The sequence below is a fragment of the Misgurnus anguillicaudatus genome, chromosome 15 (genome assembly GCF_027580225.2).
Source record: "Misgurnus anguillicaudatus chromosome 15, ASM2758022v2, whole genome shotgun sequence".
NCBI lineage: Eukaryota > Metazoa > Chordata > Actinopteri > Cypriniformes > Cobitidae > Misgurnus > Misgurnus anguillicaudatus.
In genome coordinates this window covers 4,660,717-4,721,664 of record NC_073351.2, presented here as the reverse complement: position 1 = coordinate 4,721,664, position 60,948 = coordinate 4,660,717, and the positions used below count along the sequence as shown (strand labels likewise).

The window sequence follows — 60,948 nt, the reverse complement described above, 5'->3', positions numbered from 1 at the left end:
ATTCATTGGCATATGAAGGGGTAAAAACATAAGTTTAATATACTGCATTTCTTGATACCTTTATCAGAAAGAAGTCACCCTGGTTATTCAGCAAAGCAATTTCCATGCCTATAAGATTGCAGTATAGTTCCCACAAGTTTCCTTATCACAGCAATCACTGTTTATAATGTCCTGATGTTTCTAGGTTTTCCTTGAATTTGGGAACCGTGTAAACAACAAAATGAATGTTATAAGATGGTTTTATAGATATAATATATAATTATTTTATTTAAGATTTGAATTTGAAAGACAAAAATACATGGTATGATTGAATCTTACTTTTCACTACATCATAATGGTTTGCACAACAGGCATCACATGTGCAGTAAATGAAAATTCAGTTTAAATATTAAATAACTGATGACAAAGTAAATATGTAAACACTAAGCTAGTAAGATATATATATTTGTATTTCTATTGCAACACTTCCGATTAAAGTGGTTTGGTAACAGTACAAAGAAAGAAATCAATGAACAAAAAAGTCAGTTCATTCCAGTTGAGGTGGAAAAACACAGTGCTCTTTATAAACACCCTTCCAGCTTATTATTTGTTTATAAAATGGTCCGTGGATGTAGGTACCCTTTATCGTGTTTTCTCAGACCGTGCTGAATGTCTAGAAATCAGCCTGAAACTAAAAAAATATTTTCAATCATCTGTGATTTTAAACCTAATAACATTTACACTTATGATTCGACGTGTTTTTTGAGGAAAGGGTCATTCGTGTTAATAGCTCTGTGCATGTGCGAGTTAGTGGGCTTCTCTATTTTTAATTCCAGTAGAAGCAAATGAAAGATTTTGATTTATTAAGGCCCGTATGCTGGATTAAGATCAGGAAAGACTAGATTAGATTAACATCTGGGAGAGAAAGGGGGGTCGGCAGGTGATTCGGTGAAAGACTTGAGCTCGTAGGCAGCACCACTGTCAACTTCCATGGATTTACGGGAGAAAAGGAGCCGGATGTCCCGATGGAGGTAGATCTTTCCAGATTTGGAGCTCTGGAACCTAAAGGAAGTGAAAAGACAGAACAAGACAGAGACAGAAAAACAAATGATGAATAATGACGATGAAGAGTCTCAGGCAAACAATAACAGGTCAGATGTGTTCAGGTATTAAACCAGTGTGCATAACAACAGTTATTAAAGTTAGTATCCTCAAGGGGGCGCTAGATAGCTTAGAAAATCTTAAGTGGAATCTTGTATTGCATTATAATTTCATGGTTTGTCATCATGGAGAGTCATTGAAACTATATTATTCTTTAAAATTGAACTTTAACAGACATCTGCTACAGTATCACAGTATAGGCTACCAACCTTAGGTGGACGAGGTAGCGGAGGGTTCGTCCTTGGCCGAGAGGCTTTTTGTTGCTCTGTCCGTTGACCTCGCGTTTGACTGGGACCGAGAAGGTTCTCTGGCGCAGGAATGTCTGATGGCCGGCGGGCATTTCCCTCAGATCGTACATTACCACAAACATCTTCACCACTGTCTTATTGGGATTGAATAAGGTCTGACACACAGGAACACAAGACAAAACATCTGGTGAGCATCAAAGCTACACAGTCTAAAATAGAAAACATGCAAGACAGACATGTTTACATGTCATCGGAAATATATGCAATAACATTTCCATTCATTAGAAAAAGTGAATCCGAGTCATTCGATCGTAAGTAATGCAAAACACATTTTGAACTATCCGGAATTTTTTTTTAAATAAATAAATCACATACAGTAAGGCATTTACAAAGGAAATAATTGGTGCCAGTGTTTCTGAAGGTTTTTTAAGTGTGTCATTTGAAATGCTGGAAGTAGACCAAACCACAATTTTACTTGGATTACAATTCTATACAGACAAACCTCCGGTTAGGCATTACCAAAGAAAATTTCTGATTTGAATTAATTTTTTATGGAAAACATCCTTTTAAACCAGCTCTACATGGTCATAAAATGAGCTGAATATCAAATATAACTTGATCAAACTATTTGCATGTGAACTTGGGCTGTCACAATGATTAAATAACCGTCTCATCGCGATTATTTGACCTCATCGAAATAATTTCAGATCACCACAATGATTGCATAACTCTCATAAAAACACAAGGGGGAGCTGCAGCGCATGTATAAACAAGACCATATCAGATGGCGCTACTTAACTGACAATGTAACGCAATACATTGCAAAGCCATTCGTTATAGTGGAAAAATACTGCATTTAAAGAAATGCTGCAAAACTTTGATAAGCAGTAACAGCCACTGCAGCCATGTGGTCCAGTAGTAATATGACCTTAGTAGGGTTGGCTACTATTTATGGCCTGTTCTGGTATGGTCAGTTTATTAGGGGTCAAGCACCGAAGGTGCTGAGACACCTATTGGAATTGTACTTTTTTCTTCTTCTTAGCCATTGGTGTCTATGGCAGCCCTATGAACCGTATGTAGGAAAATGATGAAATTTGGCACAGTTGTAGTGGAGGTCATAAATAGTCAGGTGGTCAAAAATGGGGTCTCTAGCGGTAACTCTATAGCGCCACCAGCAGTGCAAAAATTCAATGTTCAAATGGTTATAACTGCAGATCCGTTTGATCTATGAAAATTCTACTTAGTACACGTGATTGCTCTCCTCATGCTTATTGTTTTTAATACCTTACAGTAAGACTCCACCCATTACAGTAGCAGCCATTTTGAAATGTACAGTATTTAGTTTTTTCGCTACTCCTCCTTCAAATTTGGGGCAATTGTTATGAAATTTGTCACAGGTGATCTTTGTAGTGAGCCGCACAGAAATGACCGAACAGAATTTTGATATTTAACTTTTTTCAAAAGTAATAAATGCGCAAACTTAACGAGGTTGATGCAAAAATGGTTCTGAAGCTGTACCTCGGTCATTCTTTGATCAATTGAAATGAATTTTGGTACACTTAATGTGGACCATGAACTTGGGGTTCATGCCAAATTTGGTGACAGCGCCACCTATGGGTCATGAGATATGAAAATAGGCTATTTTTGCCCATAACTTCTTAACTGTTTGTCAGAAAATTATGGTCTTGATGTCTATGGATTGCTTACATCATGCCGCATCTGTCGATGTGTATTATGCCGGGTTTGACCGAACCGCCTGTCCGCCATTTTGAAATTTCACATAATTTGTTATATTTTTTGAACTATTGGACATATCCGCGCAAAAATTAGTAAGGAGCTTCGACATGATGTCCTGAAGGTACCTGGGAAGTCAGAGTACAGCGCCACCTAGGGGTTATAAACTATAACAGTTCTTATGGAACTGCTTATAACTTCTGAATACTTTGTCTGATATTAATTTCTTTGTGAAATTGTATTCACTGGTTTATGCCGATTGCAACGATACCTCGTTTGTCATTTTCCAACATTCTATTCATGTGTTATTGTAAGGCATATGGTAAATGATCTTTTCGCTACTCCTTTTACAAATTTTGTTTATTTTATGCCAGGTTCTGCTGGTATAATGTTTGGACCAATCCGCACAGGAATGACTGAACAGATTTTTCTGGCACCTAGGCAGTTTTTTGAGAAATACCTCTGTAAAGTTGATCGTGCCTGTGATGTTGTCTATTTGTCATAGTTAATTACTGTATATTACATTTTATAGCGTTGCTCTACAGAATGTTTTTCTTGTCTTCAATCTCACTTGACCTTTTTGATTCTTATATACATTGTATTTCTGTTATTTCTGCTCTGTGGTTTAATTTCTACATCTTTGGTAATTGGCATATATCAATCCTGCATCTCTGTAATCTCTTTTCTGCTGTCCCTTGAACTGTGTCAACTGAGTGGCGTGGCGAGTAAGGCAACCGCATAGAGATTCTGAGTTCTTGGGTTCGAATCCCACCTGAGTCATGATGTTTTGTTCTTCCTCATCAATTCTTCTCAACCTGTCTGTAGTTCACATGTGTTCTATTTTTCCATGTTTGCTGTTGTTGCTCTGCATTGTGGTGCTTCTGCTGTGTCTTTCCTGCATCTTTGGTGATTGACATATGTTAATCCTTTCAGCTCTCTAATCTCTTGTCTGCTGCCTCATGAACTGTGTCAACTGAGTGGCGCATCTAGTTAATCATATGCATTGAGATTCTGAGTTCCTGGGTTCGAATCCCACCTGAGTCATGACGTTTTGTTCTTCCTCATCAATTCTTCTCAACCTGTCTGTAGTTCACATGTGTTCTATTTTTCCATGTTTGCTGTTGTTGCTCTGCATTATGGTGGTTCTTGCTCTGCTTTGTGAGCTTGCTGTGCTTTGTGTGCTTGCTGTGCTTTGTGAGCTTGCTATGCTTTGTGAGCTTGCTGTGCTTTGTGTGCTTGCTGTGCTTTGTGAGCTTGCTATGCTTTGTGAGCTTGCTGTGCTTTGTGTGCTTGCTGTGCTTTGTGAGCTTGCTGTGCTTTGTGTGCCTGCTGTGATTTGTGTAATTGCTGTGCTTGCTGTGCTTTGTGTGCTTGCTGTGCTTTGTGTGCTTGCTGTGCTTTGTGAACTTGCTGTGCTTTGTGTGCCTGCTGTGATTTGTGTAATTGCTGTGCTTTGTGTGCTTGCTGTGCATTGTGAGCTTGCTGTGCTTTGTGTGCTTGCTGTGCTTTGTGTGCTTGCTGTGCTTTGTGTGCTTGCTGTGCTTTGTGAGCTTGCTGTGCTTTGTGAGCTTGCTGTGATTTGTGTAATTGCTGTGCTTTGTGTGCTTGCTGTGCATTGTGAGCTTGCTGTGCTTTGTGTGCTTGCTGTGCTGTGTGTGCATTGCGCCGAAGGTGCTTGACCCCGTGTTGCTGCTTGCAGCTATATTGGTCATTGTTTCTGTTAGTACATTTTTCTTCTTCCCCAATGGGAGTCTATGGCAGCCCTATGAACCGTACATAGGAAAATGATGAAATTTGGCACAGTTGTAGTGGTGGTCATAAATAGTCATGTGCCCAAAAATGGGGTCTCTAGCACTAACTCTATAGCGCCACCAGCAGTGCAAAAATTCAATGTTCAAATGGTTATAACTGCTGATCCGCTTGATCTATAAAAATTCTACTTAGTACACGTGATTGCTCTCCTCATGCTTGTTGTTTTTAATGCCTTACAGTAAAACTCCACCCATTACAGTAGTGGCCATTTTGAAATGTACAGTGTTTCGTTTTTTCGCTACTCCTCCTTCAAATTTGGTTCAATTGTTATGAAATTTGACACAGGTGAACTTTGGAGTGAGCCGCACAGAAATGACTGAACAGAATTTTGATATTTATCTTTGTTCAAAAGTAATAAAGGCACAAACTTAACGAGGTTGACACAAAAATGGTTCTGAAGCTGTAGCTCGGTCAATCTTTGATCAATTGAAATGAAATTTGGTACGCTTCATATGGACCATGAACTGGTGGTCCATGCAAAATGTGATGACAGCGCCACCTATGGGTCATGAGATATGAAAGTAGGCTATTTTTGCCCATAACTTCTGCACTGTTTGTCTGATATATATATTCTTTGTGGAATTAGTTTCACTGGTTTATGCCGATGGCAACGATACCTCGTTTGTCATTTTCCAACATTCTTTTCATGTGTTATTGTAAGGCATATGGTAAATGATCTTTTCGCTACTCCTTTTACAAATTTTGTTTATTTTATGCCAGGTTCTGCTCGTATAATGTTTGGAGCAATCCGCACAGAAATGACCGAACAGATTTTTTATATGCTGTTCTCTTTTTTTAGAAATATTGCTCCAAAGTTGACCGTGCCTGTGATGTTGTCTATTTGTCATAGTTAAGTACGGTATATTACATTTCATAGCGTTTCTGTACAGAATGTTCGTCTTGTCTTCAACCTCACTTGAGCTTGTTGATTCTTATATACATTATATTTCTGTTATATCTGCTCTGCTGTGTCATTTCTGCTTCTGTGGTGATTGGCATTTGTCAATGCTTTCATCTCTGTACACTCTATTCTGCTGCCTCATGAACTGTGTCAACTAAATGGCGTAGTGTGTTAGTCACATGCAAAGAGGTTCTGAGTTCTTGGGTTCAAATCCTGCCTGGGGCAAGTTTTAATTTGTTCTATTAAAGTTTTGTTCTTTCTCACCTATTCTTCTCGACCTGTCTGTAGTTCACATATGTTCTATTTTCGTCATGTTTTCTGTTGCTGCTCTGCACTGCGGTGGTTCTGATCGGTGATTGCTACGCTTTGGGTACTTGTGTTCTTGATTCACCTTGGGTGTTCAATGCACATTGGGTCATTGATACCTTCTATGTTGCTTGCTGTGCTTTGGGTGCTCATTGCGCTGAAGGTGCTTGGCCCCGAATCGCTGCTTGCAGCTATATTTTTGATTGCATTTTTATTTTCAGTTATTTTTCAAACACTTTATTGTGTTGATTTCTTATGAAGAATTTTCAGTTTTTGTAAAATATATTTATTAAATAATTACTTTTAAATATGTGTTGTGTATTAATATTTACTGCCAGGTAAACCTTGCAAAAGATTTAAGTTAAATAATCACAACAATGTGTGAAAATTATTTCATGAACTAAAAAAAAAAAGTATGAGAATTAAATGTCAAAGCAATAAAACAGCCCTAATGTGAACATGTATAAAGTTTCACTCCTGTGGCTAAAACCTTAAAACAGTTTGTACAACAATAATGGTGAAAATACAACTTACTTCCATTTTGCCTTTCTCTTTACCACAAATTTTCAGTAAAAAACATGTTTTATTACTGTAATGTCAACATTATTCCTCAAATGCTAGACTATATATTTTTTGTAACGTCTAAGTGCTTTTTGGGTTTCACCAGTAGAGGGCATTTGTGCAAACCCTGAGGACCTCTCAGGATTTCCATTCTTCTCTTTGTTCTCACCGTACGCATGCTTACATGTGTGTATGGTTAATACTCATATATGCGTCATGTCTATTACACATACTTTATAAACAGATCATCATGACCAATGCATTTAAAAGAATTAAGGACTCATACCACTTGAATGGTTCCTGAAGGAGGTACTCGATATCCCCTCTTACCGAGAGTCTCCAAGTTTATGACACCCTGAAGAGAAGAAAAACTTTATTACAGTAAAATATAAGCCTTTTAAAACACATAAAAACACGACAGGAATCTTTTATAACATATTACATGACACATTCACAGAAGTAACGTTTCATCAATGCCTAAAACAGACATTTAGTTTGTATGTACATATTTCCTGTATCTTCAGTTTGTATCTTAATCAAATAGATTGAAAAATAAATTTGGATGGACATTAAAACTTCTAAAACAACAAGTCTGGTGGTGGTGGCCTAAAGCCTGGGATACGCTGCACGATTTTTGGCTGTCCCAGACGAAAGATTGCCATCGTGAAACAATCGTCGTGATTTCTGGGATCGTGGCCCTTCATCGGTGGTCCTATGTCAAACTGTGAGATAGGGCTGTGATGATACATCGCGTTCCCCATTAAAAAGACCTGCCTGAAATCGATTCTGAATCGTAAGGTTCCGATTCTGTGTTTCATGCACAGCTTGTGCGTGTACTACGGCTCTGTGATCAGTAGGAAGTCCTTATCAATCTAAAATCACTATGAGTTTGAGTCGTTTATAATGTGAATTTAAAAAAGCAACACTCGTCAATCATTCAAAATATTCTTTATTATCATGAAAATACCTGAAACAATCTGAAGAACAGCGATATAAATATTCCTGTAGACATTTCGTGGAATAGCGTTTGTAATGCTACTTCTTCTGTGGCACAAATGGCGCCCTCTGGCTTTTGGATGTAGCGCCATTTCACCGTAATTCATTCAAATTCATTAATTGAGAAAACGCGCATTTGCATGATTAATCGTCACAGCCCTACTTTGAGAGATATTCAAAGACGGGCGTTTCCCTGTCTTGTGTCCAAAAATAGCCTATGAACGTTTTCTGAGGCCTAGTCCACACGGACACGGGTATATTTATAACCGGAGTTTTCCCTAAAAAAAATCCCGTCCACACATGCTCGGTTTAAATTAAATATCCATCCACACGATAAAGCAAAAGCACGCTATCAAGCGCTGTCAAGAGCATGCCACACCAGCAGGCGGGGATATAACCCAAATCGTGTTCCGCAATATAGTGAGATAACTGAGCATCTATCTGTATAATTGTTAGAAGCCCTGTTGGCACAGTTATTATTAGAAAGATACGTCCGCCACTGCACAGAATCATCAACAAAGCAGCCGCGGCGCACAATCTTGACGTCAAACACAGTGGATAACGGCGCACACTCTGACGTCGCAAGGCAAAAACCCCGGTTTTACCCTCTACACGACACCACTGTAACCGGGGTTTCTTAAAAAGCTCACCCTGGCCGGGGTTTTCAAATATGCTCGGTTTCAGTGTCCTGATACTGCGGTTTCGTGTGGACGAACGGCCGAACCGCGTGAAAAAACTCACGGTTATAAAAATACCCGTGTCCGTGTGGACTAGGCCTGAGAGTGTCAGAAATTCAGCATGATCACCACACAGTGTGTTTGCTGCTACGACCGGCGTACTGGTATTTAGCGCACTAGCGCATGCCAGTGACGTTGCGCTAACGTGTGACTCAGTTGTCGAAGCATCGGTGTCATCATCGTACAGTCTACAGGCTTGTCGTACACAAAATCCTGCAGGGTATTCTGGGCTTAAGACTTTTGTACAGTACAGTATATAAACAAGAGCACGTGAGAGTTACCATGTAGGGTGAAGGTGCATTATCATCAGAGACGCTGTAAAATAACACGTCCACAGGTAAAGTCATGTGACTGGGGCAGAAGGTTCCACTGGCGCCCACTTCAGCTGTGAATCCCTCGACAGTACCCAACGGCTCCAAACGATAGTTGAGAACACATTCCTCAACACATAGACAGACATTGAAATATAACTGAATAATACATCTCTAATATACCTGTATAGATACAGTTATGAATAAAAGGTGTGACTTCTCTGTCTGTCGTAGATATAAACTTTATAACTGCAAGTCTTAATAATACTCATTTACTTAATAATATTCAACAGACAATCTAAAACGCAGAATAAAGACCAAGATTATTTTGCCAATGAGGATTTGTTTGTCTACCTCAAAGTTTCCTAAAAGGCTGAGGTTGGCGGGTGGAGCGCTGGCACTGAGGATCTGCTGCTGAGACTCATCACAGTCTTGTGATCTTTTCAAAACCCTGCAAACACACACACACTGTTCTGTCAGCCATTTTGGGTTCCTTACAGATAACACTGGTGTATGTGTGTGCACAGCAGATGGCAGTGTATGTAGGAAAGCCTCTGTATGGTAAAATATGTAACAATGACATACAGCAGGAAATAAAGTAAAGAAATAAGTCCATACCTCTTATTGGCAGCCCACGGCACACCTTTGCAATTAACTAGAGACGTGTCTATATCAAAATATCCTGTCTGACTTTTTCGTTGAGGAACCTGAGGACGATAAAGAGGAAGTGGGTAAAGACATTTTCGTCGTTGTGACCGTTTGCACAATGTTGTTTATTTATTGTGTTATATTTGTCAAATTTCTCTCCTCTACAAGAATTTATGTTTTAGATGGCAATGCTATATTACTTTGTTATATGTCATAACATTAAATAGTTGGTATTTACAACTTTGACTTTTTTTAAACCTACAAATGATACAAAAATTTTTGTTGTAAATGTTGCTGTAGCGCTAACCCCCAACCTAATCCTAAACTCTTGATTAACAGAAATGTGTTTCAGGTCCAAGAAGGATGTTGATTCAGTAGCACGGGGTTCCCCAAATCCTACCCCGGAGGGCCGAAGCACCGCAGAGCCCAGCTCCAACGCCGATCAAACACACCTGAGCAAGCTAATCAAGGTCTTCACGATCACTAGAAAATCACAGGTGGGTAAGTGTGTTTAGGGTTAGAGCTAAACTCTGCAGTGGTCCGGCCCTCCAGGGCAAGATTCGGGGATACCTGCGTAGCACATCCTACTGGCAAAACCACTGTCCCTCTAGGTCAGTGTTTCCCAATCCTGGTCCTTGAGGCCCCCCTCCCAGAAAGTTTTGTATGTCTCCTTATTTACTACACCTGATTTAACTCATCAGCTTGTTAGGGAGACATGTTTACCATTTTGGAAGGAGGCTGATATGTTGAATCAGGTGTTTTAAATAAGGAGACATCTAAAACTTTCTGGGAGGGGGGCCTCGAGGACCAGGGAAGCACTGCTCTAGGTCAGGAGTGGGGAACCCTGGGTCCTGGAGGGCCACTGTCCTTCAGAGTTTAGTTCCAACCCTAATCAAACACACCCTCCAGGACCAGGGTTCCCCACCCTTGCTCTAGGTGCAAATGAAAAAAAAATGGGGCACCATGGGAAGTTCTTTACTCTGATTTATCTTAGTTAAGTTCTTTACCAGTTTACTCTGGTCAGAAATAACTGCATAAAAATGTTCATTTGTTCGTAACATCTGTCAAACACAGCGCAAATTTAAAAAAAGTGGCTGTACTCATGATGTTTAATTAATGTATCATCCAAAAAAACAGAGACTGAAAGACAGAATAGGACAGCTGGAGCGTACACAGCATTTGAATCAAACAAGAAATGATTCAGGGTTGAGTGTAGATGAGTCACAGGCAAACACACACAGACCTCTGAGACCCTTTCAATAATTCAACAGATACTGATGTGCTGAAGTCTCTGTGTTGGTGATTGTAAAGGTGTGTGTGCTCTTACAGGGCTGGAGAGGAGAGGTAGGCCTGTACAGGGGTGAAAGGCTTTCGTTGCGGTGCCGTCTATGGAGTGGCGATTCTGCTTTTTCCAATTACCGCATGGCTTTGGAGGAGAGGGGGGACATCGCTGTGATTAAAAGAGATTTTGCAGATAGAAAGTTATTTTTTCATTAAGCTTTGCTTCAACAATATGTTGACACACAAAGGTTAAAAATCACCTGAATTCATATAGACTCACCGTATGGATGTTTTGGGTAGTGACAGGATTCGGGGTGTTGTGGGTAAGGTTGGCTGGTGTGCAAGAAGAGGACACCCTGGGTTCCTGGTTCTCATCCTTCTCCAAACAGGTGGACCCATCCTGGACATGCTTCTCTGGCCCTCTCTTATAGATGGACTCTTTAGTCTTGAAGGGCTCAAGGTATCCAGTCAGAGTCAGCCCGTTCTCCTGAGGAGACCTCTTGTGGCTAAAGTTGTTTTTTAAAGAAGTACTGGAGTCTTTTTTGGCATTCTGTTGGTGATTATTTGTCGTTAACGGATGTGATTTTTTGACGCTGTGGTCTTCAAGTTTTGAGCTGGCCACATTTTGCGGTCTATTGAAACAGTCTTGCTGGCTTTGTCTAGAGTCAGAAGATTTGCAGCATTTTGTTGCTTGAGAAATACGTGGCTCTGCACTTGCCGCACCATTGGTTAGGTCCGAGGACTTCTTATGGCTTGGTGGTGACACAAAGCCATTGGTTTGGGCGCCATGGTTTGCGCCTATCTGTTCGGTTTGAGAGGTCTTAAACTTATAGGTGGCATTCAGGAGAGTGTAGGAATGTTGCAGTCGCTCCTGAATCAATCTCGAGATGTCCTGAACTGCATCTGCGATCAGGGAACCTTCAGCAGACTGGTCACTAAGAACCAAACGCCTGCAGGCCGACAATTTCGGGGAGGTTTTTGATTCGCTGTCCACTCGGTCTAGCCGGGTTCTGCTTCTGGGGCTCAAGGGGGTTTCAAAGAGAGAAGACCGGCTCCTCTCTGGGTTTTCTGGGCTGTTTCCGTTGTAAGATGAAGGTGGGGGGACAGGGAGGAAGGACTCTTTGGATTTCTTCAAACAATCCTTGTCTTGTGACGAGCTCCAGGATGTTTTGTGTCCTTGCGGTTCATGTGGCATTAAAAGAGCATCAGGAAGATGGGGAGCTGTAGGGTCACAGAAATTAAGCCGCTGTGCAATGCGAGCAATGACTTCCTGTCTCTCCTGAAGCAGGGAGCCAATAAGTGGGTTGGTTTCACCTGAGATGGAGTTGGGACTCAGGCTAGGGGTCATTAAAGGGTCGGTAAGAGACAGTGTTTTAAAAGAACGAACTGGAGACTCCACTCTTGATGTCTTTGGGCTCTCTGCCCTAGTAGTGCAAGCGTTGTAGACCTCTGCTGGGGCAGGATCCACACCGCCATTCAGCCGAGAATACAACCACCTGACGGCTTTACCTGGCGGAAGTGGAGACTCGGGGCGAGGGGGACATTTACGGGAGTTAAGAGGGCTGTGGGGAGGTGGAGATGGGCGTAGAGGCCTGGAAAGGAGTGGAGACCCTGGCAGACGGAGGGAACTGCGTTTGTCCCCAGCATGGGTGCTTTCTTCGCCTCGCTTAAGGCCTTTCTTGCCCAGGAAAGCTAAACCTGAGTGGATGCTACATTTGAGTATGGGGTACTTGGGCTGGCGGGGCAAGGATTGAACTCGCACTTTCAGAGCGACACTGTGGGACACATTTGGGATGGGGAACGCATGTTCAGAGGGCGTCTGGGAGAAGTTCCATATCAGTTCCTCATCAGCTGCACTTATTCTGCAAAATATAGCCAAGATGTTTCATCACCAAATGGGATCAGCAAATGCCACGTGGGACACAAATATAAACACAAACTGTTCCAAAGCCTAGTGAGTTGCCTGCCTAGGTCACATTTCAGGGCTGTTTCTATGGGTAGGAATCTTTTAGTGGGTTTTAAGATATCTCATAATGTGGCATCGCATGAATCGATCTTGAAGGTGGCAATCACACAACACATTTTAATGGTTTGTAGGTTGTGTAGAGTTGCAACCTACAGAGAGCATTGGCAAATCAGTCTCCTTATAGGGTGACCTAGAATGTTGCTGCCTACTGTATGTAGTCTAAAGGCATTAAAGGCAGCTCAACAAGTTGTGAAACAAATTTACTGAAGTGATCACTGACCTTTCATATCCTGTGTGTGCAGGGGATGTTACCTGTAAAGGATGTTTCTGGGTACAAGTCCATGAGAAGCACTGAGCCACGCGCTGAGCTGCGAGAAAAACACATACGAACGCACGGCCAAAAGCAGGGTTTTCTCCTCAATGAATCGATCTCCACTCCTGAAAAACGCAACAAATACATTATGTGGCTATACACTCAAGAGCTTTGTATAAACATGCAATGTTAAATCTCAAGTATTAGAAGTTATCTCACTGTCTCGGAACTGGCTGTAAGGTCCATCTCTCTAGTAAGAGAGCATCTTGCTTTATTGCTGGATCGTTAAGGTCCGTGCCATCAGCGGTTGGGCCTTCATCGCTATAGCAACAGTCAGGAAGCAGCATCACCTCAATCATGATGGGGATGTGATTGCGCCATAGTAGCATGACCTCTGATCTTGTTCTCCTTGCCTGACGACACTGTATTTGGGGGGACAGCTTCTTTTACCATTGAGCCATTTAAAAACCCTCAAACTGACATCAATTGGCAGATGGTGGTCTGTGTGATAGTGGTTTATACAGCATTCAAGTAGAAATACCTACTAGTGTTGCAAACACTAGCGCTGAGACCTGGGACCACAAGCAATTGAATCACTGTCTATGTGAATAGAGCTTAACTTACCTAAACAACAATAAGGCTGGAAGTCTGAATTATCATAGCTAACAGTTAACATCTCCTAATTTGATCCATTCTTACAGATTAACAGCAAGCTCCGCCTCAGGTGGATACTACAGTAAAGATGTAGTATAATTGGTGTAATACCTGTGGTATTTTGTCGCTGCATTCGTGTTTGGTGAGGACAGGCATAGCTGACTGAGCGGGTGGGCAGTGAAGCCCTTCGGTCCGGCCCTTTACGGAGCATTCCGGAGTCCGTCCCTCAGTGATCAGGAGTGTCAGGAACACCAGAAATTCCTCAGCATCATACTCAAAAAACTCTTCAGCTGCTTCTGAAAAGACAGAATCAAAACACAAAGTTAACAAAGGGACCAGATATAAGCCCTTTTCACACAGAGATTACAGAAAATACGCAGAAAATGCATCCGGGATTTGTTCGGGATCGTTTGGTTAATTCACACCGCCAATTATTTTCAGGAATCTGTGTGTGCTTTCACACACATACCGTAAAGACACAAGACATATTTAAATTCCTGCACTTGGTAGTGTTTTCCACATCGTTTGAAATTTCCTAATTATCCATGATTTCTTGCTCGAGAATATTTTATTTTAGTTTAGTTTATGACAAGATCTTCTGTCATGCTGGTGAATGATCTCAGCTTCAGCGTGGACGAGCTCCCTGAGCTTTTCTGCATCTTCACATGCTTTCTGTGTATGTTACGGCACTGTTAGTTACTAGGTCCTCTTTCGGGGAACAATCCCAGAACATTTACGGGACGTGTTTGTGTTCACACAAAAGCCTGTCTGACAATTTTACGGAAATTTTCTGGGACCAAAGTGCTGCGTGAATGAGGTTATATTGTCATTTACTGATCTACAGGATTATCTGCACCTGCATTTGCTTGGATGTAATTGCTTAATAACACACACATACTAGAACCGAATAAACAGTACAGTAAAAAGTACAGTATACTTTTTAATAATGCAATGTGTGAGTGGCTGGACAGTGTTAAACTCCACCCATAATTCCCAGTCACATGGTAACAGTGACTTTGTGTCTTACTTAAGGAATTATGGGTAATGTTTTGACAGAGCATATATGGAATTTACCAATATAGCATTGTATAACGCTAACGGTTTATAGATTATTACTAAAAATCCATTTCTTTAATGGGAAACTTACAGAACCTGAATCTTCTATTCTATTTGCAAAGCAAATCCCTATTTGTACTTTGTTTTAGGCCTTATCAATGCTTTACTTTTTAGATGACACACTTAACCACACTGAAAATGCTGTGTTGTTTCAACCAGAATGGGACAGACGCAACAGTTTGAATATAAATGAACATATGCTGGGTTGTTTTAGCCAAATATGGACATTTTCTAGGTTCATTTCACCCAAAAGTTGGGTTTATCCTTTTTTAACACAACCACAGGTTAAAAATAACCCAGCATTATTTGAGTGCAAGTTTTAAAGTCTTTTAAAGAATTTAAAGGACATTGAACTAAGCACACACAGCTGGTTATATCAGTCCAGGGAGGAACTCTGTAAATCTATAGCAAACAATCTTTGTCTTATTTACCAAACAAACATATGCTGCATTATCTGACCAGCAGCTAAACATACCTGATTTACAACTTAAAAAAGCAGCCTATAAAAAGCAGTCTATAATTGATTGGAATGTAAAAACACGTGTTAGACATTCTGAGTCACTTCTGAAGAAATTCCTTAACAGAGCTGGATGAACACCCGCAACCTGTTTAAATACCTACACTTTTTAACAAATAACACAATAGTCATCATTACAACCAAAATATTCATTCATTTCATGACCGTCAAAGTAAAACCTGAGTTGCAGGTAGATCCACATAATTTGATATTACAAAGCAAGCCTGTGATGATGGCACGAGTCCACAGCAGATTTATTGTGCTGGTTATTATTGCTTGTTTGCTAAAACTCGGACAGAAGTGAGATTCACTGGAGTAGGGTGGGTTTACCCACAGCTTTGAGTCACAAACAAAAGAGTCTACATGGCAGTTGAGGTCTGTTACAGAGAATCATTGCCTCTATTGTTCTGATAGCGTCACAGACCCGGAGAATGTCCCATCTCTGACCGCACATCTTTACTCTAATCTCCATAAACAAGGATCTAAGGGAGTGTGCTTGAGTAGTATCTACTCAAATAAAGATATTACATCAAATAAAGTTGGTGATCCAAAGGATGCGTCTTACACACAAAACACTGATTTTTTTATTTTATCACACCTAAATGATGTGCCAAACACAATGTCATGACAGCAACAGCTAATTTAACCTTTACAATTCCATCCTGTTACACGACAGGGTGGAGTATCTGACTCAGAGGGATACAGTATTACCGTGCAGCCAGGTTTTCTTCAAAAATATCACGTGAGACTATTTTCATCTTCCTGTATATCCTTTTAACCTAGAATCATACTATTTAAAAAACTTTTCCAGCCTATTAAAATGTCACTCTATTCAAAAAGTGACCCACGGGGTGGAGGACACGCAACAGAGTTCAGCAAAGTGAAAGACTCTATTGACTCCCTTAGCTTTTGGTAGGGTTGTGTCAAACAGTTTGAAAACATGTTGCAACCAGGTACTTGACAATAATGAATGAATGAAGCCTATTTTCCACTTTCATACCGGTGATAATTTTAGCCAGAGCATGTCAGCTGGTATTCACAAGGAGAGTATACACGCTATATTCGCCTTGTGGCTAAAATAACAACCTGCTCACTGTAAAACTCAAACCAGTACTGGTAAACTGCTGGAGGACTGGGCCAGATTAATCTGAAAAAAAACAACAATCCTTGAGCAGACCAGTTCTCTGACCAACTTAAAGTGAAACTGGTTAACTGTCTTTATAGGAGCTTTAAAAAAAAGCTAAACAAAAACACTGTCAGTGTCAGGAACCATATGGGTGTTGACTGGTGAAATACGTGTGAAAACTGTCATAGGAACTGTTAGTTTATTTTTTTTAATGTTTTGTTTATTTCTTTTATATATACATTATAGATTTCTTATAATTATATAGCTGTATATTACTGTATCATGTTTGTTGAGACGTTAACATTCATTTAAAGGGGGTCGCACACCGGACAAAAAAATCGAAAACATGTTTTCTATGAGTATACGCACACCGGCGCTGACAAGTGGCGCCTGTCCGCGCTGCCCAGCTACGACTCAGGAAGTTGCTCAAATCCCTGTCGCACCACAGACTTTGAACTTTGTTCAAAGTTAAATGAACATGAAACATTTTTTTAAACATTTTTTGACTTTATCTTCTACAGTAAGTTACTGGCAACCAGCTGCAAAATTACAGCAAATTTTTTAGAGTGTATGAAAAGTTGCCTGTTTCCATTTCTGTGTCTTTAAACGCTCGTTTTTTGAAGTCGACAGCTTATAAAAAATTATTTATTTATTTTTTTGGCGTGTTAGATGTACACCTTGTCACACAGCAGCTTTTAGGTATTATTCTGTTTTTAAGTTTAATCTGTAAATAAGTTTTTATAAGCTGTCAACCCCAAAACACGAGCGTTTAAAGACACAAAAATGGATACAGGCAACTTTTCATAGTACTCATATTTAGAACGGCGTCCACTAGGGGGAAACGTAGTCGGCGATCCACTTTATTCTCCTTAAAGACTGGGTTTTACGGCTCGACAGCTTATAAAAACTTATTTCTGGGTTCTTTGGCTTGTTAGCTGTACATATTGTCACACAGCAGCTTTTAGGCATTATTCAGTTTTTTGTTATAAGCCAGAAATGACAAGGAGGCGGCTTCTCGCAATACAAAGTCAATGGAGACGGTTGGATTGCTTTCCCCCCGGTGGACGTGGTTTTGTAAATTTGCATAACTGCGCTCTGTCTCTATACCCATAAAGGTACAAAAATGAACCTTTGAGGGTACCACCCCAGTGACCCCTTTTTTTGGGGTTGGTGTCATCAGCAGCAGCAAACATAAATGTGTGTGTGCGTTAATGCACAATATTCACAGTCAAATCAAATGAAATTTTAAAGTTGTTGAGCAAATTATTGAAATTTTAGTCTTTCGCTCACACAAAGCTATTTTATAAAAAAAATTATCGTACTTTATAGTACATGTTTTTCTTGCAAAGTTTAGAGTTTGACACCCCCACTCCTTATCGTACAATATTTCTGCATGTTACATGAAAGATAAAAAGTCATATGGGTTTTAAAGAACATCGAGGGAAGTAAACAAGGACTGATATTCATTTTTAGGTGAACTAGTCCTTTAAATATTTGCCATCTGTTTTTACAGAAAATCATGTTGTTGAAATCTAATAATGAGCTGAACTAATGTGGCTTTTAGGGACAGATGGCATCATCATCATCATCCACCAGCTCTGCCCTGATCTGAGCCCTTGTTGTGTGAGAACAATCAAGTATGGTGAGCGACTCTGGCTGCCTGTGCCATGTTGTCCTGGAGACGTGATGAGAGCTCACTGTCACAAACATAAAAGCCAAAGAAAAAATAACGTTGTTGGATTTCGCTGGCAGCAAATTATTTCTATTTTAGAATGGAAACCCATCACAGCTGGATATATTTATCTGAGGTACGCAAGCATCAAACTTTAATAAGTGCTTTGATAAGATATTTCCTGTAGTTTCAACTACAAATTTACTGTGAGTAAATGCAAAATTAAGCGAACAGACTGATGACTCCTGCGTTTGATTCAGACTGATTCAGAAAATCGACTGACTCATTGAAAATAACAATACCAATCAAACGACTCATTCACAAACTGCTTTCTGTCTGTGTGCACCCAGTTTTGACGTCTGATAATCGGGTGTGGGGGGTGGAGGCACCCTTATCTAGAACAAAACAGCTTCATCTCGGCCACTGATATGTGAGTGTAGATTATTTTAACATATTTGTTAAATATCATTATTCCTTAAATGTTTCAAAAAAGTACAAAAATCATGTGCTCCTTTAAAACAATAACAACAAGGCTTTAAATTCTGACCTCATTCAACAGGACATTGTGTTTTAATATGACGACATCACACTCCTCTACAGCACTAAAGTTCAGCACAAACAGTTCTTTGAGCCAGTGGGAGGGGCCAGGGTGATTTTGTCCAATCGTTACCTCACAAAGCTTCTGCCAATCACATGAGGCAGCCCTTGGGGCGGGGGGAAGCCACGTGTAGGGCAAGCGTCACCCAAAGCCAACAGCTGATGTATAATCTCGCGGGATTTCCTGAAACAAAGAGTTAGATCTCTGGGAACGCCACCACAGCTGATGAAGATGTTTGTTCCTTCACAGTATTTCATAAACACAATCTTGCAAGAGTACAGAACTAAATGAGTATTTGTCAAGCTTGTTTTCCACTGCATTTTTCACACGCATTTGTGTGTATACAAGGAACTCCTCCCACGTGCTTCCTGCACATGAGAAACCGCAGACAACAAAACAAGAACGAGAGGGGGGTTGAGATCGCCAGCTGAGAGGGAGGAGGTGAGAAAGCACGAGAGTGTTTTTGTCATGTAGGTGAAAGGTATAGTTTGACATTGGGTTCAGAGGAGGAGCAAACAAGAGGCAGAAAGAAAACACACACAAAGGAAGAATAAACGACCCTCGCGTTTCGTTCTTGTTATGAACAGTCGCTTCTCTGTCTCCCATCCAACAAAGCAGACTCTTAACATAACACAACACATTCCAGCCCTGACATATTTTAAGTGCAAAAGCTTGCATAACAACATTGAGCACGTTTCAGTCATTATTCCCAAACACTCTCTCTCTTTATCTTATAACAGAGGTCACCCTTGAGTTATTCATTTATTCAACCAGTTTTAAAGCACACACACAAACCCACATGTGGTCCTGACCTGGGGACGTCCCGCCCCACACACACATGCTTGCAGCATGCAAATATTTGCATATTTTTGCCCTCACGTGATACAGAGCTTGAGTAAGCAGGACCGACCAGTGTTTCTTATGTAAGACAGACCTATTTAAGGCACTCGTGTGTTGACATTATTCGCTTATGTGTGTGTGTTCTCAAAGAGAATGCAACTAGACACACACGCACACGACGAGCACAAGACAACATGTTCCTACTCTAGATTCATCCAAAGCAACACACACGGTGGTCTTGTTTGTGACTGACATCAAACTTGTTCATGTTAAAGGGGTTATGTTATCACACTTGTAATTATTTATCCCCTACACTCAACTTAGTTTAATGACATTTTCTCTAATCCTTTACATACTTGCTTTAAGACTTCTTTCTGTATATTAGTCTAATGTCCATGTAAAACCACTCAACTTTAAGGCCAAAAAAGTGGGTTTAAAATTGTGGTGGAACAAAGAGCGTCTCTTCGAAATGGCAACAACAAAAAACTGAAGTAGCTCAACCAGGCTCGCTCGTTTTTTTTTTTTTCCCGTACGCCTTGGGCAGGAATTATTCAAATGAGCGTCACAATATATAAAAGAAGCATGCTGTTATGTTAGTGTCAATGAGCCATTTGTTGTAGCTCTTTGTGTAGACCACAATTTACTTTCGAAAAATTAACCAATGTGACTACATTTTGAAGATCAGACTTCTTTTTTTAAACACATTCAATCTACCATTGGTTCATGGTCATTGTGTTATGAGTCAGGGCTGCAACTAACGATTATTTTCATAGTCGATTAATCGGGCGATTCTTTATTCGCTTAATCGACTAATTGGATAAAAACAAACATTTACTCAATTAGACTCTCCACTTATTACAGCTAAATATGGCACTAAATTAGAGTATTCACGTGTAGAAGAGTGCAAAAGCCACACACTACTACAGAGTTTTATTAATATATTCTTTTAGATATTGATATTTTAAGCCTTAAAGGTATAGCAAAGGATTTTCTATTTCCGGGTGGATCATCAAGACTATTGGTCCTCCTCTTTGTCAATCATTCTGGTAATATGTTTACATAAGGCCATCGTATGTGCTCGTAGGTAGTTTTTGCTTTCTGCACATGCACACTTTCAGGTGTATGTGTGGTGAGCTACATTTTCAGCCATTGTCTGAGGGTTGCAAGAGAAAAAGTGTCTGCGAATTGTATGACAAGAAGAGAAAAGACCTCTGAAGAAAGAAACAAGACCAGAGTGTTTTTGGGAGAATATTTCAAATGCTGGCGTGCGCTAAAAGCACAGGTTGGGCTTCCCACTGATGCCTCAGTCGCCAGGTTTCTACTCAACAGGTAAAGTTTGTCATGCTATTTGGAGAAATCCATTTAAAATCACTGCTAGTAAAAGTTGGTGTAAGCTACGATTAGCGATGCTAGCCCTGCCACAAGTCATGCACCGTGCAGACCAGTGTTGGGGAAAGTAATTTTTAAAAGTAATGCATTACAATTAGGGCCAGGATTTTAACGCGTTATTTTTTGTGTAATTAATTAATATTAATGAACGCGTAAAATTTTTTAAACACATTTTAATCACACTTATTTTTGCACCACGGAACATTTCTCATTGGATGAGTTTCGGTGGACCAAATATACTGGAGCACCAACTAGCGTTCATCATGAGTTCAGACAACAACAAACCACAGTGAACATGAATGAAGAAGCTGATGAGATCGCTTTGGTTGGCCCCGTGGATGGGAATTTTTTTATAAAAACGAACGGATGGAAGCGTCGATAAGAGCATGGTTGTGTGTAAGCTATGCAACAAGCAATTCACATATCACCGCAGCACATTGAGCCTCAAGTATCATCTCAATGCAAAACATATAGCAGCTAGCGTGGACATTAGCCCGACTCCAAGTACAACGACTTGGTTGAACAAAAAGAAACAATATTTTGTTGCTTATGTATTCAGTCATTATTAAAAATCCATGTGAAAAAATAACTTCTCAATGTTCTCAGTTCACATATTTATGTGATTAAAATGTGATTAATTTCGATGAATTAATTACAAAGCCTCTAATTAGATTAATTTTTTTAATCGAGTCCCGGCCCTAATTACAATATTAAGTTACTCCCCAAAAAAGTAACTAATTGCGTTACTTAGTTACTTTTCATGGAAAGTAATGCTTACGTTACTTTTAAGTTACTTTTGCGTTACTTTTTCTTACTTGACTGAGGCTTAATCTCTTTCAGGCCTTGCAGGTGTTTTTTACGATCGCAAAAATGTCAAGCTCTGGCCTGCCATTTCCGTTTCTGACTCAAACTGTTCCCACTCAGGCGCACAGAGTGCGTAATTCTACGTTAATATGTTCAGTTTAATTCAGTACATTATTTTATTTTTAATTTGAATAAAGTAACTTGCATTACTTTTTAAAAAAGTAAATAAAATATTAATGTGTATATTTATAAAGTAAAGTGTTACTTTACTCGTTACTTCAGAAAAATAATATTATTACGTAATGCGCGTTAATGGTAATGCGTTACCCCCAACACTGGTGCAGACATGGTAAACATCTCAATTAGTCTAAAGTAGATTATGACCAAATTTTAAAAGGTATCACGCCGAAATGTTCTAAAACCTTGTATGTTAATTTTTGATAATTCCAATGTGTTCACCATAGTATTTATTACACAAATGCAACAAGCTACTTTTGAAAACAAGGCTTGTATGAGCCATGCCGACAGCGTGCACGAGAAGAACTAGGCTCGTCGCTCGTGAATGCTCTCTCGTGCACGCGTTTAGGCGTTTCCTCTCGGGAGCAGGTAGAGTGTTGCGCAATTGCATTTTTTTTTAAAGTGAAGAGGCCGTTTTTTTGTAAAATTCTGGAAAATCTTCCGCTATACATTTAAATAAAAAAAGGTTTGTTCAGCTTTACTAAATAGTAAAACGTAACATCTATAAATGTCAAAATATATATAAACAAAACAAATTGAGTCTTTGGGGATGTGCTAGTGAATACATTTTGCCACAGATTAATAAACTCATTTTAATCTTCAACTTGAGTTTAGACCTTCATAAGAATTAACATTATTCATTATTAACAAATTAAATGCGTCACATTAGAGAGACAAACTAAAGACTGCAGATTAACCTAGCACTGCAGAAGAGCTTTAAGGTGTACATTTATATAACCAACAAACACAGCTGGGATCAGACTGATGGCTGTTCAGCAATAACGAGAACAATTTCATGTCCCATCATCCCTCACACAATCCTGGTGACTGAGAGAAACACAGACTGTAATGACATTATTATAATGGTCTTGTGTTAAAGAGATGATCGGCTTAAAAATGTCAATTACGGGTGACATAAATCTTTCGGTCTCCTTTACTCTTTAACTGCTAAACAGTCTGTGGAGGTAAACATTGGATTTTGCAAATAGACTATTACAAAAGAAATAGTGAATGCAAGATGCAAAGGTGCTGTGCTTGGTTTCAAGGGCCTTTCTATATGCAAATCAAGGGGTTATTATGAGCTATTTTAGCATGACCACCACTGAGTCTGTTCCAGTCTCTTAAATGTAAATCTATAGAATTTTCATCCCTGTGGTCCACATACAATGTCAAGAACCAGGTTTTTTTCATGTACCATGACGAAACTAAACACTATAACACAAGGGGATGTCTTAGTTTAGAGCAAACACACTTAGGGCCCTTCCCATTTCTACCCCCTTAAAAGTTCCACTTGGTTTTGAGTGCCCTCGACAGTAAAGTCCCCTTAACGAGGGGTTAAAATCTTTCCCTATGAAATGCGACACCTCTATATGGAAAGTAGCGTAGGGAACATGCAATGTCTACCGGTCTCGCAAGGTATCCTGGGTAATTTCATCTTCCACTTCGTTTTAAGCATACATCGTTCCTGACTACATTCTGAGGATTGATTCTAAGGGGAAAATTTGCACTCTGTCTTGCTCCCTAAAGTAATGGAACGTCCTACACATGCACACGCACAAGCGATGGTCAGGGCAAAAATTTAGGGGAATGGGAGGTATTGGGATGGGCCCTTACACTTTACAATACTGATCTGAAATGGTCCAAAGCAAAAGGTTCAATTGTGCCATCCTGTACTTGCATGGGTGTGCATGCAAAACAGGCTTTATGGAGTCCTGCCACAACGACAGATTACAGATTACTGTAGCACGCTAAATCTGCTTACTGCACGCAACGGTTCTGCACCCGGCACGTTACTATCCATGAGGCTGTGTGATGGCTTACCCCCCATTCAGACAGCCAGCGACCAGTAGCAGCAGAGCGACACGATCTCATTAATTTCAATGGAAACCGGGCGACTTCCGGCGCACTAGCAAAAGTGACCGTTGGCAACCGTATGGGCGTGTCCAGCGACGCGAGAAAGTTAAGAAAAGTTTAACTTTATGCAAATGTAGAGCGAATTTCAGGAGCAACTACCAATGAGAACAAAGCAGTGGAGTTCACGTCATTCTTCTCTTGTCAGTTACGATTTTTTGGAAGAATCCAGTAAACACCATGATGATTTTTCAGCAAAGTCCTCTAAGTGCACCGAAGAAGAATTGGATGAACGGTGGTGTGCATTCGTCGGATTTCAATTGTCGAGCAGCAAAGGAGGTTAATATATCAGGATACTGACCAAATGTTTTAGCCTTTTATCTTTATTCAGAAAGGAAAGTGTGAGTGGAGATTTTTGCCAAAAAGCTTGCATACACTTAGGGGGATTTGCAGTGAAAGACCAATGAAATGACTAAAGCTCAAATTTGTGAAAATAAGGCAGTTCAGTTACTGACCATTGAAGTGAAATTCCTGAACCTAAAGTAAGAGCCTCATTTGCTCATTTACAAGAAACATGTCAGAGACATTTAAGAGGGTTTGCACTCTTCATATACACACCTAATGTTACATTACAGCCCTAGACACTTTCTATTAATGAACACATTAGAAATCATTTAGAAGAGGCACGTTACCTAAGATCCACACACAGCCTACACACATGTCCCAGTGACCTACAAACTCTGTTCATACTGTCTAATTATTATAATCGTGCCAGTTATTATTTTTTATCCAGTGCCTTAGGCAAAATCTAGATTTATTAGCTTTGAGTGGCTACTGTAGCAAACACACTCACAAACACTCCAGAACACAGCACATATTTTGTTGCCCGAGGAGACTTTAGGTCATGATGTTCATAGCAGGGCTCAGTGACATCCACTTCCAAGGCTTTGAGCAACACAAGCGGCCGTTCTAAAACCAGGACGATTTCAACCAGACGACTGTTCAACCAGAACACTGAGGTCACAACCTTTACTTTGGCCCAGTCAAGTGTTGGGGAAACATGTTACAAATAAAAGCAGATGCGTTTGCGCAATCTTCTGAAGTATCAAGTAGATTAGGATTTTCTAGGCAGAACATTCAGCACACACACACAAACACAGAGACACAGAACTGGTGTTGGCTGGTACAGCAGAGTTTAGGGGGTTAAGTCTATATTTGTCCTGCCAGGACAGAGCCATGGGGGCAGAGACGAGGTCACTACCTGATTTGGAAACAGACAGGACACTCCAAACCTACAGCTCCATATGAAGCAACAAAAACAACCACACACACACACACACACACACACACACACACACACACGTGTACATAGGTATTGGACTCATGCAACACCTAAGGAGCAGTTATGTAGGTATAAAGAGGTCACACCATTAAATATTCGACCTATGCTCATATGCGACCTACGCACAATTACAAAAATCCGGCTGTGCGCATACACTACGCGAGTGCTATTCTAATGATGAACTTGTCGTCACGTGCGCTAGTCTTGGGCGATATGCCCCATTTTGAGATTGTCCTATTGTCAGCCTCTGAGATCGCCGATATACACGATAGTATCGGGCGGGGCAGTAGTTAACTAAGTGCAGGTGCGTGCGAGAAGGAATCTGCGCTCTTTTCAAGCTCCCTCGCGCAAAGCAAAGCCCACAAACCCTCTCATGCGAGGAAAAGCACGCAATGCGCATGTTAATGTGAAACTATGATGATAATTATAATAATTATTGCCAACTAGGGAATACGGTTCATTGATTCCTTGTAAATCGCCACCACCTGCTTTCAGATGGAGCCGCATTTACTCCACAAAGCTGTAGTTCACTTATAGTAGGCCCTGCGATAATCTATGCTCAGCTTGTCAGTGAACTACTGCTTTGTGTAGTAAATGCCGCTCCATCTGAAAGCAGTTGATGATGATTCACTACTAATCAAGGAACCGGCTTCACTTACGAGATGTGCAATGACTATCGCATGCAAATAATCGCGCATCCCTATTGCCAACTTTCGATCACTATCGTCTACCGGCACAACCCTAATGTGAAACTATACTGATGATAATAATAATAATCATCATAGGCAACTATTGTCATGAAAGCCTGATATTGGCGATATGTCTGACGATCGTCAATACAGGATACTATCGTTTATCGGCACACCTCTAATGCGCACTGACTCTTGCGTAAAAGTGAACTATACTTAGGACTTTAATGGGTATACAGACAAGAAACGTGTGTTAAAAAAATTAAAATGTGTCCATTTTAATGCCGTGTTCAAGTAAGCTGAGAAATCGAAGCTTTTGGTTTTTGTCGCACATGACATCTACATTTTCTTAGGGCTTTTGGAGAGTCAACCAGAACAGACCTATTATAGAGAGTTGTATCTAAAAATCTCCTCCTTTCTCTCTGCAATGAAATTTACTTCAGTCATTACCGCAACTGCTGGTCAGAACACACAGAAGAGAACTGAGAGAAATCCATCAAAGGAGACAAAGACGGGATGGGTAAAAAGAAGATGTTAATGTACTGTGAATGGAAAGTTTATCAGCAGTACTGCAGTGTGTGCGTGCGTGCGTGTGTGTGTGACCCATGAGAGACCATAGGGCAGGGCTATTCAATTAGTTTGTCGTGGGGGCCAGTTCATAAAAAGTATCTTAAATGAGGGGCCAGAGATATAACAGTGATGATGACTAAATTTTTCTACATTTAAACATATTCATGTTGTATTTTAAAACTGCATAACAACAAAATCAGTGCATTGTACAAGAGGCTTTTTCTACAAACATGTATTTTGAAACTGCATTCAACAACATTAGTGCATTGTTAGATGTTAGGCTTTTCTACATCCAGACATGTTCGTTGTATTTTAAAATTGCATAACAACATAAGTAAGATGCCCAAGTAAGCTTTATTCTACATTTAAATAGGTAAATAAGATCCATATCACACTCATTGAGAATTTAACTAATTTACTCACTTCAGTGCACATAACAAAAAAGTTTATAATATGGAACATAACATTGTTTTATGCTGTTTTTTCAAAAGCTAATTATTACAGTAGCCCTTTTTAAACTACAACAGCCATCTTAATTACTGGCAAACATTAGGCTAGCTTCTAATAAACAGAATATGTTTTTAGATTTCGCAAGAGCAGTAAAATCAGGTGTATGTTTGTCAGCGTGATATGCATACAGTGGTGCAGGTGCTGTGCTGTGAGCGATGGGCGACTAACTGTTACTCGTTTTAATTGCAATCTTGTGTGAGAACGATGACTCGCATAATATTTGAGCCTTTGTCTGCTTTGAATTTTGGAGAAACGGCAGGATCTTTTTGTCTAGTTCACAAAATCGTTTCAACGAGTTTCCTTTATCTAACGTTAATGTCATTGTGGATAAGCATAAACATATCAGACAACAATTGTCGGAAAAGGCAGTGTTTTAAGCTGAAAATACAACAAATAAAGTTAAAACAACCATAGAGTCCGGTCTCTTAACTCACCACTGTCTGTCAGCTATCGCGTCTTGAGACGCGGGCGCGAGCGGGGAGGCGATCGCTTTGAACTTGTGGACAAAAGCGCGAATATAATCACGTGACACAGCTGCTCGCACCAGTCACGTGACTCGCGCTCTGCAGCTCATGCTGCATGAAACAGACGCACGCGCATCAACTCGTAACTGTACGGCCCGTTGTCTAACTTACTAAATTTATTTTAGAGATGTCTTTTTTACAGACAACATAAAGGGCCGGATCAAACCACCTTGGGGGCCGGGTTTGGCCCGCGGGCCGCCAATTGAATAGCCCTGCCATAGGGGATGGTGGCACTGATCTGACTGGCACACAATAGCATTTCTTTACACTCTCTATAAAACGTTTTGAAATAAGGTATTTTATCTGACGCTAGAGTCCCTTTTAATTCACTATTAAATGATCTAGAACAGAGGGAGAATAACACTAGAGTGGACTCTGAAGAGTTTGGATGCCAGGATCTAAAGGGCAATCAGGTTGAATGGAAGGGTGGGTGCACTTCAGAACAAAAAATGTAAAAAACAGTGAAATTGTTTTTGTAATCGTTTTTGTAAGGTGTCCTAAGGTATTATTTATAAAACGCGCAAAATGGGGCTGGAAATGTGCGTATGGCACTTCCCACGCAAAGGTTATGATCTATTAAAAAAAAACTTGACAGGAAAGTTCTGGAGACAATGGGAATTGGCAGCCCAGATTGTGAGGTGGTGAACTGAAGTCAGATTGAAGAAAGTAAGTGAGATAAACAATTATAAGTGTATTATAGACGCACACACACAATGTCAAAGTGTGGAAATACAGCCATTAAATAACAGTGAATTCATGAAATTCATTTTTATATTTCTGCTTTTTGTAGAGTACACTCGTGCTGCGGTAGAAGAGTGCGCATAAATCAGACACGCACACTAATACGAGTAGAAAACATTTATTTTATTTTATGCAGTGATTTTGCCAAGGTGTTAACGATGAGTCTAACTGCTGTAAACATATAAATAATGCGGTGACCCCCGTGTTTAATGCTGCGTGATTGAACTGCTGGAGGATTACGACAATGATTTTCATTTATTGGCAGGGTGCATACCAGCTTACGAGCGAACAATTGGATGCCAGTCTCATTAATATGCAGATCTGCATTCATGAGGTAATTTGGATGATCTGTGAATTTTAACAGGGAACATTGCTTACATGTGTACGTTTATAAGTCTGAATATGTTTTGGCTTACGCCATTTTTGGCCCACATGGAATTTCTGTAAGGATTCTATGCACAGTTTTATAAATTAGACCCCTGGTCTCTATGTTGTTGTCTCATTAGTCCCGCCTTCCAGTAAAACATTATGGTACAATTGATGTCAGGCTTATTGTTGGTCAGAAATATGTTGTTTAATTGTGATTTCAGCACACACTTTTTTTAGTAGACAGGACTTTAGTCTTGCATGACTGAAATAACTGCCCGGAGGCATTGAAAACATGGTCGCCTAGTGGTGCGACTTCCCTAAAGAGGCCATTACCGCAATTCTGGTGATGCGAATACAGCAAAAATAAGAAATTTTAACTACGGATACAAATGAACTTACAGGTCAAATGGATACAGCCACATAAGCCAATACAACCAATGCTTAATAAACTTGTCTAAAGCAAGCTGACCCAATGGCTGAATGCTGAAAGACAGAAATAGAGACAGCAAAAAACACACGCACACACAGAGAGACAGACAGACAGGTCAACCTACTGGCTGATCTAAATGCACCCCTATAATAATCTCCTTTAAAGAAACTGTGAATAGAAGCCAGCCACAACGTGCTATATTACATAGCAATCTGTGGCCTTAACACAAGCAACCTTAAAACTTAACCTCATTACAGCACATGACTGATTTCAAATGCTGCTGCTTGCCAAATAGGTGCCCTAAGCGTACTTGTATTGTGGTGCCCCCAAGCCCTTCAGATAAAAATAAAAAAAACGTCACACAACTACATTAGATCAGAATAAAACTTTAAGTATTAAAAAATGCAATTGCCAATTCTAATTGTATCTTGACAGCTGTACAAACTGCAATTACATATGAATAATATGTAAATAGTCTCAAATTCAAGGAGCTTTCAAGGCATTTCCAGGTCCAATGCCCTCAAATTCAGGGACTAAATGTGGGGACACATTACAAGTGAGAGCAAGGTTACATTGTGTTACCTTTTAAGATACATTGTTACAGTGCCCTTTCGAGGGAACTTGCGTTGCGTCACTGTGGTGACAGTTTGGGGACGCTTCCAGGGGTAAGTGCGTCTGAATGTGTATATCAAATTCAACCAATGGTAAGGCTTAACGACAGGGACGCAAGAAAGTATGGCAAGGGAGACGCAGCGTCTCATTCCCTTCTCAGGTAACAACAGTTACATACGTAACCCGAGACGTTTTCATGTGTCAAACACAACTATGCAAAAAAGCATTTTGGTATGAATCAACAATCGCATACAGAAGATATAAGCATTTAAAGCAAACAGTTTAGCACGTGTGATTAAAAAGTCTAGATTTATTATGATATTATCCTACACTACACAGGGAATAATATGGATTTTTTTTCCAGAAAACTCTTTAATGACCTGTATCTATGTATGTATATTTTCAAATACTTCCCAGGGCCTTGAATTTTTTTCCCCAGATTCACAAATTTTCAAGGATTTCAAGGAGCCGTGGGAACCCTGTAGTTCCTCGCCATATCTGCCTAGAAAATTGCAACTTTTAATTTTCCGTCGGTCTTAGTACACGATGTAACTACAGAAGAGTCGAGTTTTAAATAGGAAAAATATTGAAACTCTTTGGTTATTTTTAGCGTGATGCTAATTGTCTAATCAGATTCAATGAATTGTGCTAAGCTATGCTAAAAGTGGTACCGCGAGACCTGGAGATCAACTGAATGGATTCCAAAATGGTAAAAATCAAATGATTAACTCTTTAAAAAAAAATTGGAATGTCCCTTTAAGCCACAACAATCGACTCAGGTTTGATGTTAGCATGACGATAGTTAAAATAAGTAACACAACTGTTCCTGTATCTAACTGGGTTCACCTAGCTAACAGTGTTCCTGTAGCTAACAGTATGTCTTTGTTCCTGTAGCTAACAATCTGACATCTTTTTGATCTGCATTCACAGTATATCTAATGCATACAAACAGAGATATCTTAGAAGGCAGAATGTAGTTTGTGTATTGTGGATGCTGGACATTGTATTTGTCAAAGCAGCTTCCATAGTCTGTCATGAACTCTTTTGTTCTCTGTTGTAAACACAAAGAGACTTTATCCATTCAGGGTTTTGCTTGCCTTCTCCACGCTTGCCTTTCACCAATTCAACTTCTATGTAAAATCCTACACAAATCTCCGAGCTTGGCAACCCCTGACTTTGCTTTATTTCTCATGGGAGAAGAAATGTTGCCTCACGGTTGTTTTTGTTTGCGGAACGGTTACAGTCCGCTACAAAGTTCCTGCCCCGTTCCGCTTTTCCAGTGAGAAAAGTGCACTCAAGTCTTGTTTGTCTAGCAAAAATGTTAAAAATCACCTTGGCGCGTGTGCGAGGAACCTTTACCCCTCAGATTTACCTTACCAAACTTTCCTTCCAGAGTTCAGTGGGGGCAGACTCCAAACCCACATAGCAACAAGCGCTGTGATTGGTTAGTGGCTTTCTGCCAAGCTGAGAAAACAGTTTCCTGTCTGTGGGCCAGAGAGAGAGCATGTCTGTGTGTGTGAGAAAGACAGCAAACACACTCTCTGTTTTGGGAAGCTGTACATTTAACACACATACAGTATCTTGGGTGTGGGTCAGAGAAAACCATAAAAAAGAAACACATCTCACAGAAAGACAAATCAACACAGTTGACAACAAACACACAAAGATTTATTTTTCTCTATTATAGATATTTGTCTTGAGCTTTCAACCATATTCACAAACAGTTATTTAGAGATGGCCGCACAACTTCGTTTACATAACTCATCACGGGACATCTAAAATAAAGGGGAAAGACCACAAACCTAGTGAATGGTACACAGAAAGCTTAAAAATATCATTGTTTATCCAAGAACCTAACATTGGTCTTCATATATGCACATTATTTCAAACCCGTAAGACTTCTAAACAAAATATTTAAACATCAATTTTCTCTAAAACACCTCAGAAAAAGACTGTCACAAGAGTTAGCAAGAGGATGAGTTAATGATACACACAAAACTGTAACCACATGTATGGCTTCCTGCCAGGGCTGTATCTGTCGCCGAAAAGCCAGACCAACTTGACGTTTCGTCTGAAAAGCTATGAAATATTACGCTGTTTTCATCTGTGATCACAAAAATGACCTCGAGTCAAAAAGGCCAAATCTGCACAACACCCCTTTATGTGACAGGACGCCTGACCCTGCGATCGAGGGACGGAGTGAAAATGTGGGGTCAGAAAGAAATGCATCTCGATATGCAGTGTAAAGGCCTGTGGGAGATTTCACAATTAATGGTGTTGGATAGTAATGAAATCAATTAGCGCTGAAACGATTCATCGAGTTACTCGATTTACTCGATTCAAAAAATTCTGCCTCGAAGCCTCATTAAATTTCTATGACGCGCACTACACGCGCCGAGATCTGATTCACACGGACCGTTGTTCAATGTTCAGGAAGCACATCATAGCGCGTAGTACATTTTGAATTAAGTTGCCGCGATGGCGGAGCGAATATGTCCATAAACGGCAGAAAGAGAATGTTTAAAGTTTGGGATCATTACATTATCATTACATTCAGCATCTGAACTGAAAACATCCACTGTTGTTTCACCAAGCGTCGATGAAACAAGGTAACAGCTTTCGCTGATTTTAATCCCATACTGTATTTGTAGCGATGTCGTTATGCGGTTTGACTAGATATGATGTTTAGCTTTGATGTTTTCGTATTCACGTTCAATTGCTTAAAAAAGAACCTCTTCACAAACACGCATGCACTTTACAGGTGTGTGTACCAAAAAACGGCACCACAGTGCAATCATTTATGGGCAACTTGTAATCTGACATATTTTGTTCCATAATAATAATCTCTGTCTTATTGGAGTTTAGCATAAGGAAGTTATTCTCTCTCACGCGAGTCAGACCGATCGCGCAATGCATCACATATGCTTAAACTTTTATGTAGCCACGCAACATAAAAGTTGCGTGGCTACATGCATTCACTGTATACAGCGGGACGTGATGTCGTAACGTGTTTTTTTCGAACGAATTCTTAACCTAAAATGCACCGCAATGCAAGTGATGCAAACCAAATGCAGGGTTCTATTGAAAAGGAATGTATGTTTTTCTGCCGTACCAAAATGCAATGAAGCAACTGAACGTCTGACTGGGGTGTCACTCTTCCTCACGCACAGCACGCGCGCACACACACACACAGGTTGTTACCATAGCAAATAGGCTCACCCCAGAAATGATATATTACATGTTAGTAGCCTAATGGTAAATGCTGCAGGTGTAGAAATGTACATAAACCAGATATTTACTTTGATGTCAGGGCTAGATTACAGCATGAACCCTGTTATGCATATTAATAAATTAAAGTGCTTAATTGTTGGCACTGGCACTTATAAACTTTGAAATTAATAGGCTTATTTTTTGGAGCCAAATACCTCTGTTTTTTTTAAAAGTAAAAGCCAAATGCTTGAACATTTTACAGCCACGTCATTTTCGTTATGCATTATTTGTTTTGGTTGTTTAAAAACACAAACAAAATTTTTATCTGATTACTCGATTAATCGATCGATTCAGTGCTAGATTAATCGATTACAAAAAGAATCGATAGCTGCAGCCCTAAAATCAATTCACGCAACAAAACTTAACAGAAAACACACAAAGGCTGGATATGTGAAAAGAGGATGTGTGTTTGGTAAAGACATTGTGTAACTGACAAATTACACAAATCTGCATTTGGCAGATGCTTTTATTCAAAGCGACTTCAATCTTTACACTCTTTTTGCTAGTAGGTGTGATCCTTTGGGATCCAACCCATGACCTTTGCATTTCTAACACAACTGTGAGCTACAGGAACAAATGACTGCAGTCCTGAGGGACAGAGACAGCAAACCACAGATGAAAACCTGCGGGTAAATCAAGACTTAAGGGTCAAACATGCACCAAATCAGCATGGGTTCAATGAAAGGGCCAGCAGCCTGGAGGAACCATCAGCCACTTGTCTGAGACCCGGCAAGCTTCACAGCAGATCACACAGACACCTGTCCACCCAGACACATGGAGCTCCTTCAGCAGCGAGGCCATGTTGAGCAATCTGAAGAGCAAAAGCCTTGTTCACCAACACAAAAAGAAATGAACTTTGCCTCGGTTAAATCTGCCTTTAAGTCTAAAGATCACTGCAGCAGCCTTGAGCTCTTGGTTTTAGTCAACATGGCACTTTAAACTCATTGACTCCAGTAATGTTTTAAAAAATGATATTCTGCAAGGAGGATTTTATCCACCAGGAATCAATTAGATGAAAGTACCAGGATGAAAGCTAAATTAAATGAACGTTGTTCCTGCTGGCACTTGTTCACCTTTGACCTCAAGCAAGCTGAGTAGTGAATAACTTCCAGGTAAACTGTAGCTGAATGTTTGAAGCAACAACTTATTTAATATCAAAGCCATATAGTTATGCGACCATTATACACATGCCAAACCTTTTAATAATAAAACCGTCTGATGACTTGGACACCTTAGAGTCGAAATGTCCTGCATGCTTCAAGTAACCTATTGTCTAACATTGACTCCGTATGTGCGCACATTTTCCACAGCACATGATCAGCTGTTTGCAGTGTGTGACCGAGTATTTGAGATGCGGACAAACCGGGGCACCGGTGCAACCGATCCCTGTCGTCAATAGCAACAGAAGCAATGTAAACACTGTGACTGTGAACAGAGGCATGCAGATCTGCTTATACTGCGTTTTGCAGTACAGATTATCAGAGGACTGTAATTGGTCGGTAATTTGAGGCGAAGGACAGACGCACCCTACGGCAAACAGTCTGAGGAAAACAGCTTAAAGACACCCAAGAAGACATTATCAAATCTCTCTGTGAGCGGACAACTTTCTTAACAGCGATACCGAGACGTCATTGTGTATTCAGTTACAGGACAGGTTTGAAGATTAGGTTTTAAACCTCATTGAAAAGCCTCCAGTAACTCAGGACAAATATAAATGATGTTTAGTCAATCTCTGCTTTGTTTAGCTGTTGTTTTGTCAGGGCCGGTCCCATGTGCTCAACTTTTGTGGAAAACGATCCCAAGGGACAGAGTAACAGGAGATAGGGAAACATACCAGCACAGCCCTGAGCACACACACTCACTGAAAATATACTTAGCTGGAGTCAGGGGGCAGTTTATTTTCAACTAAAAACTGAAAACGTTTTATGCATTTCGGCTGTTGGTAATGGTGTTATGCACTGTAAAAAGTTGGATCAACTTTTTGGATCAGATCGAAGAAACTTTTTAAGCTGACTCAACATTTCACTTTTTATAGTATGGGTCCTGTAAATGCAAAAAATTAGTTTTAATTAAGTTTTTAAAAGTAACAGCTTATTGTTTCCATTCAAATGACAAAACCTCAAATCTGCAAAAACTGTGAAATCATGCGTGTATTACGTGTTCAGTCAGCATGCACGAGCACCTGACAACCATAACCACAATGGCGGCCTAGGACTGTGTTTGAGTTTATTAACGCTTCTCCAACAAAGTTTACATACTTTTGCCGCTATAGTAATGTAGCTTGTAGTAATAAATGTACCTCGTTGTCCGTTTAAGCAAAACTGCACAATGCTTTTGTTGTTTTCTTTGTATTACTGTTCTGTGGACAATGCCTATTTGTACAGCAGGGGCGAGGACCGAAATTTTAAACTGAGTGGACCTTGGTGAAATAGGGTGGACCTCAATGCCTACTCTTGTGAGAGCTGCTTGGCACTTTTGTGACGCGATGCCAAGGTTTGGGGATATCAAGTTACGCTGCGCAAGTTACGTTGCTACGTAGGCCTATGTAATTTAACCTTCTCAAAGAACCTAATAAAACATAAAAATATAGTTTTCCAAATATTTCATATAGGCTATAGCAGGGGTGTCCAATCCTGCTCCTGGCGATCGACTATCCTGCAGAGTTCAGGTCCAACTCTAATCAAACACACCTGCCTTCAATTTTCAAGTAATCTTGAAGTCCTTGATTAGCTGCTTCAGGTGTATTTGATTTGGGTTGGAGCTGAACTTTGCAGGACAGTCAATCGCCAAGAGCAGGATTGGACACCCCTGGGCTATAGGGAATTGCAAACAACATACCCCGCAATAAAGTGACAATTTCTATACCCGGCCCAACCCGACTCGCTGGTTACCCACGGATTATGAGAAAACCCGTGCATCAAAAAGGCCCTGTCCCAAATGGCACACTTCGGACTTATGAACTTCCTCAGAGTCCACACTTTGATGGCATCGTGAAGGGCAGACCTTAGGGACCCTTGACGCAAGTCCAAGAGGGCGCACCAGAATCGTATTTTGGGACAGATGGGACACCCTACGGACTTGTAGACTAAGCGAGCATGCGCAATTTAGGACCACAAGACCGAAAGTCCACATGAAGTGCGCCATTTGGGACAGGGCCCATTTGTCACATAAACATATCCTCAGATAATTTCAAGCTTTCATATGATGACAAATGAATCTCTTCTGGAAAAAAGATAAAAAACATATCCTAACGTTTAAAAAGTAGAGCACTTTTGAAACCTAACTTTTATAGACAGTCTAATGACCATACAAATAATTACATATTAGATATGTTTCTCTCAGTTGTAAGAAGTCACACTGATGTAATACGGAAGAAATAGATTCACTGTGCTTCTAGGCATTAATAAAGCCTTACATTTTTTTTATATCCATCTCCTAGCTTGTGCCTGTCTACAACTTTATCCCAGAGATTTTTTGACAATGCTTTTCCACCCATAGTTGATAGTTTGCTTCAGTTGACTTACCAAGGACTGAAATGCTCCAAGAAAGCTAATTTCATGCTAAGCTAATTAAAAATGACCACAGCTGAAAGTCTTTGTGTGCAATTGACAAGATGATTAGCTACACCTGATTGAGTTTACAAGTTTACAAGGGCTGGGGGTGATCCTTTCTCCATGATTCTGGTTTTATGTGTGTTTTTCTGATATGTTGGTGTTATATCTTCTACTTGGATATGATAGGTTGCACCAAGTACATGCTGGTAGATAAAACAAAGTGTGCCTGTGCCCATTTTAGGCTGTAAAGCAACAAAATTTTGTTCTTTTTTTCCTACTTCGTTATTCATAGCAGAGCTGAGCTTAGAGATGTCATCACTTATATCTTACAGTAGTAAATCATTAGCGTGTTTTTTCCCAAACACAGTGAAGAACAATCCAATATGCAGGAAGTGGCTCACCACAGACATCTACTGAATTTTAGGATGTGTTAAAGATGACCTCAAACTTTCTCTTATAGCCTAATAGGCTTTAAAAGGTTTACCACCCTACCCTGTGCCCTGTTCTTCTTCACGGTAGCTTACTTCAGATGAGACCAGCAGCATGGAAAATCTTATCTATAACCAATGATGATTACCAAAACAGAGTCACTGAGCTGAAAAATGAACATAACACCGATTCTCTGCACAGCCTTTCAAACGACGGCCCATTTAAATGCAGATTAAAGTCTACAATCACAATGAGGGTTTTAGCCTTGCTTTAAAAGTTTTTGAAAGGTCGAGAGCTTATAAAGACCCTTTGTATTTGCCCACATTCAATAGAAAACAGAGAAAAATAACCGTGCTTACTTCATTGGTTTTTTTAATATGTTTTGTTTTAAGAGAGAGTGAATTTCCTTCTTAAACATCTTACAATATTTTACATTGATTTCACTATATTCTTTACCCCAAGGTTATTCATCTTCATATGCATGTACGCCCAACACAAATCTCCAATAGGGGACAAATAAAGGACAATCATTATCATCATATATTGTATTTATTTGCATAGATTGTGAAATGGCCAGCTCAACATTTAAAGGGCACATATTATGCAAAATGTACTTTTACAAGGTGTTTGGACATAAATGTGTATTAGCAGTGTGTGAACACAACAACCCTTCAAATGAAAAACAAAAACACCCACTTCTTTTATAATCCCCGTTACAATAAAGCAGTCTCATTAGATATGCTGTTTTGATTTTCTTGTTAATGTGATGTCACACAAACAAAGCCCCGCCCACCGCCAATGACTGACTGGTTAATTTTACCCAAAAACTATTCTAAATGTTTGTTAGCACACTGTAGCGCTAATGCAGCTTAATATACTATTGTGTCAGACTGTATTTACAGGAATCAGACTTTTTTTTAAACTGAAACTGGGAGTGAGGGGCTGTAGCTCATTTGCATTTTAGGATAAAGACACGAAACCCCTTTTATGCTCCTGACCAAATAAGAGCATTTTGTGCTAAACTTCACAGACACATTCTAGGCACTCCTGAGACTTATATTATATAGCAACATAGGTAAATGCTACTTGTTTGTAAGAAGTCTTAGTCAACACGGTTCCAGTAACTGAGTATTCTTAGTCGATTTGTTTTGGTATACAGCCCGAACAAGCACCAATAATAGAAATGCCCACAGTGAGTGTTTACACTGACAGTAAGGAAAGCTACAGGTCCAGATGGCCTCACGTCTTCACGCCGAGTCCTCGGTGTTTACAGCTATTTGATTGGTCTAGAAACAGTTTTAGCCCTTCATGCATTGTAGATGATCTCAACTACTGACCATAGTTCTGCTTCCAGCACAGAACCTCGGTGGTCGTCATTAAAGATCCCAGCCGCACAGGAACTGATGTAATCACACCCGCTGAAAGAGCAAATGGTCATGTGAGACATAAAAATTACGTAACGCTGCTGACTGTTTCCACACTTCATGCACATATACTGTCCATGTACAGCTTGCCGGTTTAAATGCTTTAAACAAATCTAAGAGAAACAATGACAAAGAGGTAGAAGTGAACTGAAAGAATATTTTTAAATTAAGGATATTTCCTCTCATATTCATAATTCTGTATTGCAAAAAAGCGTGTATAATTTGTAGCGTGTTTAATTATTACAGTAATTTTTACTCTAATATATTTAATTTAATAATTTATATAACATACATCATATATGTGTGATAATATTTAACATAAACCAAAATATTTCATTTAAAATATAATCTCTATAGCTGTTAGCCTGGTTAAAACCAGACCATTCTCAGTAGTTACTGAGTTATGGTCAGGCAAAGGTTCATAGACAAATAATTTCCAAAGGGGCGTCACCAACGGACATCTTTCAAATGCCTCTGTGTCCAATTGGATAGACCTAAAACCAATCATAGCGGTGAAGGAGATGGCGTATGCAGAGCTATATCAGACTTTTGCCGGATCCAGTCAGTAAGACAGCAATAAATCTTTTTTTTTAGATATGAAGGCTTCGAGTGTTGTTCTTTGCTCTGGTTTTAATGAAAAGAAAACGTTTAAATCGCTTAAAACAGACGCGATAGCTAATTGGAATGGAGTGATGTTCCACGACGGAATCCATCTTTGTAATGTACAAAATCTGCTTCACCGTTGCTGCGCTGTCGTCATCGTGTAAAGCCCGCCCCAACATTTCTGATTGGTGCTGAGGTTTCTCGGCATTAGAAATGGGCTTGAATGGCCTCTTTGCCAGACTTGCAGAGCAAATCTACATTTGCCGGAAGTTGTCTGGGTTTTCCCATGCTATATAGCCGTTGTTGTTGTTGTTGTTTTTTTTTAAAAAGCCTACATTGCTTTACAAAAATTAGATTTTCTGTTTTTTTGTTTTTTTTTTGGTTATTTGTATTATTACTTTTGAAAGGATTTTACACCTTAATGGGTAAATGGGGTCTGAATTGTAATGGGAACAAACAAACCCCTGCCAAGGCAAAACTTGGTGGAGGCAAAACTGTGCAAACTAGCAGACATTAGCACACCTAATTTCCCTCTGCATGAGATGTATAGCTCTCTCTACTCCACCCAGTTCAAGTGAAACAGTCACGATAAACAGCTGTTCAAGCCCTGACACCCCAAACACTCTCAGCTGATAGCTCCAGGCCTGCTCCAACTGTTTCTTTCAGAACGCTGATGAAATATGACATCATTCCTCAGTGTTTTCATATGACCTATACCATGCAGAGATCCTAAGAACCGCTTCCCCACATTATGGTCAAAGCTGATGGGCTCTATTTGTATTGCCGTCTATCAAAACGACTAGGATGTGTTTTCAATCTCACTATCAAGATTGATATTCAGCATTAGTCCTTAAAGTGCGTACCACGGTATCAACACTCAGGCCAAACTGATCAAAAGGGCTGGAGCTGGATCAATAATGTTGAGTAAAGCATGTATTAATTTGCAGTGCCAAACAAGAGATGTTTATTGGTATCAGCTCCAGCTGAATTGATTTTTAGATGTTTAGCCTTGACAGAGTCCAATGAAAGCCACATGATCTTGTTACACCTCTGAGTTTATTGTGAGTGCCTATCGTAGTGCCAGAAATTTAAAGACAAGTTGCCATACGAGAGAGATCCTAATACAGAGCCAAAATATTTGGGTACAATACTTTTGAGATAAAAATTATAAAAATTCTGCCACCCTTATGTCATTCCAAACCCATAACCTCATTATTTTCCTCAACTTAAAAAAATTATTTGTTTAAGCTACTGTATGTGGACTGTATATAACCCAGAAGTCAGATGGACTACTTTTATGGTGATATTTGTTATTTTTGGAACTTGACAGCCCATGGTAACCACTCACACAACTGCTGCTGTAAGAAAAACATCTATGGTGTAAATATATGTATATTTTTTAAAAGCAAAGCAAGCAAGGTGGACATACAGAGAGAGCTAAATTGAAGAACTGACTACTTCCATCAGTGGAACAGTTTGTTCCAAATAACAACAGCACAGATGGGCTTGTGACTGCAGTCAACTCTATAAAACAAAACATAGGGCTCAGATCCACAGACAAATCCGACTGACTCTGAAGACAATGCCACAATCACTATGTTCTTATTCAAAGGATATTTCTTTACCCAAACTAAAACCTATTTGGCTAGCTTGGACTGTTTGTTGGCTGTGTGTAAATTGGGAGCTTTGGCAGGACAACGGGGGCAAATAACAGTCACAGGGGCCAAATTACAACCAAACACAACTCTAGCCGGTCCAAATATGGAAGTGTAGAGATTTTTATTTTAAAAGTACAGTAGTACAGACAGCAGTTTTAAGATCATTTACATACAGTAACTATCATAAAATGGAACGTTTTACATATTTCAGTGCCCATTGAAAACCACATACAATACATGTTTTACCTTTAAATCTGATAAAAGAGGGTGTTGACAAATGTATGGGGGATGGGGGGGAGGGCAGGTAATGTCATGCAAATCCACATTAAGTTCCTGCTCACTAGTTTAACTCCTCACTTTTAAAGCCTTTCATTCTACCAAGTTATCCATCATCACCTATTGAATCTTCAGAAAGCTTACGTAATCATGTCATTTTGAACCTGTACCCAACAAAAAACAGCTCTGTGCCCAAACAAAACTTTTGTAAGTCGCTTTGGACAAAAGCATTGTCTAAAAGCCTAAATGTGCAGCGAACCAAACAAATAAAAACAAACAAACAAACATATGTATCAAACCCAGACCCAACCAAAACAAAAAGATTTTCAACAAAACAATGCTATACCTAAAAAACCAACCTAACCCAAATTAAACCCATACCTATACAAAACACAACCAAAACAAACCCATGGCCATTTAAAATCAACACACAGGGCACATTGATGTACTGTGTATGTAAATACCACGTCGACGTGGTTGACTGCATTACATGAACCACTCCATATGTAAAGAACATATGCACTTATATATGAGTGTGGACATTTACAAAGCGCGTGAAGGTTTGTTGTGTATGTCAGCGAAAAAAAGGAAAACAACACGCAGGACACAAACAGCTGATTTAGGATGCTTTGTTCTCCGCCACAAACGGACGGTAAAAAGAAGCGACGACATCCGCTTGCTGATGTTTTAACGGCGTCATAAAGAAACGATACAATATCTGAACACTGTCAAATCGCGTGCATGAAACAACAAACATACACACTGCAGAGATGTGACGTCATCGCTCGCTAAACACACCGATGACATTCAAACAACACACACACTCTTCAAAAAGTCATGCACAGTATTATTTATTTTTACCTCTGTCAGGCTTCATGTTGGTCACAGACACGGCGATCCCCTCCAGCATGCCTGCCGTCCGTCTTCCGTCTTCAGATCTTTGTTTTGACTTTAAAACTCGTCCCGTAGACATTGTTAGGTATCGATCTGGCGTACAGCCATTCGGATATGAATGATTTGAGCTGTTAGGATCAATACTATTGATCTACAAACCGCTGTATGCTAAAACACAACAGTCCGATGAGCTAGTCCATCAAAACGACAGCTTTCTACCTAAATAAACATGCAAAAATCATCTCGGTCTATCCAGCTAAATATCTAGGACTTCCGATACGAGTGGCCTCATTGCCGATGCCAACACGCCAGTCCAAAAGTGCCACTAATCAGCTCAAATGTAAAGCCACACCAGACACATCACGACCCCCTGGATGATCATTAGCAACCCCCACACACAGCTAGATCAGACCCAGGTCAGGTAGATCAGACTCTCTCAAGGAACCACCGGAACCGTCATCTCCAGGCTGGAGAAGAAACGTTACGTGGCTGTGATGAGTCTGAGTTCAGTCAAGAAGTGGATCATAGTTTTAAAATCCCTTCTCGCCCACTTAATCATAAACTATGCAGTTTAAGATTAAAAACACGTATGTCTGATGAAGCTGCGCAACTGAAAGACTAGTTTAAGTGAGACAACCAACTAACGTTAGTTTAACAGAGTAACCATACAGCAACTGACTAAAACAGCGACGACAGAACAGAAGACGAAGAGCTAAAAAGCTGTTCGAGTTGTCTGAACGATATCTCGAAGATTAAATGTGATCAGCAGGGACAAAGCTCGTGTTCTCTCTCTCTCTCTCTCTCTCTCTCTCTCTCTCTCTCTCTCTCTCTCTCTCTCTCTCTCTGCTTGTCAAAACAGATGCAGGAGGACAGCCTTTTGAGTCATGTGTCCCAACAACAGCTCACCCCGCCCCCTTCATGCTCCGTCACTTCCGCCTCACGGAACAGGCGTCAGGCCGTTGCTGTAGCAACGCGGAACCGTAACCTACTTACGCTTTTAGCTTTAGCAGCTAGCCACTTTTGTTTTTTTGTTTATATTTAAAAGGCAAGATGTCTCCTTTATTTAAAATGACACCCTTCATGAAAATGCGTGGCTGCAAATGTTTTCTTACAAATTATATTTTCAGCATAATAACGCAACAAGACGTTCAATTAAAATGCAGATACATTTAGGAACTGCTAGTATTTTGTATACACCGGTTAGTTCTGTTGACAGTGTGTAGGTATGGTGGCATGAACTCCAAAAAATGTGGGCAAACTTCATGACCCTGCTCTACCTGCAGACAGAGAGTGTTTGTGTCATTCAGTAAGCAGTGAAATCTGACCTTTCTACAAAGGAGATAACCTGTTAACAGGTAATAAGACTTTTCATGTATTATTAGACATTTGGACACTATATATATTATATATACACACACCTGACCCTTTTTATAGACTGAAATGTTAATGTACACATACTTTAACCTTTTAAAGTCATTTAAAACACTCTCATTTAATTAATTTCAAAATGTTATATATAAAATGTCTTAGTAATAGTTCATTTTATAATTTTATTTTGGCATACTTGACCAAACCATATAACATAGGACTAAAACAGGAAAAAAGACTGTGTTGATCTGAGGCAAAACCGTGCTGAGATCCAGCCTGCTCAGTCAAATGAGGTCAGGTTTGCATAACCTCTTTGTTTAAGTCGCATTCAATGTGTGACTGTATTGTAGTGACATCTAGTGGTCTTTATGTAGAATTACGACTTTCACGAAACTAAATGTCATCAATAGGTTTAGATTTTATGGGGTGGTTTTCCGGACAAGGATTAGTTTAAACCAGGACTAGGCTTTAGTTTAATTATGAAATAGATCTAGTTTTTGACATGCCTTACTAAAACATTACTTTTGTGCATTTTGAGGCAAAACAAAGTATGAAAAAAAGTATTTTAAGATATGTCATTCAGTTTGGACAGCTCTTACATTTATTTTAGTCTAATCTATGTCTGGGAAACTGCCCCTATATGTTCCAATGACCTTGTTTAAAGGGGACATTTCACAAGACTTTTTTTAAGATGTCAAACAAATCTTTGGTGTCCACAGAGTACGTATGTGAAGTTTTAGCTCAAAATAACCCATAGATAATTTATTATAGCATGTTAAAATTGCCACTTTGTAGGTGTGAACAAAATTATGGTGTTTTTGTGTGTGTTTTTAAACATGCAAGTGAGCTGATATCTGCGCTGTGGTTGGATAGTGCAGATTTAGAAAGACCACTAAAGAAAACAACACTAAAGGGTTTTTGCTCTTTGCTCCCCCTACAAGTTGGAAGCGGAATTGTCCATTACCACTGTCGTAAATAATTTAGCCTACTGCAGCAAAGCGGGCTCTGATTGGATTGCAGGTCTGCCGTAAAGCAAGTTTTTGTAGTTTTCACTCGAACTACAGCACCGTGACCCGACGGTTGGGAACTTCTTTAGTGCCGTTTTGGCCGATAGAGGGCTGCAAAGCAAATGTGAAAGTGAAACTTTTTTGGAAACGTTATTTTAAGGTAAAAAAGGGGCGGCATTATCTCCTTCTGACATCACAAGGGGAGCCAAATTTTAATGAGCTATTGAAGTTACTGGTTTGATCTTTTTCACATTTCTAGGTTGATGGAAGCACTGGGGACCCAATTATAGCACTTACACATGAAAAAGTCAAATTTTCTTGATATGTCCCCTTTAAAGACAGTATTAACAGTCATGTTTATCAGTATAAGTTCAGAACATTGTTCATAAAACAGACTTTTGTTGTTGTTGTTTCAGCTAATGCTTTTACAAATCCAAATAATTCAGAACAAATCAACTGAAAGACAAACTTTAAAGGTTAATGTCAAATTTGAAAGATTTATTTTAATGATTTGAAACTACAGTCAGTTCACATTATTATTAGTTCATGTGTTTTTCTCAGTTTGGAAGTTTAGGGATATTTTGCTTTAATGAATATTTAAAATTTTCTCTAGCCCTACACTTAAAAAAAATAGTGCTAAGCAGCACTAAAAGTGGTTCACATGCTCATAATTGGGAGACATTTTAAGTGTTGTTTAGCACCCATATATCAACCGTGACAAGGTCAGCAAATCCAAAGTAAAGGCTAAAATGTACATTGCTTGTGAGCAGTGATGCCACCATGTGGCTCTTGCAAGTAAGACATTAGAAGCTTACATATCCAGCCGAGGCAATCACATCACATTTATTTGATTAGAAAGTTTAGTAAGTGTTTACCTGCTAACTGCTTGGATTTGTTTTTAATGTCTAACTTCTTATTTCCATAGTCTGATGAAAGTCATACCAGTTGGCAAAATGAAGGAAAATGTGTAACTTGTGAAAAATTATTTTAATGCCTACTCATTTGCCCCTCAAGTTTTAGATTTGAAGTAAATTTGCAAAAGAATGGTATAAGACTTGTTGTGTCAGGTTTGGATAGATCAACTTTTGTCTAAGCAAAAATTTCCTCAGGATAAATAATCTTATTATAGAAACACCCACCTGTTTACTGTGACAGACCACCCTGAACTAAATACATACTTCTTGACAGTTAAAACAGTAGGCTCATTATAGTTGATATGGTGCAGTGCAGTATACATATTTTCTCAAGCATACTACATCTGCCATAACAATAATTATGAAAATGATTTACTCAGTTTCTTGCAACTTGCACTTGATAGAACAGTGATGTGATAAATCTTAGTGGAATCAGAACACTCTTAAAAATAAAAGTGCTAAACAATTCCAAAGGAGTACACTTCCATAGTGTTTACCTAAAGTGCTCATCAGTATTTTTATGCACTAGTTTTGTACTTAATATACTAAAAAATATTCTTTAGTACTTCTTAAGACAATCTTAAGAACATCTAAGTGTACTTCTCTAAGCTATTTTGAGACACAATGAACTAAAATGTGCTAAATGTATTTAAAAAATGTATTTAGCTACCACTTGTAGTAAACTTGAACCCATCTTTGTACACACACAACCCATGCTGGGTTGTTTTAACCCATTGTTGGGTGAAATATAGACATTTTATGGGTTATTTCAACCCAGACCCAATGCTAGATTAAAATAACCCTGCATTTTTGTGTATGAAAGTTGGATTCAAGTTAACTAAATACATTTTTAATACAGATATAGTATTATTAACATCTTAGTTCATATTCATGGTTTCTCAAAATAGCACAAATAAGTAACACTTAGAAAATCTTAAGAGAATCTTAAAAAGTATATAAAGAAATGAATGTGTGAAAATAGAGCACTTCATGAAAGTGCACTACTTTTTCACATGGGTTAATATTTAAAGAACGTTTCTGTTTCACAAAACGACAATTGACAAGCAGACTTTAACAATGTAAAACTGACAACACTAAATAAATATTTTAATCACAAATTAAATTAATTGATTAATAAGTTCCCATGAAAAAGACACAGTATAGAAATGGCCAAATTTGACCATTAGACAAAAAAATGCTGATTAGGGTAGCAGGATCACAAAAACTAGGGTGAAAAGAAAAGATATTATCTGAAAAACATTCTTTAAGTGAAATAAGATAAGTTATGAAACCATCAGAAATCACTTAGTAATAATAATATTGTTCTCCAGTTTCGTATTTCAGACCATGTAACCTACCTGACAGTATAAGGTGCCAGGGACTTTGCTAAGGTAAAAATCCTGAAACATTATCCCCACTTAATCACAAGCTAAGGTGTTGTGAAATACAAGACTCATTTTTAAATATAGATTTCTAGACACCTATCTGTCCATAAAATAAAAAAGTGTAGTTAAAAAGAGTGACTCCTCAGGACCAGCACCAACAACTGCGGCAGTTGCGAGGAACTCATGGTGTGAGCTGATACTAACATGAGCAAGATGGACCTTTCAGTGTTGGACATGGGCTCCAAAGCTCACCCCTCCCTTTTAAAATGTATAGTGAAGCTACGGTAGTCGTCACAGGACAAACATGTCATGTTTGAGACAACGGGCGTTTCTCAATATGCGTTCTTGTCTGTACTTGTGTTCTTGTGGACTTTTAAAACATCATCAGTCACGGCCCAAGTACTGTTCCAAATCCAAGTTTGCATCAAACCAAGTTCACATAATATCCCCCCCCCCCCGGATGTGTTCTTGATCTGTCCATTTTATCGAGGATGCATAAGAAGGTGACTTGTGCGGACTTCTGACATCCAAGTTTCCCAGAATGCATTTCGCATCAATGGCAGTAAAGCTTAAAACTTGCACAATATTCGAAATATACTCTTTCTGTGTCATAAAATGTAGTTTTTAGAGCTGTTTAGTCGAGAATATATATATGAAAAAACTTCAAATCTGTGGACAGTTAGTAAAGATAGCACCTAAATTAAAATTTACTTTTGGTTATGAGTTCTGGGGAATCAACAGGTGGTCAGCGTCAGCAAAACTGAATAATGCCTAAAAGCTGCTGTGTGACAATATGTACAGCTAACAAACCAAAGAACCCAGAAATAACTTTTTATAAGCTGTCGAGCCGTAAAACCCAGCCTTTAAAGAGAATAAAGTGGATCGCCGACTACGTTTCCCCCTAGTGGACGCAGTTCTACTAATAGAAGTACTATGAAAAGTTGCCTGTATCCATTTTTGTGTCTTTAAACGCTCGTTTTTGGGGGTCGACAGCTTATAAAAACTTATTTACAGATTAAACTTAAAAACAGAATAAAACCTAAAAGCTGCTGTGTGACAAGGTGTACATCTAACACGCCAAAAAAAAACAAAAAACGTTTTTATAAGCTGTCGACTTCAAAAAACGAGCGTTTAGACACAGAAATGGAAACAGGCAACTTTTCATATTACTCCTATTAAAACTGCGTCCAATAGGGGGAAACGTAGTCGGCGATCCACTTTATTCTCTTTAAAGGCTGGGTTCATTATTCAGTTTTGTTATAAGCCAGAAATGACAAGGAGGCGGCCTCTTGCAATACAAAGTCAATGGAGACGGTTGGATTGCTTTCCCCCGGTGGGCGTGGTTTTCAGGTTATGACGCGCTGCCCTCTGTCTCTATGGTGGAGGCACTCGGTGTAAAAAACTGAACGGAGTACAATGGATTATTGTGCGCTTTGGATACTTTAAGTGAATGTAGACATGTCTAAACAACAGAAAACACGTCCAAGACACAAAGGTATATAGGAAAAGACTTGGACCACAAGAAAAGGCACGATATTTCGAGAAATTACAATTTATAGGCAGTGCAGATTCTTAAGAGTTAGCTCCCTCTTCATTGTATCCTTGACGACCAGGCGATTCTTTCTTCAGTTGCATGTCCCGATATAGTAAACTACCTGGTTTTCATGCCGAGCCCATATGTCAATGTCAGCTTTATTTATATAGCAAATTTAAAATAGCCAGTGTCCTACCAAAGTGCTTTACAGTAAAACAAGCACACAGTAAAACAATAAAAGCAATAATTGTTTTTACCATTTACTATTAAAAATATTATTATCATAACAATAGAAACTTTGTTATGAGCAATTAAGCACACTGACATTAAGGCATTGCAGCGCAAATTTTAGTTGTGTTTAAGTACATTTTGTGCATACACTAAAAATATACTTTTAAAAAGTACATATTAAATACTCTTTAAATAAAGCACAACAAGTAGAAGCATACTTGTTTTATACTTTATGTACATCAATCATATTTCTAATACAATATTACTCTTTTTCCTGAGCTTTGCCAACCACAAGCGCCTCCTCTGATCATTTCTTGCATTCCTTTCCCTGGTTTTTAATAACTTTTGGAAGTCGAAAATATTCCAAATGTTTTTCTCAAACTGTCCTAATGGTACAACCTCAAACACGGCAATAATTAACCATTTTCCCAGATGACGTTCGGGATATACTTCAGTGCCTGTGCTCTGTTGTAATGCGGAGTGCCTCCAATATGGCGACTAATGCTCTGATGACGCGTCGTAAAAACCCCTTTATTTTAGGGTTGAACCGAAAACTGGAAACGTTAAAATATTGTTTCTGTTCGGAACGAGCCAATTGGGAAACAATTCTGGTTCAAAGCTCTGGTTTAAAACACTGGCAGCATGAGACCTAAAAGTCTTTATTTTTATTCCACAATGTTCCCCATCTGCTGATAAACATGTATTTAGTATGCATAAAACAGATGATTGACTTTTTAAACTTGTTCAAATATATAATGCTGAACATCTCTTACTAACTTCTTTTGTTAGAGAATCTCCCTCTTGATGCTCTGTCTTGACTACAGCGCGTGCGCTTGAGACTCCGCCCACCTGAGCAGCTCATTTGGATTTAAAGGGATACACACAAAAACGGTGCATTTTTGCATTTTAACATGCCACAATAAATTACCTATATGGTATTTTGAGCTAAAACTTCACATATGTACTCTGGGGACATCAAAGATTTATTTAATATCTTAAAAACGTCTTGTGGAATGTCCCCTTTAAAATAAGAATAGCCAGGACTGCACATATTGGTTAGACTGACTGACAACCTCAAGTACTCTGCTGTTCCATTTGCAATATAACCGGACTCGCGTCCTCCCGTCCTCGGGGGTTCGTTCTTCCGAGTCTGAACTTGCAAGTCCGAACTACGAAGGACGCAAGTCCAAACTTGGCGTACTTGGTATTGAGAAACGGCCCTTATACTTCTGGAGACTCCAGGTAGGTTGCAGTTCTGGAAAACTGGAAATGAAAGGATTCCTAATGATTTTACAACTTTTTATCTTTTTATTTATTTCACTTCTTTTATTTCAAAATCTTTGCTGTTAATATCTTTTTTCTCTCTCTTCTTTTTAAACCTTTTATGGCCCATTTTACCTGTAAAAGAAAACCTGCGTATAATTATGCACACCTGAATATAAGGTTTTTTTCACTTCCAGCCATCATTAACAATATTATATCACTTACAACTGATTATGTAGTTGTAAGAATGGTGTGGTCTGAAATTGCTATGTGTTTGGAAAATGCCATGTGTATGCCTAAATCTGCATAAAAATAGTACATGGACATATTACATGAATGCATTTTACAAGTCAAAATCTCATACTTACAGTAATAATGACATTGCTTGAATGTGAAGTAGCAGCTTCGGTTTTCGGTTTACACACAAAAACACACAGACTGCTGTACAAACAGTAATGGCCAACTTGTAGCTTGCAAACTACCTTAGATCTGACTTTTCTGAAACTCACTACAAGAACAATAAATAGCCTAAAATATATTTATATAAATAATAATAATGTGCCATTCGGATAACTAACTCTGATTCAAAGGAAATAAGTTAAATATGTGAACATCCTATTGAGTTATTCTATCCAACAAATAATTGACTCAAACCCTGCTGCCTTAAACCTTTACAATCACGTTTAATATCACAAAAATGCTAAAAAGAACGAAAGACAAAGACGTCAAGAAGTCTGGTTGTGATGTGCTGGAAAACCCAACCTTTTTATTTTCTACATTTTTGTGACTACAGAAATGCTGAAACATTTTAACACTGAAAAAAGCATGGTGACATCATTACTTGCATCTTTTTTTCTTTTTTCTTGCTTAGCAAACACAGAAGATGATATTGCACGGCATAGAGAACAGTAGCTAACAGGAAAGAAGAAAAAGGAAAATAAACAAACAGTTCGATAGGAAAGAAGAAGAAAAAAAAGAGCATGACGCATTACAACCTGAGAGTAATACCTACTGCATTCCTCCACTGAAACAGACACAACATACAGAGAAAACAGGCCGAGAGAGAAGAAAGAAAAGTGTCAAAACAGAATTAGCTTCGTACAAGATTCGAAATGGAAACAAGCACTATAGTTTAGCAAAAGAAAATGTCAGCAAGTTTATTTTTCAGTTTATCAAAACCTTAATCATCCTTCCTTATAATAATCATCGCTGGAAGTGGTCCCTCTTGGACCTACAAAAAATAAATATCAAAAAATGAAAACATGATTTTGTTTTCCAGCTGATTGTCTTAGGCGCTCTCAGTATTATACGGCACGCAGAGCCAAGCCTTCTATCAAACGGGAACTCCTTTTCCACGACAACCAACTGGGATAGGAATTAATGATTAGAGCAATCCCAACATTCACATATATCGAGCTATCTAAGCTAGACACTACATTAGGGGCGGGGTTAAGGGTGGGATTGGGGCGGAGCTTAGGTTTGGAAAGAGAAGGGCTGTGTGTTGCGTGCCACTTGACCTAGACTTGACCATATGAATGAACAGTTCTGTATCTCTGACTCTGTGGTATAGGAGAGGTTTTGGGTAGAGAAAACCAACACTAGAGGCGCTTAACGGGACATACAGGAAGCCCTCAGTCAGCAAACCTTGAACTAATCTGATTGTACAGCATAGTGAGATGAACAGCTCTGCTATTGTGGGCTTTATGTTTGATCCTGCTTATGTAAGAGACATAATGCTGCTTTCTTCTTTCCATTCTTTGGTATCCTTGTTCGAAAAGGACAAACACAGGCACCCAAAAGTCAATGGTGTGCAATCGTCGTGGCACCAAACTAAATTGCAATCTGTTTGTCTGTGCTTGGGATGTTATAATCTGTGTTTATACGAATCTGAGGGTCATAACTATATCATAAAGATCAACAAAGGTGTCGCGGTCACATACATCTAATGCTAACGGATAGCACTTTGAATATGGGAATATATGGGAAAATCCGTCGTTGTTTTTCACAATTCCATTTGGTGCCACTATTTGTGCAGAAGGTCCACACATCACCTTTCACCAGAAGACTTTTGGCCTCCCCATACATGCACACACCAATTCCAGTTTTTATTACAGATTTATTAGACTTTGCTCATTGTCAGCATACACGTTCGCACCAAAACTGTCAGATGGAACTAGACAGCGCCACATCAATTAAAAACCAACCCGGGGATGTGGCCCCGCCCACGGCAGACCTGCTGCCTACTAGGCTCCACCCACTACCCAAACTACACAGCAAAGTGATCAGGACTTGAAGCCCCGTGTCCCGATTGTACCATTTAGCAGGAAATGCCCCGATCAATTCAACCAAGCCTGTCTACGTCGTTGTCCCACTACGCCCACTACTGGTTCATACCCGTGCAGACAGCAAATGACCTCACAAACGCCAGTGCTTTTGAAAAATTACACTACTTTCTCTAGTACCACCAAACCTCCCCCCACACACTTTTTGTTTTGTTTAAAAATCTTTGGATGTGCAGCAATACCCATAAAACAACGATTTGAAATACAAAGAAGAAATCATTCAGAACATTTAAATAAAAAAGAAAAGAAAAAACAACACACACCGCCTGCGACGCAACAGAGAGAGGTCAGTCCTCTGGGTCTCTGTGGGCGAACCATTCAGATCTCTGGCAGTGCTTTTGTACATGGGCCAAAGTGCCAGCTAACATACAAACAAAGAGGAATGGAAATTGATCCATATATCTACACTTCAGACATAAGGCTGTAACATAAAAAGTGAATGTCCATTTTTGTTTCGTTTTTGTTTCGTTTTCTCCAAAAACCTACTATGTACAAATCTATATTTTCTACAAATACATAAATTAAAACAGAGATTAAGCCATACAAAATGCAATTAAATAAACAGAAATCACAACACGCTAGTAGAAGAAACATAGAGACACAGTATCACAGCAGTTGGTTTTACCCTGTAAAAAAGAATAGTCGAACATCCTCGAAGTATCGGAATAACACAAGGCTTTAATAAAAAATAAGCTTCTCTTGTCCTTCCTGCAAGTTCCAGTCTGATATCACAGAAACTCGCCTTTGGTGAGCAAAACTGAACAAGCCGTCAAAATAAATACTCAAAGCTTCTTTTAAGTAGTACCTAGTAACTAGTTCGGTTTTGCCTTAATCACATAAACTCTCTATACAACAGAACTGTGAAAATTTATTACTATGAGGTATTCAGATATTGACGTGCACGGCCTAATCGGTGGACACACCCACGTGTGACGTGGCGAGGGGGCGGGGCAAGCGGCGCTTAAAGCAACACCAAAGAGTTTTTTTTACCTTAAAATAACGTTTCCAAAAAAGTTTAAGTGGTTCATCCACTCAAAACAGGGTGAATGGCACTTTCACATTCGCTTTGCAGCCCTCTATCGGCCAAAACCGCACTAAAGAAGTTTCCAACCGTCGGGTAGTGGTCCTGTAGTTCGAGTGAAAACTACAAAAACTTGCTTTACGGCAGACCTACAACCCAATCAGAGCCAGCTATGCTGCAGTATTTACGACAGTGGTAATGAACAATTACGCTTCTAACCTGTAGGGGGAGCAAAGAGCCAGAGTTCTTTAGTGTTGCTTTAAAAGGGAGGTGGGCGGGAGCTTTGGTTTGTCAGCAAAAGAGTCGGAGAAAGCAAGAGAAATTCCTTTGGTATGTTTTCGTTGCATGGTTGCACTGGCAAAAGCACCACGGTGAGAGAGAAGAAATATTCCTCTTTGTTTCTTTGTCAGTGGCCTTTCCACAGGCTGAGGTATTCCGAGAGTTAAAAGGTGGGAGTCGAGAGGTTAACGGCGGTTTAACACTTTGGTTCAAGCAAGGCACTCGTCCTGTGAGTTTAACACATGTCTGCCGAGGGCGCTGTTATGCGAGCAAAAAAGAGGGAGGGAGGGAGAGAGAGAGCGAAGGAAAGGAGGGCTGGAAAACAGCATCATCTATTCATCCACCTTATCATTCATTTAGGCCGTGCAAAGAGAACAAATCTTTGGTATTCTTTGGTATCATTACTTTGATAGAAATCACGAATGGAAACGGACTGAGGTAGCATCTTTGGTTCACACTATAAATATCAGCAGGTCTTAACGTGTTTTGTCACTTTTTTTCTTTTAATCTACACGAGGAAGCAGCGCTCTTTTATATAGGTATGCTTCGATGACTTAATAGTCGTAAATACCAAATATATGTTAAAGCTAAACCACACCACACGAGACAACAGGGCCGGATATCTTAGTCTGAATGCATCTGGATCACAAACTCTATAATGCTTTCTTCCTAGTTGTGAAATGCATAGAATGCGCTCCCTTTTCTCAAACTTGGTTTTGGGTTCGGCCCCCTGATGTCGTGAAAATGATGCATTAGGCTTGCAAACAGGCTTTTAACCAGAAATGACCTCAATGAGAAATGAATGATGACATTTTAAGAAGTGACCAGTCATCTGAACTGTTTTTGTGCATTAACATGAAATGAAAATAACAATGGCACTGAAATAAACGTCCTGAGAGGAATCACACCTGTCTCTGTGGCTCTGCAAACGGCTGACATCAGGTAGGCATCAAGAGATTTTTGGAGGGAGGACGCATGGCTAAAGCATGCATGCACATTTGCTCCAGACAAAGCAATAAATACGCAAAAACATTATTCACCCATAAAAATAACGATTTGTTGAACTGATGGATATGAATATGAAAGGGTGACAGGTGCTGTTTATCTTTGGTTTTTAGCCACTGGCATTGAAGTATTTTAAACATAGATTTAAAAGGCAGGTTAAAGCTAGCAAAATCTCTCCCTGAAATAATCACAAGAATGGACTGAGGCAGGATTAGGATGTGGCGGGGGTGCGTACACACAAAGGCATATCTGACCGGTGATTGGGTTAAAATGATATGTAAATGTAGTACCTAGTATCCACGTTACCAGATTACACCACACTGAGACACACGATTCAAGGGGGCAGGCTAAAAAGTTTGGCCTGATTTAAAAATACACATGTTTCTTTGGTTCTACCATCTGTGATTGAGTCAAGATGGCAAGTGCATATGTATTCTCGGGGTTACTTTTCTAACAAATAGGAAGAAAGCACTATCCTGAGGGCAACCCGTGTCAAGATTTCACACCAGCTAATCATATTTACGCATTCAGGGCCTATTGACTTTAAGGGATGTCTACAAACGCACAGGTGAGCGTGTGACGTCAGGTCTTGAGACCCGCCTCAGTGACGTCACGGGATCTGACATCGGCGTAAATAACAACAAATCATTCCACGTTTGAGACAAATGTCAATTGTTGACGAGGAATAAGTCCGTGAATGTATCACGTTAAAAGAGACACAGGGGGAGGTGTGTTGAGATGGGCACGACCAGTGATTGGAGTGTAACTTCTTTTTTTTTCTTTTTTTTTTGCAGTATGTCAGACACGGACCAACAAAGTCCTAAATGCGGGTCAAAGGAGTCTTTGGTGTTTTCTCTTTGGATATTATAAATATCGTTTTTGTACAAGTTTTAAGGGCAAAACGCTGTCTAAAATTGTCTCTTTGTAAGTGTTCTTTGTTTAAAGCTTTTCCACCGAAGTTTGTTTGTTTTTTTCTCCATCATGCTTTGGTACAAGTGCTTGAGGAGTTGACCGGGTTCGAGCTGCCGTCGTCCAGCCACTTATCGAGGCTCCGCCGACGCGCGTTCATGAAGAAGTTGCTGACGGTCGCGAGCTCCAGACCCAGCTGCTGAGAGATGGTGATTTGTAACTCTTTGGACGGGCGCTTGTTCTCTTTGAATATTGCATGTAAAGTCCGACGCTGGACGTCGGTGAAGACCAACCGGGGCTTCTTGGAGACGCTCCCCCGCTCGCCTTTACCGTGCTCCAGCTCCTTTCTCTTGCACGCTGAAACAACAAAAGATTGACATGCAAGAGTCAGACATTAAACTCATAAATCTTTGCCAGACAAATATGAAACATGAGTATGGTGCATTCTGGAGCAGGCCCATTTATTTCGAGATTTTTGCTTTTAAAAATAAACATGTCTACGCAAATAAAAAATATGGTTCTTCACGACAATTGTCTCTTTCTCTCATTTAACAAAACAAAGCTAACCAAAACAAAGGCAGCGACAATGCTTGTGAAGGAACTGTCCATGGTACTGATTCAGCCATAATCACATGCAGCCAATCAGATCACATAGTGTCTGTAAATAAACGAAAACAAATATCAATTTATTAAACATATATATTTAAATACTCGCGTTCCTACAAACATTAGGCTACAACGTTTTCTTTCTGTTTGCTTTTTAGTGGACGGCGTAACTGTTACAGAGGAGACCACAAGGTGGCGCGACGAGCTTAACAAATGTGGCGCGACCCCTGTCCAGCAAGGTATTTACTTAAATGCATCAGCACTAGTGTGTTTCCATGAACCTACACGTTGTTAATATTTAAATAACATTTCTGCATTTCTATGTCTCATTCAATTTGCATATTACATGCATTATTATATTAATTACACTTTTATTTAAGGCACGAACCGAGCAGTTTGGTTAAATTAACCCTGAAAATGTTTATGTTTGACCCAACAATGGGTTACACTCTAAAAACAAACGGTGCTATATAGCACCAAAAGTGGTTCTTTGCTCGTAATCATAGAAGAACCGTTTTTAGTGCCATATAGCACCGGTGAAGCACCAGTGAAGCACCTGTGTAGAACCATATAGTGCTATGTAGAACCATATGTGGTGCTATATGGCCCCTATTTGGTTCTACACCGGTGCTTCACCGGTGCTATATGGCACTAAAAACTGTTCTTCTATGATTACGAGCTAAGAACCACTTTTGGTGCTTTATAGCACCGTTTGTTTTTAGAGTGTAAAACAACCCAGCATTTTGGGTTTAAACAACCCAGCCTAAGGTTGGAGTATAACCCAGAGGGTTGGGTTTGTTCCTTGCTGACCCAGCGCAAGGTTGAAAAATAACCCAGCATTTTGTAGACCATAATTAATTCAATAATATTAAAATGTATGACTAAACATAATTTTATATAAATAAAACTGCATATGCAATTGTGTGTATATATTTACATTTGCCATTTATGCTTACAAATATCTTAACCTTGTAAAGTATTTTTTATCACACTATATTAATGTTTTGTAGCCTAAACGTGTTTCTTTTTGTATCAATTTTGAGCCAATATAGATGTGTAAAAAACAACAAAACTATTCACGGGGACAGTTTCAAAACGTTGGGTAAATATTAACAAAAGCAAATGAGCTCGCTATCAGGTGCCATAAATCAAAACGGTGTCCATACACAAGGCCGCTGTGACGAGACTCATTCAGATTCCCAGGGAAATAACTGCGAACTTTTTATCCTTCAACACAGTTGATCATCACAGATACTGTTTGTCTGCAAATCATTAGTCAGGCGCCAGATAAGCGCGAATACGAGGGCGCGTCCACGGTCACTTATTTCACAAAGTGGCTCCAGCATCACATTAAGACGTAACAAATCTTACGATCAGGCTAAAATAGCAATTAATAAACACGGTGCTTTACACCCCAATAGTAAACATAACACATATCATACAGCGTAATAACATGAACAGATTAGTAGTAGTTCGTGTTAGCCTGCATGCAAACCGAAATATGAAAATATATTTAATTTCGTTATATTTAAATGTACGTTATCTAATCGTATATTAAACAAGAAAATATAACAGTGCAGGATCAATTTTTTTTGGATAATATGAATAGTTATATTTGGTTAAGTCAGTTATAAGTTAGACCTAAAAATTGTTTTTCTGCCAATTGTAGGGTTTCTTTGATTTTTTTTTTTTTTTTGTTGCCTTAATTCAATAATAATGATGATAATAATAATAATAATAATCTATTTAACCCAATATCATACTTACTTATAATAAATCGGGTCAAATAATGTTACGTGTCATAATAAAACAAGACAAAGATTACTTCCGTGTTTTTCAAAATAATGTCTAAAAATTATTTAAATAAAGTTTTTAGCACAAGCAAATATTATAACGTTACACAACGTTAAAATATGAGAATCACAGTTCAGGCAAAATACAAAAAGACTTAATCGAGAAAATCACCAGTATTAAAATCATGAGACTGTTATGTGTAAAAGAGCTGTAAAGTGAAATACTGCTGAGTGGTCTACTGTCTTACATTACTAAGGAAAAGGAGAAGGGAACCGCATTTGAATAATCAATATACCAATTCTATATTTACCTCTCTGTAGGCCGATCACATACCCTCAGCCACGTGTACTTAATCAATAATATACATCACATTCACTCATTCCAATATAATTTCACGGAATTAGAAAATAGACTCACTAAATCAAAAGAAAATGAATGTAACTGACATATTACAAAAAGCAAAACATCAGTTCAATAAAAATAATAATAATTATATTTATAATAATAATAACTCGAAAAAATAAAAAAAGAACGCAACTTCCCTTTTTTTTTCAAACATGAAAATATTTGTATTAAATAAATCTTAAAATACAATAAGTGAATGAGAAAGCAAAATGTATTCTGTACATTCTGTAAATAAAATGTTCTGATTCAAACGTTGGAAGGCCTTTACTATACAGAATACAAAAACGCGATGCAAAAACCCATAACAAGGCTTGCAAGCTAAATCTCAGTCAAAACCAAACGAACAAATTCAGCCAAACCTTACTGCATTACGCATTATACACTGATCATAATACAATCTAAATCTACTGAAGAAAAAAGAAAAGCAATTGAAATAATGAGTAATGCATAAGCCCAGACATCTAAAATGACACACACACAGAGATCACTGATATCGTCATAAACCTTCTAATTTAAATCCATCAACAGTAAAGTGCAACATTTATTTCACAATTGTTTTTTTCTTTCATGCATAAATACAGTTTTTACTCTTGTATATGGAATATACGATGAGTGCTGCAAACACTATTGGAGATGCTCTTGTCTGTTTTCGCTACTGGCTCTGAACGGATCAGTGGCCCCCAAAGCCACCCAATTGATTGTAATTCTCATGAGGCGAATTAATGGAGGCCCAATCAGTTAATTAAGAAAAGCTTCACAGCGAGCACGCCAGTTGAGCTAGACAATGGATAAAAAGATCCGACTATAAGACAGAAGAAAAACATGTTCCTTTTCTGCAAACCAAAACACACTGCGACACGCTTTCAAAGCCCATTTCAGCAGTGCGCGCACACACACACCATTTTGCGCGTATTTGCGCAGATCAGTCGAAAACACACATGCAGTACGTGTGTCCACATGTAAATATAACATGCAGTTATATCTTAAAACAGGTTGATCAATGACCATAAACGGATGGACGACTGGACAGTGGACCAGTCTCGTTTATTTTCACATGGAGACAATGGGACTGTATCTATAGCTTCCCATGCATACATTTCTGATCCCAAACTATTTATGTCGGTCCATGTTTCCTGGGTCGATGTTCACGATGTTGTAATTCAACCTTCACACGCTCGTCAAATAGTCCAAAACAAACAACAGGCCAAAACAAACCCATTCCTAACGATTTATATCTAAGGGATCACTTTACCCAGGTGGTCAATATTACGCACACGCTTGAGTTTGAAGGTATCAAAGTACAACGAAGTGGCAGGACTAGAATAACAATATTAAAAACTATGAAGCCTTATGCAAAAAAGCATCACAAAAATGATTCATGTATAGGCCACTTATTGATGCGCGCGAAGAACTGCAATGAGTGTGATACGGATGAGAAGATAAGAAGTGTGTATTACCTATTGTTCTCTCACCTGCGAGCCTGAGCGCTGACATTCTCTGAAACTCAGGCTCCTGCAGCCATTTCCACATCCTGCGAAAGGTCTCTCGGCCGGACTTGAGCTTGCTCCACGGTTTAGGGTTCCGAAGCAGGTCCGAAAGCGTCCCCTGCGAGCGGCACAGCACCCTCTGCGCGAAGATAGCCTGCGGGATGCTGTATCTTTTCAGTTCCGTCGTGATCCTCTGGGCCACTTCTTTGGTATTGACCTCTTCCATCTGACCCGAATTGCTGCCGTTGTTGAGCTGCGATCCGGGCATGGAAGAGTGGTTCTGCTCCCGTGTGGAGCCCAGCACCTGGCCGTGGCCCTGGGCGTTAAGATGGGCGTGAGGGTGGTGATGGATGCCATTTAACTGTACCATGCTCGCCGAGGACGCGCTCATGTGCTGCTCCCCGTGTCGAGCCAGCATCGCGGGGTGGTGTGCCTCGAATCCGTTGGGCGTAAGCATCTTCTCGGCGGGCATGGTGGCCCCGGGGTGCGCGTAAGGCGGCAGACCTTGCTGGGAGTTGTGGATGCCGCTCAGTCCAGACCCAGACAGGGGCGATAGGCTCTGTCCCATGCTGGTCACATCCTTGTGGTAAGGAGAGTAAAGATTGTTCATCGGGGCCAGACCCCTATCGTCCCTCATCAAGGTAAAGCTCCCGCTGACGTTGCCCGGAATCCTTTGGTGCGGGTGATGATGGTGGTGGTGATGGTGGTGATGATGGTGATGGGGGAATTTGTCGGAGACGGTGGAGATCGGCGGTAAGGGCTGTAACGGGGTGAGAGTTGTGTAGGTGCTGCTCATGCTCATCCCGGGGGGAGCCTCGCACGCCATGCCCATGGCCGGGTGCAGGTGGGTGGCGAGCCCGGGGTGCTCCGGGGGCCGGTGGTGATGATAGTCGCCGCTGTCCAGGATTGATGCCATACCCATGGAGCGCGCATGGGCTGACAGACTGCTCCGATGGCTTCTGTGATGAGAGCTGTCTCCGGTCATGAGATCCGCTGCGCTGGGTTCATGGCTGACTCCGTGCAGATCGCCAATGTTCTCCATAGACAGCTGGGCGTTCATTATACGTGCAAGCGAGTGGACAAATCATCTATCTGATATAGCGGAGCAGTGTCCAAAGAAGTGCGCTCATCAGAAAAAAAGTTCCGGTTTTTATATCTCTTTTGTCTTAAATACTGTTTCTTTCCTTTATATTTTTTCTTTTCTTTTTGGTATGTGTTATAAAGTTTTGTAATTTTTCTGACCGCCTCGGTGAAGAAATGTTAAGGCCCCCGTTCCTTCAGCAGTGCATGGTGTCAGTGTGCTCGCGTCCCTCGCCATCTCTTGCCATGTCTGCTGTTGTTTCGCTCGCTGCTCAGTGCTGCGGCTGCCGCTCCACACTCCCGAGCATGCGCGCTGCTCCCAGCCCTCTGACGTCACTTATTAAGGAAGTTGCACCCCATTTCTATTAAACAGGAATACCTCCTCCTGGGCATATACTGTAGCTTGAGTAGCCTATAACCTCACATCAACCATTATACATAAAATACCAACAAAAGTGTTTTAATTATTTGGATGAACAATATAAAGTCCGATCCTAAACGACTATATAAATGAAATAAAGGCAATTTATTAAGAGAGCCTCCTTAATGGATGCAGTAAACATATTTCCGGGTCTACCTGAGGGCTCTGCATATTTAACATTCAAATTAATGTTTACATACATTCAGGTACGACTGCAAAAAGATAGGCTATACAATACATGCAA

General features: G+C 39.6%; 2 protein-coding genes and 1 long non-coding RNA gene across 9 annotated transcripts in view; 1 reads left to right on the top strand and 2 right to left on the bottom strand.

The window, feature by feature from the left end:
• Positions 1-238: 238 nt before the first annotated feature.
• On the bottom strand, positions 239-42,479 carry atosa (atos homolog A). 2 transcript variants are annotated; one of them, XM_055175071.2, is made up of 13 exons: positions 41,621-42,479; positions 38,136-38,216; positions 13,720-13,904; positions 13,174-13,376; positions 12,954-13,079; positions 10,956-12,537; positions 10,722-10,844; positions 9,365-9,453; positions 9,101-9,197; positions 8,717-8,875; positions 6,989-7,057; positions 1,350-1,543; positions 239-1,041 (listed from the first exon to the last, which is right to left on the bottom strand). In XM_055175071.2, the coding sequence occupies exons 1-13, from the start codon at positions 41,730-41,732 to the stop codon at positions 888-890; spliced, it is 3,174 nt and encodes a 1,057-aa protein (XP_055031046.2). In that variant the 5' UTR covers positions 41,733-42,479; the 3' UTR covers positions 239-887. The 2 variants fall into 2 exon arrangements, with proteins under 2 accessions (XP_055031046.2, XP_055031047.2); XM_055175072.2 differs by lacking the exon at positions 38,136-38,216 and having other exon boundaries at positions 41,621-42,478.
• A 7,605-nt stretch (positions 42,480-50,084) lies between these two features.
• Positions 50,085-60,948, bottom strand: part of onecut1 (one cut homeobox 1) — a 16,177-nt gene continuing 5,313 nt past the window's right edge. For 4 of the 5 annotated variants that reach the window (XM_055175076.2, XM_055175075.2, XM_055175074.2 and 1 more), the window contains 2 exons: positions 59,174-60,948; positions 50,085-55,268 (listed from right to left, as the gene is read on the bottom strand). The exon at positions 59,174-60,948 is cut by the window's right edge. In XM_055175076.2, the coding sequence (XP_055031051.1) occupies positions 54,982-55,268; positions 59,174-60,263 (1,377 nt within the window). In that variant the 5' untranslated portion in view covers positions 60,264-60,948 and the 3' untranslated portion in view covers positions 50,085-54,981. The remainder of the gene's footprint in view (positions 55,269-59,173) is intronic. The other variant, XM_055175077.2, reaches the window with a different exon arrangement.
• Positions 53,848-60,948, top strand: part of LOC141349673 (uncharacterized) — a 16,042-nt gene continuing 8,941 nt past the window's right edge. Inside the window, exons 1-3 of one of the 2 annotated variants that reach the window (XR_012357619.1) lie at positions 53,848-53,939; positions 55,676-55,959; positions 56,242-56,708. This is a non-coding gene — a long non-coding RNA (uncharacterized lncRNA). Of the gene's footprint in view, positions 53,940-55,675; positions 55,960-56,241; positions 56,709-60,948 lie in introns of those variants that run through there. The other variant, XR_012357620.1, reaches the window with a different exon arrangement.

Coding starts and splice junctions, on each gene's coding strand:
- atosa (XM_055175071.2), bottom strand. CDS start 41,732: ATGTCTACGGGACGAGTTTTAAAGTCAAAACAAAGATCTGAAGACGGA. Junction 10,845..10,955: donor CTACCCAAAACATCCATACG/GTGAGTCTATAT, acceptor TTTTAATCACAG/CGATGTCCCCCCTCTCCTCC. Junction 9,454..10,721: donor TACCTCTCCTCTCCAGCCCT/GTAAGAGCACAC, acceptor TATCGTCCTCAG/GTTCCTCAACGAAAAAGTCA.